Genomic DNA, 72,089 nt, shown 5'->3' on the forward strand with positions numbered 1-72,089 from the left:
TGATACTGTTAATTTTGTAATACTTGTATAATTATATATCACATAATGTTTTTTGTTATATCACAGTACATGTTGCATAAATAAATAAAATAACAACAGGAGTATGACTCTTACAACATCTTCAGCCTTTAATATTCATTTACTGTACAAAAGTGTACCTATTGAAAATTCGATTTTTTGGTTTTGGGGTGACCTTTTTTCAAAATATGTCAAAATGAAACATCTATTCGTTCTTTTTACATAAAAGTTCATTGAATTACGATACAGGCCTAGTAGGTTGCAAAAAAGTCATATCCCTAATATATATATAGATATATATATATATATATATATATACATATATATATATATATATAGATACATATATATATAAATATATTTATATATAGATATAAATATATAGATATATATATATATATATATATAAATATATTTATATATATATATATACATTTAATATATAAAAAAAAGTACAGGGAGACTTGTAGAAGATCGTAAAGTCTTGCGCTGAACCGCTGTAAAACATTGTGTTACACTTTTAAATGTTAAATATTTCACGTAGTAAAAAATTTTGTGTTTTGCAATAATAAAAGAATAACAAAATTAAAATAAAAAAATTAAATATAAAAAAATTTACAGAAAATTTCTTAAAGAGAATATAAACAGATTTTATAATAGCAATATAGGTTTGCAGATCATATATAATTGACTTACAAACCATACAAACCTATTACCCCTCCCGCACCCCACACCCTTCAAATAAAACAAAAGAAAAAAAAATCCTATTTTCCTTTTTTTAAATAATTAAATTTGTTTTAAAAAAGTTACGATATGGTCGTCAATTTTTTCTGACATCCAAACCCTCCTCCACGTCAAAAATTGTCAAAAATTTCAGACCCCCTTCCCCCATATTTTGCTGCCCATATATAAACACACATATTTATACTTAAAGTAGTACCTACAATTTATAATAATAATTTATTTAATATAAAATACCTAAATTTTATACTTTATAAATTTATAATATAAATCTAATTATATTAGTTAATAATAACATAAAACAGCAACATCAATCCTAATTTTACATTCGCTCAGAGATCCAAACTAACTTCAAACTTCACCCTCACAGAGACAAAAAAAAACTTTTTAACAAGACACATATCTTGTGATTTGTAAATATTTTTTATTTTATTTTTTTAACAAGATACGTATCTTGTTAAAAAAATAAAAAAAAAAATATTTACAAATTTTTTTAACAAGATACGTATCTTGTTAAAAAAATTAAAAAAAAAAAATTTACAAATCACTATAAGTTAAAAAACTATATTATTAAATAAAATTATTATTATAACTATTAAAGCTATTATTATTGTTATTATTATGATGTCATCATCATTATCATCATTATTATATACAGACTTATTTCCTATTTTCATTTATATATACAGACTTATTTCTAAAAAGTTTTGTTTTTAAACAGTATTTATATACTTTTGAAGTGTTTATTTTATTACTGATTAGTACTTAGTAGATACTCTCTAAGTTTGTTCAGTAACTGTTTCAGTTTGACTAATCGGAACTTGTTATGTTTAGTAAAAATTGACCACGGATAGGAAACTACAAGTATTATTATGATTAAGCCATCTAACGAAACTATTAGACTTAAAAAAGTTAAGGAAAAACTGTGTAAAGTTGAAATAAATTACACTCATCGGATGGACTTATCTAAGTATCGGATACGGAATTTTATTTTACTAATCAATTCTTAAATATAACTTCTTATATTACTAAATGTTTTGAAACTTGTGTTTTATATTTTTTGTGTATTACTACACCGTTGTTTGAGGATGCATTTGGCCGGATTAATTATGCACTTATTGTAAAATATTCGAGAAAAATATTAAATGGTTTACATTTATATTACATTTATACTACATACATTCGTAATTTAATACTTTTCATCTGAATTTATTTACCATAGTTTATAAAAATGAGTTAATTTGATTGATTTTAGCGAACTTTTTAAAAGCTTACACACGCAAACACGCAACTTTAAAACTAATTAACTATTTATAGTATATACATATATATATGTGTGTGTGTGTGTGTGTGTGTGTGTGTGTGTGTGTGTGTGTGTGTGTGTGTGTGTGTGTGTGTGTTAATTTTTTTGTTGTAGTTAATTTTTTTGTTGTAGGGCTAACAAGAATCGTATGTGACATTGTTACCCTTTGTGTCCAGAAAATTCTATATTAAGACATTGTCTTGAAAATGAATTCTACTCTCAAGAAAATATTGATGAAGATCATATTTATTGTAATTTTTGTGATTTTTCAAAAAATTATGAGTTTTCAAAAAATTTTGAATTTTATTGTACAAGATAAAGTACAAATTTTTTACTGGAGCAAAATTCAAGCAAAATTGCATCCTACATTAGTTTATTATAGATTAAATAATCTCCTCAAATGTGATTCAATATATTTTATCTTATATGATTTACTACATGGTGTAGATATGTACATCATGCGATGAAGTTTACAATGGAACATATAAAAAGCAATATTTCTTATCAAACAGAAACTGTTCATTACTTTTCAGATGGGTATGCTGGCCAGTACGAAATTGCGAAAACTTCATAAATATATGCCACCATGTGCAAGATTTTGCTATGAAATATGTATGGTTTTTCTTCGCAACAAACCATTGTTAATCACCTAATGATGGTATTGATGGGACTGTTAAAAGACTAACTTCAATTGCTAGCCTTCATTGAGCAACAACAAATCATACTTACAGAATCTGGAATGTTTTTTTTTTTTTGCCAAAATAAAATCATAGGAATTAGTTTTTGGTACGCATCTAAGGAGTCAAACATGATAACTTAAATTGAATTTTTCTTCAAAGATTTTCCACCCACAACTATCATAATTTCATTCCAACTAGTAACATAAAAATTGGAACTAAAGTTGTTTCTGAAGAAAATGTGTATTCATTTGTTTTTAATTTTCAAACTGATGAGATTATTAAAGTTTGCTTGCCTAATATAAGCATTGAAATGTTTGCATGTTTGATTTATAATAACAACCCATGGATTGGACTAGTGGAGGATATTGATGTTGAAATTATAGACTTTCAAGTTAGATTCATGCATCCATTTTACCAATAATGGTCATACTGTTGGTCTTCTAGTGATGGTGTATGCTGGATTCCATCAAGAAACTTATTCTTAATGACTAATATTCCATCAACTGCCACAGGAAGACAACACATAATCAGTGAGATTGATCACCAAACCATTAAAGAAAGCTGGGTAAACTTTAAAACAGAGAACTAATTTTTTATTAAACTGTTAAAGATTGTTAATTCTTATTGCCTTATTTTAATTTTTTTTATTACAATTTAATTATTTCCATGGTTTATTTTGGAATTTCAATATTGTTGAGGTTTAGAAATATAAAACTTTAAATGCAAATAAATCTGATTTAAAAAAGATTATCCTTGCAGTTTTTTGTTTTATGGCATTTGTTATATATAGAGTATTAGAAAAAAATTCATAATCATATCTTTCAGGCATCTCGAAATTTTTTGTACGGGGCATCAAAAAAACTTACAAAAAACTTAACATTATTTTGAAACTAAATTTTCATATAGAAGCTTTAATTTTTTAGTGTTTTAGCCATCAATCGAGTTTCTCTCCCTAAAAATCCTTTATTAAACATAAAAATTGTATAAAGTGAAGATCTTTAATGCGAAATGCAAACAAATTTATATAATAGAACTTTACCTGAGATTCTAAAATCTTCTTTAAAAAGATGCAAAAAATAAATGTATATAACTTTATTTTCATTATTAAATAACAATTTTTCTTAGCTTTTTTATAACACTTTCAATGCAAATAAATCAGATTCAAAGAAAAAAACTTCTGCAGTTTTTTTGTAATAAGGATTTTATTATATATAGAACCATAGGAAAAAATTTCAGAATCATATCTTTTAGGCATCTCATGATATACTTTTTTTAGTACGGGGCATCAAAAAACTTATAAAAAGTGTTACACCATTTTCAAATTGAATTTTCATAAACAAGCTTTAGTTTTTTAGTGTTTCAGGTATCATTTTTGTGTTCCTCTCCCTAAAAAATAGTTATGTATATATTTCAACAGTATTGAGCAAGTATTTCATAAGTTAAAGCTAATTGTGTGATGCAATCAGCTTAAAAAGTAAACGGCGCTGAAAAAAATAATCAAAAAAGATTTTGGGACTGAGTATTGATATCTCTGAAACCGCGAGGAGTCAGAAACTAAAACTTAGAATAAAGTCTTGTTTCATTAATATGAGCTTGTATTCCGAAAATCTTCAAAATCTGAGATGACAAAAAATCAATATATATATATATATATATATATATATATATATATATATATATATATATATATATATATATATATATATATATATATATATGTAGGCGGACGTGTAACTGGCACACCCCCTATATTTGGTAACAACCGACAATTTACGAGTGCGATTATTTTGAATTCTATTGGTCAATAAAAAATAAAATGATTGGTGGAAAATACGTGATTTCCGAATTTCGAAATTCCAAAATCACGTTTTTATTTCACTTTATGTTAACTTCTCAATGCTTTGAAGATGTCTTCTCTTACACATTTTATTGAACTAATAAATGAAGAAAATTTAATAAGATTTTTCCAGCACAACAGAATAATGGATACTCAGAAAATTTCTATTTCTATTTAATGTAATTTCTTGTAATTTCAAATTTCAAATAACACTGAAATTGTAATTTCAATATTATTTGCTGATGACACAAATTTGTTTTATTCATCAGCATCAATTGAAAATCTCTTTGAATCTGTAAACCTTGTGAGTCTAAACATTTGGTTTAACGTAAACAAATTATCTTTAAATACAGAAGAAAAATCAATATATCTTGTTTCATTCCAACCAAGAAAAAAACAAAAAGCCAAGCATGCTACCATTACTAAAAATTGATAATATAAACATTGAATACAAAAATATCATATAAAAACATTAAATACAAAAATATCGAATAGTATTTGTAAAGTATACCGATAATTTTGTATTAAATACAAAAGTATCGGTATACTTTACAAAGTAAAAACCTATACTTTCCCTGGAGAATCTAAAAATTCTTTACTTTTTTTATATACAAAGTTATCTAACATATGCTATTATTGCCTGGGGAAGTACAAATAGATCTAAACTAAATTCTCTATATATACACCAGAAACATGCATCAAGATTGATTTATAATAAAAACAAATTCACTTATATCCTTTACTTAAAAATTTGAATGTTTAAAATGTCTACCAAACTAACATCTACCAAAATATTTTATTTATGCTCAAATATAAACTCAGACCCAACTCATTTTAGTAATAACTTTTTTCAAAACAACGCCAACAGATATAACACACGAAGAACTAGAAATTTCACATTGCCCATAAAAAAATTTTTTTTTCGAGATTTTCAATTGTACACCGTGGACCCTATTTATACAACAAAATAATTCCACAAAATATAGAACTTACTAAATTGGATAATTTTATTGACCTGAAGAAAAAACTAAAAAATCTCATAATTAATAAAACCAATTTTATCGATATGTATTAAATATAAAAAAATAGTTAATATAATAAAATGTAAAAACAATTATAAAATAAATAAAGAAAAAAAAAACATTATAAAAAGAAAAAAAAAGAATAATTTTAGTTAGCAACTATACATAGGTGTTACTGAATAGTAGACCTCAAAACGTTAATGTGTGTTTTATAAATTGATTTTTTAAATTTTTAGTAAATTTTGTATTTTAAGTTCTCAATGAAAAGACTTCTCTTAGTCTTCTGCGAGTTTCCTTACAACTACATAGTATTATTATAATATATTAATATATATTTTCAACGACAACCAAAAGCAATTCCTGGTAGTAGCCCTGTCGTGCGACAGACTTGCGGATACTTTTTAAATGCATGTGTTAATAGCCAGCGCTTTACATTATAAACCACAAATTTTTAAATTCATTAATGTCAAATTAACTTAATGTCAAACGCGCATGCGTAAAACAGCATTGTTAACGCTCTTTAGATATTATTAATATGTGTGGTGGACATTTATATAAGCTGGACACATGAAAATATTATTTGTTTTTTAAATATATAATAATGATTATTGTAAAAGAAAAAAAAAAGTTTTCCGGAACCACTCTCCAAACATGTGTCCGATACCACCCGATTATACCTCGTTTACAAATACTAGTTTTAAAACCAGTGACTTGAAGTATTAGACAAATTTTTTTGTTAATAATTGTTTTAAATAAAAATGTATTTTAAATCAATAAAAAATTATTAGTTTATGTAAAAATTAGATATATTGCTACGCGAATCAAATATTATGATACAACGCTCTTCTGGAGGTGGGAAACAATATCTTGCACTTCCAGCCAATCTCTTCGGTATATTATGATAGATATTTTGAATATGCCATATAATCACTCAAATAATGTTTTTATAGCATTTAAAATCACATAGCCTCTTTAGTTTAAGCGGTACATCAAGTGTCCGGAGTTACCCGCCGTCATAACATTCATCGAGCACTCTTGCTGAATATATGCTCACAGCAAAATTAAATTTATATGTGTGTGTGTGTATATATATATATATATATATATATATATATATATATATATATATATATATATATATATATATATATATATATAAATTTTTTTTAAATTTTATTTTTTATATATCAAATTTTAAAAGTTTTTTTTTTCAAATGTTATAACTATTTTAACTTTATTTAAAATTTAATACAATTTAGTTACGATTATTAGTAGCAAACTTCTCAATGAGTTTTTTTATTTATTATCTACACTGTTCACCCATTCATCAAAGCTAAATCATTTGGGTGGTGTTCCTGTACTATGGTGCTTCGCATTTATTTTTCAGGCGCCAAAGTGAAGAAAATGTGCACTCACACTCACATAAAGTTAATAGAAAGGAAGCAAGTAAATTTTTAAAGTTTTTCCAAGCACGAAAATAAATCACTTTTAACAACTCAGTAATATTAAAATAGATACTGCTTTTTTAAATTTAACTAGAAAGCTTCCCATAAATAAAGCTTACAAGTTAAAGTAAGGGAATTTAGAAATTCCGTTTCATAAAAGTCACTAAAAGATATAATAGAGTCCTTCTAGTGTCACCAAAAGATAAAACTTCTTAAATCATTTTAGGAACTAGCATAAAATTAGGAACTAGTACAAAGTTCTTGAAAGGTATCCACCAATTACTTTTTTCACCCAACGTGTGTTGCAAAACCCTTTTAATTTCTTTTTTAATTAAAGTAATTTCAATATGCTCCTCAAACTTTTGTTGCCTGGTAGGCAAAAGTTTAAAAAGTATGATGCCTCATTAATATGTGCCAAAAGATACTTGATTTTTTTTTTCTTTTATGATTTCAATTCACCTCCTCAAGGTTATAAAGGTCACTAAGTGGAGGAGGCTACTTTAGTTGTGGTTCTCTCAATACTACAACACGAACCTTGACAAACAAGACCGCTGCGTTAAGTAACTAGTTAAGCGCGGTACTACCAAGGACGTGGTGGAGATCGAACTCGGAACTTCTCGCTTATGAGGCGAGCGCTCTACCACTACACCACTATCGCATTAAACATATTGCACTTTGTACGATGCACAAATAACTAAATTAAGCCTATGACTGTTGCAATAAGCATATATAGCTTTTTCATTGAGATTTAAAATATGAGGACAAACCTTCAAAAAACATCAATTGCTCCAGCACCAGCATATCAATGCCCTCTGCAATTCATGATATCTAAAAAAAACCTAAAATATTTTTTAACAAAACATAAAACAATCCTTTACTAGTAACACTATTTGTGCAACAAACCATATATTTAATAATAGATGCTCTTTACTTTAACTGTCAGAGGCTTCATACGCAAAAATAGAAAAATGTTTAAAATTTTCAATTTTTAAAAAAATGAAATACTTTATTACCTCCTGATGTGATTTCTTAGATATGTAAGTATCACTTTTTTATAATATTTAAGTCGACTTTAAAAAATTGGTAGATATATAAACGGCGCATTTCCCTAAATTTAAAACACGTTTAATCAAAAACTTTATTTTACTGACCAAGTAAGTTTAATTAAATTAATTTTATAAGTATAATTATGTCTATCAACCATTAGTGATGGATGCAGTTAAATAAACATGCATTGACTGGCTGTTAGGGGTTAACACAGGAAAATGTACATTTATTGATTGACGGTATGGGATGGGGCATAAACAGTCATGGTATTAGTATTAATAGGGGTGCGTTGTTTACACGTCCGTCGAATAGTTTTATCACCAGGTTTAACACGAAAATGTGCAAACACTTGACTTTGAAGAAAACTGTACAAGAGTCAAAAAGACTCAAATCTTTACAAGAGATTATATTTCTTTGTAATATATCTTTAAAGAGATTAATTTTGTTTTATCATTTAACTGCATGATGTTTTTAACTTCATGATTACGTGACATTGTAAACTAACACTTTTAACTACTTACATTAAGCGACATTTTACATATTAGGAACAAACTTTATATATTTTAGGGTGTACGTGTTAAAAGACGTCCAAAAATGTTTTTTCTATAAATAAAAAAAAAATACTTATAAATTAAATTTTGAAAACTAAACTAAATACCCAGCCAGCACAACTCAGAAAAAATTTACCTTGGTTTAAGACCTTTTAAAACAAAAAGAATAACACGTGTTATAGAATGGTTTTTATTTTGTGTAATTAACTTTTACTACTTACGAAAAATACCAGTTAAAATGTTAATGGTTTCACCGTTACGAAAACGTAGTGTTATATTATAATAAATTTCCGTAAGGAATGTGAAGCCACTGAAAACAGCACGCGATTTAAATTTGACTTTAAAACAGGGATGCGAAGTTCTATTGATTTTTAGGGACTCCGGGACTTTGGATTCCGAAATTTTTTTTTGTCTTGACCGGAGTTTTTACGGATGAAAAAGTCCCTAAAATGCTAGAATAGACCAGTATTGATAAACGACGTAAATCTTCTCGCCTCCACTTTTCTTCCTCAGCAGACGGCGGCTGCCTCCGAATTAATTTCTAGCGGCAAAATGTTTTTTATTCCGCTTCCAGTGGCTTCCGCCTTTCAATTGGCGGCCGCAGCCAGAGTTCTTTTTTGAAGGCAAAATCTTTTGGAGGGCAACGCCAATAGGTAGGAGTAATCCAATTATGGCCAACTCCAGAAGAAATTTCAGAAGCAAAACTATTTGGAGGCAAATATTTCTGCAACACTTTTGCAAGGAGGCGGACGCTTTTGGCTTCTGCCTCCCTATTGGCGTCGGCCTCCAAAACATTTTGCCTCCTAAAAAGAACTCTGGCTGCGGCTGCCAATAGAAAGGTGGAAGCCAATGGAGGCGGAAGAAAGAACATTTTACCGCAAAAAATTGATTGGGAAGCCGCCGTCAACAGCTTCCGTCTTCCTAAAAAGTCGGCCTTTCGGCAGAAAGTTACTTTGCCACCGGGCGGCATTATCAACTCTGGAATAGACTATTTAAAGTTTCTATTATACTGTAAAAAATTAATATTTATTATTGGTTTCATTGCTTTGCTGAAAAAATAACTATTCGGTTCGGTTTAATGTATTTACTAATACTACTAATATAATTTAAATTAACGGATTTGTTAACCTTTTTACTTATATACTTTGACTAGAGGATTTGCATTCAATGTTAAAAAGCTTTTTTTATTTTATTAATTCAGTTTAATAATTAAATCATTTAAAATTATTCTAAAACTTAAAATAACTTGAACATGTTATTTCTGTCAATATTATATATTATATATAGCATCAAATACATATATAAAAAACTATATATATAAATAAAAATATGTATAATATAGCATTTAAACAAAGAACTCATTCATACGCAAAAAAAAGCATTTTATCAACTAAATCAGATGTAAAGCGAATACGATGGTCCGGAATCATGTGCTTCAACGCCGAAAACAGCCGTTTCACGCTTACTTAAGAGATATGCAAAGACAAAGCAACTCTGCAGGCATTCCTCATAATATCTGGGAAACGGTCTGTCGCATTGAATAGGTTAACTTTTAAAAAATCATCTAGGTTGGACGAGTTATTCTTAAAAATTGACCTAATTTCTGGAATTACTTTTAAAGGAGCTCAAAATTCTGTTTCAATTGTACAAAGTTGGTTCTGCACATCTTTTTCTGAAAAATTCCCTTCTATCTCCTTTTGGCACAGTAAAAACAAATTAGGTCTCCGTTTTTTTACTGGCAAGACATGCGCTTCATTTTCAGAATCTGAATCAAACACATAAACAGCAGAATAATTGATTGATATTACTCTTCTCTTTTTTTCAAATTGGACACTATTATTTTTATTTTCCAGTTGAATTAGTTTGTGCTTTATCTTTATCTAAAGGCTGTCAGCTGCAGTCATCTAAAGAAATTTGTAATTTTGAATATGTTCAATATTTATATTCATTTCTATAAGATACATTTATATAATATATACTTATATAAATAAAGAGGTGATAATATTATAACTATAATAAATTATAATAATAAAAAAACATTGTCTTCGCTTGTCAGCATGCAATAATATATGCCAATATCTACGTAAACCGCTGCAAGAAAAAATGAATTTTCTTGTAGGGCAATTTCCCAATTCATCATTCTCTTCTGAATATCTTTTGCTAACTCATGGTCTTTGCCATAAAGTTTACACCTTTTTGAGTTTCAGTCAAAGAGAAACTCGCCTGCAGTGATATTCTCCAGCTGGAGGCGAAAAGTGAGATCGCGAGCCATCTCTAAAACATCTCGTAGTTCTTCCCAGAAGCCCCAATAATATGGCTGAACATTAAGTTTTTTAGGAGCTTTTTTTAGTAAGTTCAGCTTTTCCATAATTGGTTGAATCTGAAAAAATAAAATATTATATGAAAAGTATGTCTTTCTATTTTTTAATTATATTAAAAAAAACATCGCAGAAGGGGATATTTCTATAATAAAGAATGGTGTGAAAATAAATGATTACTTCACAAGTAAGTGGAGTGAAAATAACTTTCTTTTGCAATTTTTCTCCCTGATTTCTAAATTATTTATAAAAAACACTAAAAAATTGAGACTAAGATGAGTAAAATTGGTCAAGAATTAACCCCCTGTACCAATTTTTGGCCAAACTAGTTAAATTTTTAGTACTTTCCATATTTTAAATTTTTTATTCAAAATATTAAAAATTCAAATATTGTAGTATTCTTCCTATCGACATCGTTTATTATAGGTAAATTTATTACATAATATTAAAATATTACTAAATAGTGTTATAATGTGCCTTGGTTTTAAATATTAGCATACTTTTTTCTTGATTGCACGCGGACACGTAACATACTATCTCTTTTTATTTTGCCGCAAACCGAGGAAGAAACAGCTGTCACCATCTTTTTACAACGTTCTACAGCTTGCATGTGGCACGGTAACTTTTCAAAAAGATTACTTAATTGAATAAGATTCTTATTTGCTTCTTTCAGCTCCTCATCAATGAGCTGCATTATTAGTGGCGGCTCTGCCTGTGTATCACTCCAATTAATCAACTCTCATGTATTCTTTGACATAAAATTGAGAGTCAAAACTTTGAATTGCCTCACACTACTTTGATTTGAATGCGCCTTACATATAAGATTCGGATTTTTTGCTGCTCACCTGATATCGTTGTCAAAAGAATATTTTCTTGGTGACCAAAGAATGCATATGTTGGAATGACACCGTGATTAAAAGATACTGTGATTTGAATATTGTGCTGCATAGATACTAGCTACCATGAAAAATAGAAGACTCTATCTTGATGATGAACCACTTATGAGCATAAACGCGCATAATGTATGTTGTTATAGTTACTAAATTTGACGAAGGATTGGTTGTAGAAATATACAATCTGAGGATCCTGTTGGCAGTGGTGAGCCATCCAGAATGAGCCAGATTCCAGGGCTGCGCTTTTTAAACTGACAAGGACCACTTAGTACAGCTTAGCAAAAGTCAAAAGCAAATGGTAAAGTTGATCTGTACTGAGCACTTTTCTGTCCACCTCTAGCATTTCTACATTATGGTTTATAAGTTGAAAACTAACAACCTTGAAAATCTCACAAGTTTCAAGGGACTTTCCAATAGAACCTGATTACGATCCAGAACCAGATGTTGGTCCATCCAATTCTGCAAACAAATGATGTAGTGGAAGCTCATTTGCATGTAACAAACAAATTACCCATTGTAGAGGCTGTTGAAGTTCTAACTCAACCAATCTAATCACACCACCCTTGTTTCCAGTGTTTACATTAGTTCCATTGCAGCCAAATACTTATAAATCATCCAAAATAATATTGTGCTCTTCAGAATACTTTGGAATTAGATATTTTATTACTTTTGGCTGTTCCGCTAGGAGAAGTGAAGTGCCCCAAAAACCCCTCCAGGTTCCTGAATTAAGGATATGTGCTCCTCCATTACAATGGCTTTCTTATAGTAAAAAAGTTTAAGTGTCCTTTTTACATTAAAATACAACGCATTTACTTTGATTTCATTAACTTTCAAGTTATCCCTGGCTTTCATGCACTCATGTCTTATCTTATTCCGGTCAATAACATACTTTTTGTCATCATGTGAAATAATGCCAAAATCTTCAAGTACAGCTGATGCCAAAGCTGCAGCAAAACTGTCTAAGAGTCCAAGGTGGTCGCAAACTAATGAAAGAGAAGGGAGAGGATATTGCATTTGTTTTGAAGATGATAATGATGATGGGGTGTGTCCATCAATAGCAGGCCGTTTTAAAGAAATTTTTTTTTTACTGAGTGTGGCAGAAATGATAGAATCTAATGGCACTGCATCATTAAGATTTGAACTCAGTTTGCTTTGGGTAACCTACAGTTTTGCTGTGTCTTTGCCAACTGATCCAATACCCATTTTACGTTCAACCTTTTAATCTTCCAGAAAAGCTCCATTGCTGGTACCATATTATCTTTGATACATCAGCATTATTTTAGATCTTTGCATTGGCTAACAGATATATTAGAGTGTTTGGCTAGTTTATCCTTATAGAGCTGAAAGTTAGTTTTTTTACTTTTTCTGTCAGCAAATGGAATTTTTTGCAGCTTTTTTCTCTGCTCAAAAAAGTTACCAACTCAAAAAATCAGTAGAGAATGAATTTTTTGAATCATTATGCAGAACCAACATTGAATTAATTTGGGTATTTAAATAAAAAAGAGCAAAAAAAAATCTCTTTTTATATGTACTAAGTAAATTAAATAGTTTAAGTAGTAACTTATTAACTAACCTTGATGAGCTTTTCAATTATGTTAAACTGGTTCGACAAACGGGTAGCCGGTTCTAAAATAGGAATTAAGAAATAGGGATTGATCTCAAATTCTCTTGCACTACTAATTAAATTTTTCATCGTGGGCTTTTTTAAGGCATTATTGCCAGCTGGACATCTTTAAAGATGAATTATGTTCATACTTCTAGCAACTTCATCAGCCATAACAGTTGCCGTCTTGTCCTTTGTAGAGGGGCCATCCTCGTCTGACTCATTTAATGCAAATTAAAAATCGATTTTCTTTTTGTTGATATCCTCCATTGCGTTGCTGCTGAAGTCACTCACCAACTTTATGTTTACCTAGCATATGTTGCATTTTGAAAAATATTTTATGAATATTCAAATCAAATTATACTTTTAATTTGAATAAAAAAAGATAGAATTACTTCAATTTTAAGTTTTAAAAAGATTTTTTTTTAATTATAAACTCACAGTTGCAATAAATAGACAAACAATTTTGATAAAACATGTTTGTTTTAATTAAGATTAATTGCAACAAAGAAATTTTGAAAACGTTTTATAAAATTAAACCAAATAGCGAAGTACAAAGAAAAAGTTAAAAATGAAAAGTCTCGGAAAATTAATACCATAAATATAAGTTTTTTAATGAATCTTAACTTGGAATGAAAGTCCTTCATCTAAAACTAATTTATTTAACACTTTTAAAAACTCGTCCTTTGTTAAATTCAAATTAACTTGCTGAGGTGGAAAACCCTTTAATATGCTGCGAATTACTTTGATTGCCTGTAAATTTCTTCTTTTTCTTGTCCTCTTCTTTCTTTTTCTCTAGTTTTTCTTTTTCTAGATTTTTCAAAAGATCAGCGTGTTTTTTCGATAAGTGTTGAATAAGGTTGCTCAAACAGCTTTTTTGGACATAATTTCTTCACTTTTTTGGACACCATTTCTACATAAAATAATTTATATGCCCCAGGGCTTGCCGTACGCAGCGCAATTCAGTAAGTTCGAGCTTTCACTGGTTTAAATTTATCAAACTGTTGGCTAAAAAATTTTAAATTAATATATAAAATTTAAAAAATCCCGGAGTCCCAAAAATTATACGGACAGGCGGGACTCCGGGTAAAAACACGGACGCGGACTTTGCATCCCTGCTAGATGTTTGTGTTTCGGACACTTTAAAATGGGAATACCTAATTGAAAAAATGGTAAGTGAAAGAGGTTCAAAAATTGAGAATGTTAAAACATGCAATTATATATACAAATGAAATATCAACGAAAACTGTTATATACGTCACTCATTCGGTCGCACTTGGAATATGTTTTCCCAAATAGGGAACCCACGTTTCATGAATTTATAAAATTGATCAAAAAAGCTTAACAAAAAACCACAGAAATTGGCTGCAAAAAAAAAAGCCAGTTACGAGCAAACTTATATTCCAACATGATACTTTCAAATGAAATTGTTTACCAGAAGTATTGGCCAGGCTTACCAGAGGGCACGAAAACAACTAAAAGGTTGAGAAGCCAGTTTGTTCAAAACGTTTTGCCGAGACATCATTTCTTCACGATCTGTTTAATTAAAAAGTGGAATCGTAAGGCCAGTTATGTTGTTAATACCATTTCAGTGATTGATTTTAAAAATAAACTTCAAAAATCGCACAGCTTCAATTAGAAAATTATTCAACAACGACATTTAATAAATATTTTCTTATCTTAACTAGCATAACGCTATTTATTGTCCCCTTAGACAGTGTAGGTTCTTTCTTTTTAGCTTTGGAATGAAAATTGGGGTGTTTGCTTTGTATAACATTTAGTTTAAAATTATGAGACAATTAAATTCAATGAATTGATTGGCCAAACAGAGTTAATAACTTTTAGCACAAAAATAAAAGAACTTCAGTATTCTATGTCTTTAAAATTTAATCTCTTGATCAGTAGGATTTAGGTATATATCAAGATTTTCCAATTTATGCTATACAAAGGGTTTAACCGCATTAGAAAAGATTATAGTTTAGTTTTCTTTTGGACAAAACCCGACCGAAGTATTTTGTGCCCAAAGGAGTTTGGCCGGGAAACTCAAAGGTTTTCAATTTTATCTAGAGTTTGTTATGTTTTTTAAATAAATAAATCTAATAGAAACTAGAGAAGATATTGAAAATTTTTTGATTTAGTTTTAGAAAAAAGTTTTTTTTTAATAAGTCTTGTATCTTGGATAGGGTGTTTTGATTTTTTTTTTTAATTCAAAAGCTAGTAATAGTAGTAATTTTTAAATCAAAAACTTAGTAGTAATTATAAAAAATAGACTAATGTCATGGAGATTAGAAACGGGGAGAAGAACTTTAAAGTTGTTTCAAAAAAAAATTAAAACTTATGTCTTGCTGGGAGGGTCAGCGTTGTTTCGAACGGAAAAATGGCTAAAATATGACTGATTAACGGGGAAAACTGGGGGAAAAAAAAAAAAAGGGGTAAAATTTTCGATTAACTCAATAAATATTATGTTTACTTTTAAGAAAATTTCATATTTTTTTAAAATTCAACTTAATATTTATTGGGTATATCATAGTTTCATATACATTATAAAGTTAATACAATATAAATAATTTATATTACTTCAAAAAGCAAGTATAAAAAAATCATACAATTTAAACACATAATAATATTAATTACAATACAGTTGCTTTTAACTATGATAAACATAATCTAGATATAAAATAAATTATTATTCATTCTAAAGATAATGAAGTCAATTGAAGAAGATCACTGTTGTACGTGTGCTTGGTACTATTGTAAGTCAAAGATGTTTGTCAATGTTTTCATGCCAGAAAATGCCGTTAAATAAGTCGACCACTTTCTACACGTCAGTTATTGAAAAAGTTCATCATCTTCACAAATTCTAAAAATAGTTTTATTACTTAGGAAAAATATTTTTTCAATGAAATTTTAATTATTTTATTATATTAAGGAAAGGCTGTACAAGTATATAAACCTGCATAGTCCACTTTGCCATCACCATTGGCATCAGCTTCTTTCATCATTTCTTCAAGTTCTTCGCTTGTTAAATTTTCGCCAAATTTTGACATAATTGTTTGCAGTTCTTCTGAGCTAATTGATCCGTCGCCATCTTTATCAAAATAGTCAAAAGCCTGCAAAAAAATTAATTTCTTTACTTATGAACTAGGAAAAATAGATGGTTTCTGAGATAATTGATTTCTTGAAAAAATATTTAAAAAACTGCATCTAAAAATAGTTCCACCTCTTTTAGTTCAGCTGTGAGATCATCTGCGCTTTTTTTTCTAGTCATAAGAATTATAAACTCTTCAAAGTCAATTCCGGAACTTTCTTTTGTTTGAACATCTCGCATCATTTTTTTTATCTCTTCCTCTGTTGCATGGTGACCAAGAGATTCCATAACAACACTCATTTCATGAATTGAGATTGTCCCATCGCCATTTGTGTCAAACATACCAAAAGAATCTTTTAGTTCTTGAATATTTGCTTCAGATAAATTTTTATAACAACTCTAAAATTTATTTAAAAAATTAAATAATCAAGTCAACAATCAAGTCAAATATAAACTGCGCAAGCTTACCGCTCTGTGACTTTTGTTTTGTTTTCTTATATGAGCTATTTCAATAACTTCGCATACTTTGTTCAAAAAATCTTCAAAATTAATTTTATCGTTGCATTCTTTAACAACGGTTTGCATCATGTCTTCAATATCAATGTCTAAAGGTTTTGGTTGCAAACAACGTAATGTTATACCTAGTTGTTTTGAAGAAATGAAGCCAGATTGTTTGATATCAAAATATTCAAAAACATCCCTTAGTTGTCCAATGTCTTCTTCAACGAGGTTGCTCTAAAAATTAATCCATTATTTATTTTCAAGAGCTTTGAAAAAAGTTGAATAAACTGAATTATTGTTATTCAGAAAGTATTGTATATATAGTTTTCTCAAATTAAATCTCACCATTGTTGGAATAAATATTTTTTTATTCAAAAGTAAAAATATGAAGAAAATACTTTTCTTAAGTTAGTGTCTGAACGATGAAACGTAAACACTATTACGAGTTTAAATAAGATATTTGACACATTTTTTTTAAAAATGAGATCAGAGTTTAATTGTTAGATCAAAAAATTTGCATTTAATTACAATAACCTTTAATTATAAATGGATTAACGAGAGCCGACAAACAAATCACAAATGGTACGTCGGTGTTTTAAAAGACGAATGTCTAACAGAGCATTAAGAATTAGAAAATAAGTAAAACCATATTTCTATAAAAAGACAAATACACCATAAATAAGAAAGGGTTATGAAGAATTAATACCCGTAAATAAAACCAACGAAAAACAACAAAAACCAGACATAAATTGGTTTATTGTTTATAAGATTCGATCCAATTTAAAATAAAATAGTTCAAGTCCAATTTTGATATAAAGAGATCTAAGTCCAAAACAAGACAAAAAATCCTCTTTTTTATTTATTAGTTGTCTTGAAAATAAAGTCGGAAAAATATTACTATAACTTTGAAACTCAATAAGTAACATTAGCAAGCAAACAATACATAAATTACCGTATATTGCTTACAAAAAATCAATGTAATTTATCAAGATCTTTATATAACCTTAAGATTTCTATTGTGATTTAATGAATAAATTTTTTTTTATATTAATATATCATGAGAATAAAAAAAAAGTCAAAAGATAAGCCTCTTTCTTGGGTTAAGAAGATCTGTACTACTTAAATCGCAAATCATACTGCATGAGAGTTATGACGTTTTATTAAAAAATATTATTGTACTGAAATTTTGAAAATAAAATTGAGTTGAAAAAAGAAGAAATTACATAATACAAAATAAAATTATAAAATTACAAAATTTAAGCTACATTCTTGAGATTTTAAAACATTATATTTTGTTTGAAAATTATGATTTTTGATTGAAACACTATTAAACCTCGGAGCGTTCTTATTCATCATGAAAGCCGTACCCAAAATAACTGATTTAAAATTTTCAAATTTGCGAATGTTTCCAGATACCCCACTGTTAATGAATTATTCTTGCCTAAACTGTCCAAGTAAATTTTGGAAATTTAATAGCCAAACGATAAAGGCGGTATAATTTTTCACTTACTAATGATTGCGGAATAGTTGCTAGTAATAAATGTAATTGACGGTTTATGAGAACTTTGCAAATAAATGACTGCAATAATTTTTTAGAACATATTTTAGAACCTCAATATTATTAAGCAAAACTTGTTGAAACTTTAGACATTTAGGACCTTTTATAGGGCTTTGTAGGGCATTTAGGACATTTGTTGACTTTTAGACATGTAGGAGACCAAAGAGCAAATGCAATGAATGATTAAACTAGACTCAGTGTATTTATGATCTCTGCTTAGTTTTCAACAGCAGCGTGTGCTACCAAGTTCTATAAATAATCGGGTTATGTTTGTGGTTAAAAATATTTTAGAAAAAACGCAAGAAAAACAAATCCTAGATAAAGTAACGTTCGCAAAATTATCAAAAAATCATCACCCTTGTTGTTTTTGTTACTCGCAAATCAATCTTGATGTTTTTGATTTTAGATTAGTTATATACTAGATCTCAAATTCATTACATGCCTGAAATTTTTGAAGTTTCACAAAATGACATTTAAATGCGTTTGAACTTTTGAAAATGACCGTAAGCATTTAAAAATTTTTTAAATTATTTTTATGCTTTTGTTTATGTGTATTCTATTTATGTTTTATTATTTTTTTAAGTGTTTTTTAAACTTTTTTCAAGTGAAGAAGTTTAAAAAACGCTCCAGAGTCAGATTTCCAGACGAGGCCCGAGCCCTTGAGCGTCTTGCGCCTATCTAGTCAATAATATTGATAGCAAACTCAACAATGTTTGCAAAGTTTTATAAAAATTTTAATTAATTAGTGTTACTATTTACAATAATTAGTCAATCAGTCAGATTAAAAATAAAAATACATTCAGAATGAGTAAAATTTTTATAACAAATGACAATTTAATATACGAAAGCAAGTAAGAATGCTAATATATATATTAATATAAATTATTAATAATATTATTATGAAACTAATAATTACAATAAATATAATAATAATAATAAAAATAATAAGCAGAGCCGTAACCGCCGGGGGAGCCAGGGGGACGTAAGCCCCGATAATTTTTTAAAAAAAATGTTTTTTTAGGCCATGCCTTAAAAAAAAAATTTTTTTCAATCGAAGAAACCCTAGCCCCCCTCCCCCTCTCCCAATATCGAAATTATGGTTACGGCTCTGATAAGTATATTATAATATTAGTATATAATAATTATAGTAATATATATAAAATAATAAATATAAAATATATATAAAGTATAATATAATATATAAATATAAAATATATACAAAATAACTATAATAAAACATATAAAATAACAATAATATATAATAGTAGTAATAACAAAAAATATTATTATATTATTAATAATATATATAGAATAATAAATATAAAATATATATATAAAGTATCCCAGCAAACTCGCCATGCTTGGCCTATGAATGGCTCACCATCGGCATCATTACATCGGCATCATTACATCGGCCGACAAGCATGGCTCAATCCAAGTCTTGCTCACCGTTTAAGGCATGGTCTATGCTTGGCAGCCGTTTTCGAACGGCGTTTAGCCGATGCTTTACCATTGGCTTTTTTAATGCTACTTTTGCTTCATTCTGTTTGTTTTTAACATTTATTGTTATTTTTAACATTTATTGTTATTTTTAACATTTATTGTTATTTTTAACATTTATTGTTATTTTTAACATTTATTGTTATTTTTAACATTTATTGTTATTTTTAACATTTATTGTTATTTTTAACATTTAATTTTAAAGTTCTTTATGAAAATAACATATGCGCAAACTCATTTTTTTTTTTTTTCAGTTACAAGCATCAAAATTTCACAGTTGGCCGATCGTAAAACAAACATGGCCAAATATTGGAATATGAACGGCATCACCGGCGCAGTAGTACCGGTCATCAGCAAATGAACCCCATCCATGGACCAAGAATGGAGAGTTTGCTGGGATAATATAATATATAAATATAAAAAATATATAAAATAAATATAATAATATATATAAAATAGTAATAATGTAGATAATAATATATAATAATAGTAACAATAATAAATATAATAATAATACTAAAAATGATAATATAATTAATAATATTAATAAAAAATTAATAATATTAATATAAAAACCAAATAAGTAATTAATAACAAAAAGAACAAAAGTAAACACGTAGTTTGTTTAACTTCACTAATCGAATTTAGACTTAAAGCGAATATTTGTTAAACTTCAGCAGCAGCGTAGCAACCTAGGGGCTACGCAGGGCAGTGCCCCGGGACCCTCAAGCTTATGGGGCCCTCAAATCCTTACGAGAAATCTTGATGGAACTGAACTTTTGGAATTTTTTCCTATTTTCAAAATAAATATGACAGGTTGCAACTTGCAACCCCACTTTAATCATGACAACTCAGTTGAGAGAAATTCAAAAGTTATGCCTAGGGAATTCTCCAAAAATTCTTTCTGTAGGTTAGCAGTGTTGTCAATTTCACGGATAGTGATATGTGCGTCATTCCCCAACGATACTTGTAGCGTATCAGTGTGTCTCTTTCCTTTTATTTTACTTTTAACGTCTTCAGTGAACAGTGAGTACCTACCAACTCGAGCACAATCTAAATTAGATTGTCCTCGAGTAGGTAGTTAGTAGTAGGTATTTGTTTAAGTATTATATATTATATTATATTTAATGCTAGGCAAGTTAACGCGTTATTAACCCGTTCATGCATTAATAAATTAAAGTCGACAATTATTTTATCGCGCGTTAACGCACTTTTAATTTGTTGTTATTATTATTTTGAAAGTCCGTTGTTCATTGCTTCTGAATACACACACAAAACCCTGGGTGACCCAGGCTGGGTTACAGCAGGGGGTAAGACGTTAATCAGTAAGCTACTAGCTGCTTGGGGTGGGCCTCATCACGAGTTTTAATCAATGAAAGCATTTGTTGTGAGCCTTTGAGAGCTGCCGCGCGTCAATTCTAAAACAAATTTGTTTAAAATATTTAAAATTATTTTAGTTTATGTGATTATTAAATTGTCAAAAGATATGCTATTTCATATATTTATGTCCAGTTTATTTATAAAAATTTCATTTATATAAATAAAAAAGTTATTAACTATGGACAAAATAAGCTTTCTAAATAAATATGTGCATAATTATACTTAACATAATCGGAAAAGTTATTATAGTTGTATATTTCTTCTACTGTTGAAAGCGAAAACATTCATAAAATTTTTAGAACGTTTTTGAATGTTTTTGACTGAATAAGAATAAACATAAAAACATTCATATTTAGTCAAAAACATTCAAAAACGTTCTAAACTTGCACGTAGTTATTTTTTTAGCGAATAATTTTAGTAAATTGTTTGCAACTTTTTTAAAAAAACCGTGTAAAGACATAAATTTTTTTATTTGTTTGCTTGATTCAAGTGTAACTTAGTTTTTTTTAATGTAGATTAATTTGAAACAGAAAATATCTTGTGTGAACAGAAAAAATGGAAAAAGGTACAGAACTCTTAAATGGGCATTTTTGTTTTAAACTATTTCCAAACGGTGGAGTTGATAGAAATAAAGCTATTTGCAAAGCTGAATTTTCTTCTCATCAGCTTTAAGTTTGAAGTATCACTTAAAAGCAGCACACACTCTTGATGCTAGCAAACCACCAAATCGTGCGATTAGTCGCGATTAAAAATTTTAATCGTTGCCCAGCACTAATTATATTATATATTGTATAAACAATACAATATTAGATTATCTAATATTGTATTGTTTAAATAAATTAGAAAACTAAAATTATGGATAAAAAGAAGAAATGGGTTTTCTCCAGTAACATTTCAATCCTACTTTAATGAAATCTCCCATAAATATCCAACCAAATTTTCAGTGAATAACTTTGTGGTTCCCATAAACCTTCTTAAATTAAGTTCGTACCAAATTCAATATCGGGGACCTTTAGTTTGGAAAAAATTTCTTCCAATCTTTAGTAAAAAGCAAAACTTCGTTTTAAAATGCACTTTGCAAAGTTTTAAGGATGATTCAAAACGGTATTTACTGAACATGGAATTCGATATATTAGATTTCAAATACCTTTTTTGAAAACAATTTAAAGGTTTGGACTGAATCGCTTGAAAATAAATTAAATCTTTATCACTTTCTTTAGCTTTTATTAAAATGGTTTCTAACCATTAGTAAAAAAGATAACGAAAATAAAATTGTCTTTTTCGTTCATATTTTTGATGATATTAAATAATCAGCCCAAATACTTATGTTTACATATATTGCTTTTTTTTTTCTTTTTTTTTTTTAATTAAACAACGCATTTTTTTTTGTGTTTTTATAACTTTCATGATATTCTGTCGTTTTTACTTTTTTATTTTTAAAATTATTCTGCTGGAAGATTGTTAGCAACAAATTATTTTATTGCTGAAGTATTTGATTTGTTTTTGTTTTTGTATTTATACTGTCTTTTTGTCTTTTATCATTTATTGTGCATGTAAATTTTTGTGTGACGGGGCTCGGTGATAAGACAACCTGTCTTCTTCTTGCTCCGGCCAGGATTTTTCTTTTATTGTTGTTTCTTTTTTGTAATATTTATCAACGGCAAAATAAATAAATAATAAAAAAAAAATAATAAAAAATAAAAGCCTACTGAAGAAGATTCGACAATTATCGCAGTTGGAGATACCTCCGCCGCCGATCATTTGAACGTGAATGATGTTTGCATGACACACATAAAAGCGGAGGGTTTGGAGGAACTACAGACCTCTACATTTTTCGAAAATGTGTACGACAAATCTTCTTATGACTTGGGAAACTTCACGACTAAAATATTATGTGATAACGAAAAACGTCAAATTTCTTGATATGGGGCCTTTACAGCCTTCAGAACCTTTTCCAACAGACATCAACCAGAACAATATGTGTTTTTCCAAATCGTACTACGTTTCGTGTTCTAAATATGGGCCAGTTAATCGTTTTTGGTTGTGTTATTCCAAAATACTAGACGCTGACTATTGTCAACCCTGCTGGCTATTTGCTTCACAAAGAAATAATGTTTGGTGTACAAAAATTCAAGTTTGGAAGCATTTATCAGAAAGAATTAAACATCACAGTTGCTCGAGTGGCCATTCGGAAGCATGTGCTGTGTATAAATTTTGGAAAAAAAACGACCCTGTTCTGCAGTGCACAAAAAAAGCTTAAGTAGCTTATCACTTTTAAAGTATTTGTTTCATATTTTTATTTGATAAAACCTAATCAGTTTACATAGCAGTGGGGCCCCATATTTTAATTTGCCCCAGGACTCTTGGTTACCTAGCTAAGCCACTGAACTTCAGTTATTAAAGTTGACCAAATATTCATAAAATTTTACTACTTACCGAACGAACTTTTTTTAGCGACTTGTAAAACTGAATTTTATAATTCAATTTTCTGAAAAAAAAGTAACTAAATTAAAAAATTCGCTATTTGTTTTATAAGTGTTAAATTCTAATGTTATTTACTTAATCAAAGTTATTTCGTTTTTAGTTATATGACGCCTAAAAATAATTTATTATTAATTATTGCAACTATATTTATTTGCTTATTACTCAGTTGTTAATGATGCTATTTATAACTAATGTTATTTGTATTTATTTATTTTTAGTGTTATTATTAAAATTTATTATTATAAAGTTTGGTGTCACTGATCAGATTAGTGTTTGATTTAAACAATGTGATTCCTTTTTTGGTTTCAAAATGCCTCAGGTCCGATTTGGTGTAGTAGATATAAGATTTGGTATGTTACAGTTGATAAGAATGTCAAAATGTAGTCGCTTTTTTATTGTATCAATCTACGTCCGAAACTCGCAAAATGATTGCTAAATGCAGAGGTAATAACGGGGGAACAATCGCAGACTAGATTCAACCCTTTCTTGATTAACCTTTACTTGGGCGTTGGCTTTTGCGACAAATAACACTCATTCGAGTTTCTTTTATTTTGAGTAAGCTAGCTAGTACAGTGCATAGTTCTGGTTTCATTTGCACTGCTCTCCAGTTAGAAGGAAATAAAAAAATAATAAGAACGTGTTTAGTTACGTTTTTTGAAGATGACCCTTATATTCAGTTAAAACAAAACGTATAAAAAACGTTGTAAAATTAATACGTTTTTAGACGTCTAAAACACGTCTTGTGTTTATTGGGCGCGCTAGCTACCAACTCAGTATTAAATAATTTCAATGTATATTGCATTCTCACAATTAAACTAAAGAGTTAAAAAAAAAAAAAAAAAATTAGAAATGGTAATAATTTATTTCTACGTGCACTTAAGGAGTCGTCCATAAATTACGACACGCTTTAGAGGAAGAGGGGTTAGTGGTTTTGTGACGACTTATACGGAACTTGTTACTTAAGAGTTACAATGGTATGATGAGGAGGGGTGGGGGAGAAGGTCAAAAATTGCGTGACGCAATTTATTGACGAACGCTAAACTATTAGTGCAATGTTGAAGTATTCTTTTTTTTTATTTCTTTTTTTTTACGCCAACCTGTATTTAATAAATCCTAACAAAACCAGAAATAAAAAGTCACTAAAAAAGAGCACAAATTTTGTTTTACTAAATTATCCATGGAAACAAAAACAAAAAGTTTATATCATATCTTTGCAATTTGAAGTCAATCATAATCAAATATTTGAAGAAATTTTTTTTATGGCAATAGTATGAGGAACTTCGTGAAGTAAAAAATAAAAAAAGAATATAAGAGTAAAAAGATTATTCATTATGGATATAATAATCCTAAAAATATTTAGACTAATTATGTAAAAATATAATAATAAAATTTAGAATTACTTCTTGAAGCACCCGTGTCTAACTAACGCAATAGTTAGAGCTTAAGGCAAAACTTTATTTTTTTTGAGAAAAAACTCTTCGCAAAAAACAGTAACGAGGTAAAGTGTATAACGAGGAAAGCAGAAAAGAAATAAAGCAATAAAGGCAGCAGAAATCAATGACTTATGGTTTTAAATTAATGTTGAATAGTAGGAAATTACATGCTATATAGAACAAAATTTTTGGGAATAATTATGCATTTACAAAATTAAAATAGAAAATTGGATAATTATGTACGTGTTTATAATTTTGAAATAAAAAAGTTGAACATAAAAATTATAAAACAACAGAAATACTCAAAATTAGTTAAATGCCTTAAATGGCTAACTTTTGGTACTTCAAAGAGAATAAAGAACTTTAAGGAGAATAAAGAACTTTAAGGAAATAAAAATCAGTTATAAAGTCTGGAAACGATTTATTTTCAGAGATTATATTCGTAATCTGTTTAGACAACACTTTTACAGTTTAGTTGATTTGATTGTCAATTAAAGCTCGTTGAAGTTTGAGATTATTAACTTTAGATTTATATAAATAACCTGACCTAAATAAAAAATTGAGATTTAGCGTTGATAATACTTGGTTCAATCCAAAATGCATTTTAGAAATGATATGTCAGCCACCACCCATAAAAAAAACTATAACGTAAGCGTATAAAACGTCATAAACGCCATTTACGTTTTATTTTTTCTGCGAAATTGTTAATTAAATTTAAAAGATCAAAAATGAAAGACAAAAGCGATAATGCGTCTAAAAGATTATGACGCCCGGTTCTGAGCAAATATAATGTAGCAACAACAGCAAAAATAAAGTTACGACTTTTTCCTGTAGTTTCACCAATTCGAACTAAAGTATCACATTATTTTGTAACTTTAAATATTTTTAAACCTGATATTTATTTAAAAAAAAAAAATCATGTTTATTAATGATATTGACTGTACTCACCTATATTTCTAGACGAAAATGTAACCTGGAGGGAACATATAGGTGTAGTTGAAGATAAAACATCGAAAAATTTAGGTATAATGTACAAAGCTAAGCAGTTATTAAATCGATTTTTTTAAAAAACATTTACCTTTCTTTTATTCAATGCTACTTTAGTTATGCGAACATTGCTTGGTGCAGCACTAACGCGACAAAAAAAAGAAAAAAAAATGCTTAACAAACAAAAACAGGATAATTTCAAACTTAAATCGTTTTTCAAAAACACAAACACTATTTAATGAAACCAATATCCTAAATGTATATAAACTGAACCTCTATCATGTTCTTATTTTCATTTTTAAACTTGAAAAAAATATAATACCAACTTATTTTATTCAATGTTTGAAAAAGTAAATCACATATACTAGTTTTTCAAAATACAACTTCATTCAATCCAAAACTTATTATTCCGCTACTAAATTCTCTATTGTAAAACGAGGACCAAAGTTGTGGAACATTATATATAAGTTGTGGAATATTAAATAATGAACTGAAAACTAAATAGTATCTAAACCAATTCAAAACAAAACTTATGCAAATATTTTTGTTAACTGAAAATGAATTGAATTTCTTCTAATAAAGCTTCTTTAAAAAATTAAAAATCAATAATTAATAATTAATTGATTATCTACTGTAGATTATTATACATAATTAATCAACATATATACATATATATTTATATTATTTTAAATCATAATCATCTTTTTGAGAAGTTTATTTTTATTTTTGCGTTATTTATTGATCTTTTACTTATATTTTTTACTGTTTATTTGCTATCACTTAATTGGCAGTAAAAAATATTATAAATTTAATTAAATAAGTTAAACTATAAATTGCTCTAACAATAAAATGTGTTTTATACAAAATATTTTTTTATATCATATCTTCTAATTTTTGAATTCTTAAATGTTATTTTTGTCATTTTAATATTTTATTAAGTTTTGTATCTTTTATTTTACAAAACAATTCTTAAATCTTATTCTTTGAAAAACTATAAATTTTAAAATATGCGATATATTTACGTTTTCTTTTACAATATTAAATCAGAGATATATATATTGAAACTATATTTTATTGTTAAACTATATTTATTATAGTAATGACGCATTTTTTGTGGCTTAATGATAAGACTAAATTTGTCTTCTTCTAGAAGTCATGTAATTATTTTTTATAAGTTACGACTGTAAGTTTTATTTTATCGGCAAAAGTGTAAATAAATAAATATTTAATTGATTTAAATAAATGTAGGTATAAAATTTTAAAGAAATGATTATAAAGATGCTGACATTTAATTTAGTATTGTTTAGAGCTGTTAGTCACGGTTTCTTCGTTGCTGTTGGTAACAGTTTACCCGTTGCTGTTGGTAACAGTTTATTTTGTTGTTATTGGTAACAATTTTTTTTTTGATTTTTATTGCGTCACAGTAAGATTTTTAAAAATTGGAATCAACTGCTTTTAATTGTGTCACAGTTAGATATATATTAGCTTGAGTCACAGCCGCTTTTGTTTGTGTCACAGCTAGACCTATAAATACTAAAATTGATTGCTTTTATCTATAGATCTGTCATAATGCAATTAATTTATAATTTTTAAAGTCATGGAGCTGTGGAAACATATTTTGACTGAGACTTTTAAGTTTGTTTTCAATCAACAAATGTCTATATTAATAAAAACCTATTAAACGACGTCTTATTTTGTCTTGTTTTAAAATGCCAATTCATTATAACTCATTAATTATTTTAAAAATAGAATGCTTGTGTTTTGGTTGAAAATTCAAGGTGCAATTTTTTGGAGCAAAAAAATAATGTTTGTATATTAGAATTGCAGATGAATGCCTATTGAAAAACTGGAACTTGTTTAAATGATCATTTTAATTTCTTCTTTGTTTATTTTATTTATAATAAGATTTTTAATACAAGGCATTTTATAATACAAAATAGGCAGGGTTTCAAGAAAATCGACTTTATCACAAATGAATCACGAATGACCTTATCATATCTTTTAAACGCCTAAGTTTTTAAAAATGAAATTTAAAACCTGTCAATCAATATAAACCTAGTTTTGAATGTTTAAAAAAAATAATATAGTTGAAACTTATGGTCCTTATATTTAAAATGAGTGGGGTACAAGTATTGGACTATTTTTCCCCGGATACAATCAATGCACTCTTATTTGACATAAATATAAACGCAAGTTTCAAGTTAATCATGTCTAAAAGTTACCGAACTCAAACACCAAAAAAGCTGTCCTAATTTCTGTAAAACCTAGCGATCCAAGTTTATCCTACATATTATGGTTTACCGGGCCAAGGCGAATAGGTATCAAATCGAGGCAGAGGGGAGGGACGGGGAAGACAAGAAGGTGTCTTTTTTTTTGGCAGTTTCTGTAGCATAAGTACCAAAACTTTCAGCATTTATCATAAAACCAAAGGAGAGAGCTTTTAGAATTATGTAAAGTCACTTGATCAAATTTTTATTTACTCCAGTGATTTCAGAAGAGCAGCTTGCATTGTAAAAAAATTTCCTTGCAGTATTACCATCATTGGTAGCAGTATTACCATCAATGGTATAACCACTTACTTGTTTCGGTTTGTTGACGGTTAGCCCTAGCTGCTCACGAAAACGTTTCTGTACCAATTTCTTCTTTTTTTTCTTTTGTCATTTTTTTTCTTTACTTTTAGCTGACCATGTTTGGAAAGACATGTTGAAGAAAATATGTAGTATTTTTCCATACACCGAACCCAGGCATGTAGTGAGGACAGTTCGTATTAATACGAACTTTCATTTTCGAGCCTAGTAGACACTTAAGTCAAATCGTTTATTTGTCGTGTAGCTCCACCTATTGTACATGTAGACGCAGAAGGCGTATCCGTGAATACCTGAGTCACTTTTCCATCTATCATTGTTAAAAAAAGTTCATGTTTCACTAGTATTCCATTACAACATTTGTTAAATATAGATGACCGTAAAGAGTATATTTGGATTTTAATTTCATCTACAAAAACCAATAATAATACCAATAATAGAATGTATGCCCATCAAAATTAATTCTCAATAAAAAATAGACAAAATAACTTACGCAAAACTATCGTTATAAACAGATATAGTCTCAACGCCGTTAATGTAAGTTCTCAAAATTTTTTGTCTTGTTTATTCTCGGTGATAACAAACATACTTTTTTTCCGGTCTGCAACATTTGTTTAGATATTGTTTAAAACTTAACATATCTTTTGCGAAAAATAAAAAAAAGTTGTAAAGAAACGCAATATTTTGTTGAATATATATATTTTTTGTTGAACTTTACTCAATTATTAGAAGTAATATATTTTTTTATATCATGAATAAAAATTCATTTTTGATAACAATAATAAATCTTAATATAATATAATAATCCTAGTATAATATAATATTAATAATGTTATTAAATAATGCTATATTATATAGCATTATTTAATAATAAATTATTTACATATGTATATATGCTATATAGTATTAAATAATGCTATATTACATATGTATATATGATAAATAAATATATATGATAATATATATGATAATATGTATATATGATAAATAATGCTATATTACATATGTATATATGATATATAGTATTAAATAATGCTATATTATATAGCATTATTTAATAATAAAATTATATACATATGTATATATGATATATAGTATATATCATATATACATATGTATATACAATATATCGTCACATATACATAATAATACTATATATATATATATATATATATATAAAAATATTATATGTGTAGTTATAACTACAAATATCATATATTTAGTTATAAATATATAATATGTAGTGTTACAACTATTTAATCTGTAGTATATATATATATATATATATATATATATATATATATATATATATATATATATATATATATATGTAGTTATAAGTATTTATGCACATAATCGTTATGTAGTGCATAACCATTGAATGTACAGTTAAGTACACAATCATTGAGCCATAATTTTGCAGTATGCATGCCATATTTTGCATAATAACGTTGTTATATATATAAATACATATATATATATATATATATATATATATATATATATATATATATATATATATATATATATATATATATATATATATATATATATATATATATATAATAACATTATTATACATAATATGGTATGCATACTGCTAAAATTATGGCACAATGATACTACATAATGATAATGTTGTAAACACATTATAAACTCATTTTTTATAATATTTAAGTTCTTTTATAATAAAATAATAATAACATTAGATGTTGTCATTAAGAATAATTGTATTATTTATATAACTGTTTTTAATACTAATTTGAAAAACTTTGATATTATTAAATCAAAATTATATCTAGTGGTATAATACTATTTCTAGATATATTTTCAGTGTTAAAAATTTGAAAATATTGAAGTGTGTCTAAATAAAACACATTTGCATTAACTGTGATTTTATAAGCAGGAATTTTGTGTTTGTTTTCCAAACAATGTTTCCAGCATTTTTCTAAGTACTCTGACTGTTGTTGCATTGAGGAGGAACGAAAATGGGTAAATATTTTTTTCGAATTATTGGGGTAGTTTATATCAAAGAATACTACTCCATCTTCAACTTCTTTCCACCATACATTAATGTCTTCTACTAAATAGTCAGCTGGTTTTTCTAAAAGTTTTTGATATTCATTGCTATTCTTTTCAATCCAAGTAAATGATATTTTTGTGTCATTAAATAGACTATGTAATGGTTGGTAGAATTTATGAAGTATTGAAACGCCATCACATAACTTTTTTCCTTCATTTAAATATTTTTTTGCTTGGTTGCGGATTATTGCATTAAAAATAACATTATCTGAATGATGATTAGAAGATGTTTTTGTTGACAGTTTCAAATTTTGAAACATTGCTTCTTCTTTTTCCACATTAGACGTACGACCTGCAAACAATCTATACTGTAGTGGAGCATGGGATGTGATTGAGTGATAGTATGCACCAAAGAATTTTTGCTTGCTATTTTTTAAATTTGCTTCTAAATGTTCTTTTATAATTATTGCATGTACAAATGTGGTATTTATTAAACGAAGAATACTGTGTGTTGATCTAGATTCTTCTGGCATATAAAGGATGTTTTGTATTTCGCACAGAGTTAGTAAAAATTTAAAAACAAAGTGATCAACCTTGTAATGTTCTAGGAACCAGTTAGTAACTATTAATAAACTTTTTCGATAGTTGGCAGCATTTTTTGCTTCAATACCATTGAAAGAGCTTTTAATTATATTTTCTACAATTTTTTTATCTTTTTTTTCTACTAAATATGGCAATTCATCAAATATATTTTTAATATGGTTTGAAATATCATGCATTGGTTCATTATTTAAAATTTCATAGTGTAAAAGATTTAGTTGCGTTAAAGAAAAACCTGGTTTTTTAAAAAGAAGGGCAGGCAATCCTTGCACTCCATGCATTTCATTTGCCAATAGCTCCTTTAATTTTTTGACAGATGTATTTAATAGAAATTGAATATTTCTTTCATAAAGCTCTTGTTCAATTTGATCTTTTTTTAGAAATGAATATAATTTGGTTTTTCCTTGGTTTACTGCCAGCTGTGAGGTGTTACTTGCATTTATATGGTCTATACGATTTTGTAAGGAAGTGTATGGGAAGCTTAGTGATATAGATATATTATTAGAAAGATCTGCATGCATGTTGCATGCCCAACAAAAATAATTACCACCCTTCTGATGACCAGCTTCCAGTTGTGCTGCTGGATTGTCACCTTTGAATATTCGTGCAACATCTAAAATAGGTGTTCCCTTGAATTCTAAGGGATTGCTCAATTGCAAAATGTCATTAATCCTGTCATCGCTATACAAAAGTTGCTGGTCATTGGAAGGACATCTACCAAGTATGTATAAATAAGGCTTTTCGACCTCTGATTGAACATTTATGTCCTCTCCATACTTTTGTTTATATTCAAAACTACTTAAAAATATGGCTGTATCATACATTACGCTAACAGTAACAAGAAAGTGAGTGTGATTAGATATACTGGAGCAATCATGCCAAAACATTAAATTCCTTGTTCTTTCATAAGTTTTAAGTATATTTATCAGCTCTTTTTTAGTTAAGGTGTCATATTCATCTTTATATTCCTTAATATTATCAAGAGCATCAACAATTTGTCTTTGAGAAAGTGCTTCTAGTTCATTACTGTTTCGAACTTTCATAAAAATCTCATGGTCTTTGAACATATTTAGTCTTATATCTTTCAAGGAAATTTTTCTGCCTTCAATATGAACCTCTTTTTTTGTAATTGTTTGATTTTCAGATGATATAAATATTTTTTCATATCTTTGGGGTACAATCTTTTCCCCTGAATTATATGTTCCATCGTCTATTTTTTTTTTGAGTTGCTGCTTTATTTTTTTATTAGTTGGCTCGCATGGCAAAGATATATCTCTGATGTATGGCATGTTTAACCTATAAATGAGTTTAAACATGAATGATTAATAAAATTTGAAAAGTTTAACTTGTTAATGATAAGTGAAGGAAAGGTAATAAATACCTCCGTTTTTTTCTTCTATACTGTATATTATTAATATTAGTGCCATCAAAGTATGTATTATCTGACATTTTTCTTTTTAGATTTAGTCTTTTTAGATCGCAGTTCATAGATTCTAAAAGTCTTTTCAGTACTTGGCCTCCGTTTGCGGGTGTAATACCTAAAAATTATTTTGTTTAAAATTCTTGTTTTTTATTGGTACTTAAAATGGTAAAACTAATTTATTAGCATAATACATTTATTATTAGTTTATTATTTTTGTAAATATACTATATCGCAGACATTTAAAACTATTACCTTTTTTGTTTGTCACAGAAAATTTACGTGCTAGTTCAGAAAAGTTTATTTTAAAACCATTAGGGTAGGATGAAATTTCATCCAAACACTCAACTTGTTTCCAAGAATATTTCTCAATAGAACCGACAGGGTTTTTTGCTTTTTTCTCTCCCTAAATTAGTGGTAGAAAAAAAAAACTTTGTATAAGCCTCACTATATGCACCTTTCAATCCTTAATCCTTCTCTGTAGTATGCTAGAAGGTATATAACATAACTACATAAGGAATGGCTAGTACTTCTCTGTACTTAGAACACATTTGTCATATGGATTGTTAAACGAGCCCTGTGAGTGTTTCCACATCTCGTAGGTTCCTTCTAGATGTGAATAGAGTTTTAAAGTATGTGTGTATGAATATATATATATATATATATTTATATATATATATATATATATATATATATATATATTTATATATATATATATAAATATATATATATATATATATTTATATATATATATATATATATATATATATATATATATATATATATATATATATATTGAAATATACAACTTGAAATTATAATACCAAGGCTATCTGTTGCATTTAATTAGTGTATATTGTCTAAATTATAAAAAATGCAAACATCATTTATAATTAATGATCGTTTGAGCTGGTAAGAACTATAATGGTGTAAGTTAAATTTTCCTCTATTTGATATTTATTAGGTTTTATTAGATTCTTTATTTGGTTTATGTAGAAAAATCCCTACATACTACTTCACCCAGGGGTCACTGGATGAACTAATGACTTATGCCAGTCCTAAATTTAACATAATGACGCATTGTAATTATAAATATTGACTTAACTCAAATCTGTTTTGAAGATAAACTATTCTTATTTTAACCAACTCATTTGTTTGCACTTGACTTACATTTTTTATAGCTGATAGTTTTAATATTCTTATTTTTTTCGCATTTTTTTGTGTTTCAAAACTATGGGTTAGGCGGAGCTTATCTCTATTGCTTAATGATACAGGAACACCAAATGCCCTAAAAAAGTTAATTTTTTATTATACTTTGTGTTATATACATATATTATATATGTAAAACAAAGTGAGAGAGAGAGAGTACATTCTCCCTCTCTCTCTCTAGCGCAGCAAGCACACACACACTTGTGTAGTATATACAGTATGTACAAACAATATTTAGTATGTATAGATCTAAATACTCAGGTGTTTATAAATACTTATCTGCTGAGCTTTCGTATATAAATACCTATCTGTTGAGGTTTCTTTCCATTGATTTTCAATATCATTTTTTATTTTATTTGCATCATATCTGAGTTTTTTTTATTTATTTTGTGGATTAGGTATATTGATTTTCATAGCCTTTGTGAATGTGGTGGAAAATGTTTTATTAAAATCCTGATCTAGTTTGTTCAGTGCTTTATGAGTTGCGATTGAAAGTTTTTTCTGCCTATACATTCCTCTTTTTTCTGCTTTATATTTGAACCTTTTACATATGACAGGAAATTTTTCTAACACTAATTTTAATCTTTTGTTAGCTATGCATCCTTGACAGTTAAAAAGGCTATGAAGCATTTTTGAGCTTCCTAAATTAATAAATCTTTCTTTGGAAAAGGTAAGCAAAACATCTTTCAAAGACAATTTTGACCTGGTCTTCCCTAAGTTTTTTAAATGTTTAACAATAACCGGACCTTTTTTTTTTATTTGTTCATAACTAAAGTGAAATGTAGGATTTTTTTCAATATAAATTTTGTATTGATGATTTAGCACTAGATCTAAAAACTTTATAATTTTCATTTACTAAATGTTTGATTCTATGTTTTTCAGTTAAAGCTATATATACTGCAACTTTAGAGAAACCGCAAGTTAAAGGATCAGCAATAGACAGCTCTGACATAACAAAAAATTGAGTTAATTTTATTATAAATCTGTTGTTTACTTGTATTCTAAATTTGGTTAAGTAAATTTATATTCTGCCCGCTATTTTACATGTTTACATTAATCTAAGGTAATTTAAAGACCGGAATTTTAGTAAAATAGTTTTATGGCATTATAAAATAGGGGTGGTTCATATCACAGTAATGTTTAAATTTTGAGCTTAGACTTTTAAATAAACATTAAGAGGTTTAACTTTAAAAGTCTAACTGGTCGTATGTCAATTTGTGTGTTCTTCACACTCAAATTAATAAAAACTTTCATATAAAATGGAAAAAACAGATTTTAAACTTGAAATAACTAATTTTTTTCGACCTTTAATATGTTTGCAGACATATGACTGGTTAGAAATTAAACATATAACTTAAAACTTGTTTGAAAAAGTTGTTTTCTAAATTTAATGTTTTATCTTCATTGAGAGCAGCACCATTTTATACCAAAATATGGTTCATCAACTATAAAGCAAAATTTTATATCTAAACTTTAGTAATTTAAAAAAAAGTTAACTTTATTTGATTTTAGACAAATTAAAGCGCTCGGGGAAAAAAAAAAAATTTAAAAAAATTAATTATTTGGGCTAAAAAAATGCAGTCAAACATAACCTTTTTATAAAAACGCAAAATTCGTGTATTTTCCAGAACATGCATTAACGGCGTTGAGGTCTGAAACCACGATAAAAAGCGGTTTTCTGTTTTCTGACTTTTAATACTTTTTTATCTATAATTTTAGAAACCGCATGTATCCGCACCTGATTTTTAATAAATCGAATTTATAGACGTCTAAGCTACAAATCAATTACAAAAATAAAGCGTGGGGAAGCGTGGGTGATTACTAAAAATAATGGCAAACTTCAAGATTTTTTATTTTCTAGCTCATTTTGTAGTTTAATTAATTATTAGTAAACAAAACCATATAATTAAAAATATCAATTTGATCTAAAATCTTCATAAGATGATGCTTTCAAAAATGTATAACACTTTATACTTATTCATCAAAAGTTTTATAGAAAATAACTTTTTAAAGTGATGAAGCAAATGAGTTTCAATTGAAGATTTACAAAAATTTGAAACAGTTGGGCTTCAAAATTTATCTTTTTACATAAAGTTTGCTGAAATCTCTACATGATAGTAAAGATTAACTATTAAAAAAAATTAAAATATAATTTCTGCAGTGAAATTAAAATTTAGGCAAAAAACATTTATGGTACGTTTCTGTAGTACTATTTTCCACTGTGAGGCGGCTTGATGGTTTACATAATAACTTTTTGATTACTAGGATAAAAGAATAAATTATTTAAAGGATAACTAGCGGGAACTGGTTTGAAAAGAACTGTAAGAATGCAAACAATAAAAGTTTTTATTTCATCAAAATAAAACATTTCTTAAAATTGTATAAAATTTTCCATATTTTTTAAACGACTAAGTCAACTAAGTTTACTTTGTTTAATTCCTGACCAATAAAGTTTTTATATAAACCTTTAAATAGTTTTTATAGGCAAAATTTAATTTCTTTTTCTTGAGCAAACATTAGACTTTATAATTGTGTATGTGTTTGTGTGTTGTGTGTGCGTATATATATATATATATATATATATATATATATATATATATATATATATATATATATATATATATATATGTATATATGTATATGTGTATACATATAAATATAAATATAAATATATATATATAAATATATATATATATGTATATGTGTATACATATAAATATAAATATATATATATATATATATATATAAATATATATATATATATATATGTATATGTGTATACATATAAATATATATATACATATATATATAAATATATATATATATGTATATGTGTATACATATAGATATAAATATATATATATATATATATATATATATATATATATATATATATATATACACATATATATATATATATATATATATATATATATATATATATATATATATATATATATATATATATATATATATATATATATATATATATATATATATATATATATACATATATATATATATATGGCGATGTCTAGCTGCTCCTTCAATGTCTAGCTCAAAGGTTCGTTTTCGCACATTATGGTATCTTCGTCATCATCTGTTTCTGTAGGGAATGCTGTAGTTTCAGTTTGTACGGATGAGATCCGCTGGATAAGATGCACGATTAAATTTACCAAAGCAGTTTTAGTTAGCCGATCAAATATGATATCTGAACCAAAAATATTTTGGGCTTGATCTCCTTTATGAAGATATTGTATGAGATAAGATAAATTTGTGCGTCTTTCTTTTATTCTTTTAATTAAGGAGGTTTTCATATTGTTGCTTAATGGTCCTACGCCTAAATTTTGCAGCATAAATGCCAGGGTAGCATCAGCTGATAGTAGATTAGCGTCTCTCCAACATAAAGCCTCTACAGCCAATTTCACTGGTAACAACATAGAAACTGTTGATAATATTAATTCTAATTCAGATTCCGTAAAATTAATACTCGAGTTTAAGTCAATCAGGGCTTTTTGAATAGAACTTTTTAGTTTACAGAAACGCTCTAGCATAAAAAGTAAACTGTTCCATCTGGTCTTATTATCTAATATTAATGACAGGTTATTACCCTGTTCAGTTTTTACATAAACTTGAAGGGTTTCATTTTTTGTTGGTGATCGTCTGAACAGCTTTACAACTTTTCTAACTTTGCTTATCAATGGAGCCAAATTATTTGCAAGTTCATTTGAATTTGGTGTGCTCTGAAAAATCTTTAGTCTGACTAAATGGTCTTCATTATATTCATCGGAAATCTCACCAGCACTATCTTCATCAGATTCAAAATAATCATCTGTCGATTCCACAACTGTTATTTTATACAAGACGTCAACCACATACAATATCGCGATCAATTTTTAAATTGTGTTCTTTCAGTATGTTTTAACTTAACACACATTTCTGCTGGGAAATGTCCATTAACTCTTGCTAAACCCAAATTCCAAAATCTATTTCGAGAATGAACATTAATGTTCAAATAACGTCTATTTTCAATAACTTGTCAAACGTAAGACTAAATCGATTTCCTTGACGTTGATAATAAGTTCAGATAATTCTTCTATTATTATTTTCGAATTTTAGTAGCATATTTCATAACTATTTGGCGAATGGATTCAGATGATTTTGGCACATCAAAACCTCGAGCTACCAGCGATTTTCTTAGCTCATTAGATGTTATAAAAACTCTGAATGGCAAGCCATCGGTGGCCGTCATTTTAGCTAAAACATTTGGCAGTGTATCTTCGTCTTCGTTTTTCGTATAAAAAGTTGTAATTTTATTTCTGGGCCTAACGAGTTGCAAATCAGGCGTAGTCGAAACACCAGCAGTAGATGGCGAAGTTGAAACTTTAACTTGATAATGTTTCAATAAATTTATTTGGTGAGAAGTCCTTAAATGTGTATGGAGTCCACTAGTCGAGCCACCACAGGTCTTCATTTCTCTAGCACATTTTTTACATTTTGCTGCAGCTCCAGACTTTTCGCGCAAAAAGTAATCCCACACGGAGTTTTTGTCCTGAAGTCCTTTTTTAAAATCTTCAAATACTTTTGGTTTATCAGCCATGGCAGCACGTTTTTGAATACTATAATTTGCAAAATATGAAAAATAATATTGAAATACAAAATAAATATTAAAAATTTATAAAAATGAAGATAAAGTTATGAACTTATATGGAATTTAATATAATTATATGAATTACATATTGAATTATATGAACTTTTCATATAATTATATTTTATTTCGTTAAATGTGTTATACTTTAAACTGACTGCGAATCATAAACAAAAATAATATAAACTACACATATATATATACACATCATTTCGCAATCGCAATTCCCAAGCAGTCAAGCCTATAAGTCATTATTTCCAAAATCGTTTTCTATTTTGAGAAGTCGTTATTTTAAGCACGTGCAAACCAGTAATTAAGAAATATCAGACGAGATTTAAAACATGAAAAAAAATATGACATCTCTATATTATATGAATAAAAAAACATAATCTGTAATAGAGATGTAGTTATGTCTTTATATTATAGAGATGTTTTTAGGTTTTTTTATCTCGCCTATGAATACGTGTGTTAAATATTTATTCTTTTTAAATTTATTCTTTGTCTTTATATGTTGTTGTTATATTTTCAAATATATTTAAAACAAATAAATAAAGCACAATACAACAAAGTTACAAAAAACAAAGTGAACGTTTTTTTTGTTATCCATTTTTATAATCAAAGTTTTTTTCTGTGATATTTTCATGCTTATAACTCTCTAAAAATGTCTGTGTCAAAACACGCACGAAGTCTAATGGAACAGTTTCTGTGCGATGAAAAAAATAATTGAAATACCGGTATTGAGAACTCGCTATCGGTAATAGAAAAATGGCCGGTAAACCGCGATATTGGTTTTCGGTATACCGGTATTGGATGCCCTAAAGACAATATTCTTGCGTGCTCAATACAAGATCTTGGGAACAAAAAGGGTGGTGGGAATTTTAGTCCAAATCTAGTAAACAGAGGAGGGGAGGCTTTATAAAAGGGCGGGTAAGAATTAAAAAAAAAAAGAAGTTTTTTTATATAATAAAATATATATTAACATTATAGTTAATTATTTACTAATTCTAACATTTGAAAACATTGTGGGGTAGCCTAGCGTACCACGGTACGACGGTTTTAATTGTTTTACTTTTGTTATTTGAAACTATTACAAATGTAAAAAAAATGCTAAAAAAAAAAGTAAGAGTAAAAAATGCTTACCTTTAAAACAATGCGACAAATATTAGTTAATGTTTATTATTTTAATTACTTATCGTTTATTATTCTAGTAAATTTAGTAAACGTAAATTTAGTAAGCGTAAATATAGTAAGCGTTATTATTTAATTTGAGAATCTTAACCATTATGCATAATAAAAACAGTATCGATTCACTTTATTAAAAATTCTCTATCAATTAATTTAATTGTTAATTTGAAAAAAAATGCCTTGAAAACATATAAAGATAAAATAATTTTAACTGAAAATCTCTAAAGAAGAAGAAGAAGAAAAAAAAAAAAAAAAACTAAAGAAAAACTCCTAAGTAAGCCTAACCATAATCTAACCCATGCATCTTGACCAACTCCTAACCTCCAAATGGCTTACGTTACAGGGAATTACTTTCTAGGCATTGGGAATTATTATTTATGATGATTTAAACAGTTTATTTTTTATAAACTTTAACCTTGTAAAAAATTTCTTAAGGTAATAATTACAACTACAAGTTTGTTTTAATGAACTATTTTATTTATTTATTTTAGTCGTAAATGCTGAAAAACACAAAAGTTTCAGATTAACAAACTGTATAAATATTATGTAACTTATATATAAATTTAAACATTCTAAAAATCAAAAACATTGATAGCAGCAACTAACTCATGTTAATATAGCTTCAAATGACCAGTAATTTTATTGATGAGGTCAGCCGGCGCTAAAAAATAGCATAAAAATGAATTATTTAAATTAAAAAACATAAACATATTAAAACTTAGCAGTATTTTTATTAAAAGATCCCTCTTCAATTATTACTCCTATTATGATATACCCATTCACCCCTCTTCCATTATTACACCTGTTATGATATACCCATTTACCACTCTTCCATTATATTTTTTCATGTTAACAATACTTAAAGAGTTTTACATATACATTACAATATATTTCATGAATAATTCAAGCAAATATACAACTTTAACTATAAATTCAATATATATATTATATATAACATTCATTTTAAAAACTGAAGTGGTCAACAAATGGAAAAAATAAAGAAGCATTTAAGAGATCTTTTTAAAAGCAATAAATTTCGTTAATCTATCAGCTGTAATATAAAATTTGTTAATTACCTTGTAAAACGTTAATTACTCAAAAATTGTTAATTACCATGTACAAATAGTTAATTACTCAAAACTTAACCTTAATAACAATTGGTTTCAACAATACTCGAAGCCAGCTTACTCACTTTGGTTTTCAACAATATTCAGAAGCCAGCATTCTCATTTAGCAATCTCAATGCTGTCTAACCAACCAACAAGCATTTTAAAAAGTATGCTGCGAACCATAGAACTAAGAATGCCCACCTTATTAATCTAATATAAAACAAGTTCAGAGAAAAAACCACAAAAAGAACATTTGGTAAAACCCCCTTTTCAGCAGAAATGTTGCAAACAAAATAGCTAATCGATTTTTAAATAGCATAATTGCAAACTTCAAATTAGTCATTTATTACATCAATTTTTTATCAGAAACACTATTAAAAGTTAATTATTAACTCGAATAATCATAAACTTATAGAATCATATGATGAAAGAAAAAACCTGCAACTGCATTAACAAATCTACTTGTACATTATACAATCAATTGCTAAATTAGATTTCGCTAAGGTTGCTTTATTGTGCTTGCTATTTTCATACTCCTGATTCCATTTTCTGCCTCTACCAATCTCTTATTAGTCGCTGTATGGAACACTGATGTCATATTTGGGTTGATGATCTTTCTCTTCTAGACAAGAAGTTCAAAAACGCATTGTAAATGTAGCTCTATCTGCAAAGCTTGAGCCTCTTTCCTATTGCAGTAAAGTTGTATCTCTTTCTTTTTTCTACATATGCTATCATGGTCGCTGCTCAAAGGAGCTATCATCTCTAGTTCATCAACTAAAACTCATTCTTACATGACATGACATTCAGCAAAGTTTCATTCATTTACTGTATCTGTTCCTGCAAGCTCTAAAAACTTTTGTTCATCTAGTTTGTCATTTAGTCCATGCACCTAAACCTTTTGGAATTCCCTCCCATAATCATGTCATCCTGACTCAACCTACAATTTTTTAAGTCTTCTGTCAACTGTTTCCTTGCTCTATAACTCTATTCATATTTTCTAGTAACTCACAACTTAAGAGTGGTTGCTTGCAGCCTGGGTGAATCAAAATTAAAAAAAATAAAAACTTGCATCATAAACAATCAGTCTTTATCTAAAAATATTATCCATCAAGCTACCGTTTCAATTTAAATTATCTTAAGTAATTCAATTAATTATTTGAAAACTTTTCATTCTTTACTAAGTAAAAAACTATCAAGCACTGCAAACCGTTTGTGTGCACATATAATCAATTCTAGTTTTTCATTTTAAATAATTTTTTTTTTACAATTTGTTATCAGTTTACAATTTGTTATCAATTCAACTATTGCAAGAGGACTAGTGTCATGTTGCCAACACGTTGGTCACAGCGATGAAATTAAAAATTGATTTTTATGAAATATTGCAGTTTCTTAGATATAAAACTATAAAATAATATCAAAAAATGGCAAATATTTTTTATTTTGTTAACTTATTTTTGAAAATTATCATGATTATTTACAAACCTGGGCCCAGACCAAGAACTGTTTTAGAGCCTGAAGGTATTTGTGTACGGCCAGCATCTGAAATAATTTGTGCATCAACTCCTAGTGTTTTCGCATGTATATACAAAGCTTTCCTGAAATATAACAAGTAAAATTTAACTAAATAAACTATTAATAAAAGCATAGTTAATAGACTTAATCTGGTTAAGAAACATAGAACTTTGCATAACAAAAACTATATTTAGCTGAAAATGGAATCACGTGACATTGACTGTACACAACATAAATACACAATGGCTGTAGAAGGAAGAAACTGTGATAATATTTGTGATAATGCTTTTGGAAATTTTTGTAAAAGATTACAAACTTGAAAATTATGCTGAATCTATTTTAGAAGATGTAAGTACTTTTAAAAGTGTAAAGTTTTGTTTGTGTAACTCATTAAAACCATAAATACTTGTTTATGCTTATGAGTACTCATAATTTGCTTATACTGAATAAGAATCTCTTGCTTATACAGTATAAACAACTTATTTACCTAACATACACAAGAGCTTAGCGTTTGATTACTAGTTTGATTGGATAGTTAATTTACTTTAAATAGAATAAATGAATATTATATCTTTCATATAGTTTTTTAAAATTGTTTTTAGCTTAACCCTGAAGCATTTCAATGTGATGTTTGTGTCAAAGTTTGTAAAAGTAAAGGAGGGCTAAAATTGGACAAATCTAATAAACACCCTAACAATGATATAGCAGCTGGGAATGCTAACAATTTGGAATTAAACTTTAACATCGAGATTTTGTTTTCACTAATACAAAATGTGTTTTGCAAGATAATGGAAGGCTCTTTATATGGCAAACAAATTATTGAGCAAGTTAAAACTCTTCAGATTAATTTAGTAAAATATGAGATTGAGTTTAATAGAATTATTGAAAGCTGCACTAAATTTTATTCTAAAAATTTAAACGAGTTTTATGCTAGTTATTTTGGGAATGTAGTAATACACAGTAATCCACAGTAAGAAAATTTTTAAATAGTGGTGATGATTATGAAAATTCTGCTACATTATTATTAGGCAAACTTGCAGATAGTATATCAGCTTATTATAAACAATATATCTATTGTTAACAACAATCAGACATTAAATACACCTACAATATGTGATAGAGAAAAGTATGGACTGCAATATCTTGGAGGTTATTCTAAAAAACTTTTATAAAATTCAAAATTCTCAAGCTAATTAAAAAGCTGTTGAAATGAAACAAAAAATATAACTGACCAAAAGCTTGTCAACACTCTTAATCATGGTGAACTTACTGGCATTACAATTGAGTTTGAACAAATTTTAATAACAGAAAAAATATTTCTTCTATATACAGAACAGTTGAAACTTACCAAAAGTATAGACAGATTTATATATATATATATATATATATATATATATATATATATCAATTATAAACAATCACTACAGATAATATATATAATGTAATAATTATTAAAACATATCATAATGACTTTCTTGCGTTATATCACAAATTCTTATGTTACTATGTAGTATTATTCTTTAGTGTACATGTAGTATTACTATATAATCTCCTAATGTTAGAAAATAGAAGATCAAGAAAATAGTTGTGCAACTATTTTAGTTTATAAGTAGTTAAGATATAGTTAATTGGTAGGGTAAAGTGGGGAGAAGTTTAAATATAGTTAATTGGTACAATCATTCAATATTTTTAGAAAATTCTATTACAAGAGGCCACAATAAAGTAGTATGCAGAAAACACAAGAAAAAACAAATGGTCACCATAACTTTTTTCATTAATAGAATAGTTTTTCATTAATAGAATAATGACAAATGAATTTATTTACCACAAGAAGTTGTGAATGCAATAACTTGAACATATATAAAATCCTCTACATTAAATATATACAAAAGTGTGAAAAGCTGATAAAACCTTGAGTCTACTGTTGACTCTAAACCAGTAATATTATAAATGCTTTAAACATTTTACAGTATTTATAAATATATAGTAAATAAAAGAAAGCACTTTATATTTGTAGAATATAATAAACTAAAATAGGTACTTTTCCTTTAGTAAATATTTGTAAATCACCTTTTTAAATATAATCTGACTTTAAGTACATATCCAGACTATCAATAAGTTTATAAAAGAGTATTCAGTTATTTAATTTGCTCATTAATCTTAATGAGTAAACAAACTAAATGAATTTCTAATTTATACTTGAATAAAGCAAAAATTGTGTTTCTTTCTTGCTTACAATCCATAATAAATTAAACATTTTATTATCTCTAAGAATCCTAATATTTTCAAAAAAATTTTTTTTTCAAAAATACGTCCACCTGGTACTCAAATGAAGCGAAATTATATAAACATTTTAAAAATAATATAAATTTCAAATATAGAATTGTTATATTTTGGTTTTATTACATGAAAAATTACGTTTTTTAACAAAAAACAAATAAATGCATTTTTTATGTATTTTTATGACAATTTTGATAAGTTAAAATTTTTCCAAATTAAATATTATTTTTGAAATTTTTATATAATTTTGCTTCATTTGAGTACCAGGTTGACATACTTTTGAAAAACTTTTATTTTGAAAATATTAGGGACCGATTAAATATTCAAGGGTCTTGAGGGACCCCTTAAAATATTTTTTATTCAAAAAAAATTTAAATCTAGTATTTTTGTATTAAATAGAACACATTAAGGGGGTCTCTGCATATATTTTTCAAAAATGTTGTTTTTTGGGACACCCTAATATATATATATATATATATATATATATATATATATATATATATATATATATATATATATATATATATATATATATATATATATATATATATATATATATATATATATATATATATATATATATATATATACAGTGCTTAAAGTATAACAAGATTCAACAGGATGCCCTTCCTATACATTTTTAAAGTTTAAAAACCATCCTCTAACCTTTTTTAGTGTTCATCAAAGGGTAAGATGCCATCATGGTACCTAATAAATTAAGATTATTTACTTCTTTTTCCATTAAAAATATTGTAAAAACAATAGCTCATGCACAGTTGCAGCTTTGAGCAAATGAACTGGTGAGAATCAGCATAGTGTAAGTCAAAAAAAAAAAATTGAGTTAAGCCAATATTTATGATTACAAGCATCATTATGTTAAATTTGAGACTGGTGTAACGTTGTAAAGAAACTGGCAGCTGTTTTTTTTTTAATTTGTAGGGTTTTCTCCACAGTAAATTTAATAAAACCTTAAAAATCTCAAATTGAGGAAACATTCTCAACGGATTCATGATTCATGAAAACACTGGATTCTTACCAGGTTCACGAAGAAGAAAGAAAAAAAAAAGGAAAGAATGTTTCAGCTTTTATAAGTATCATACACTATCATATAAAGTTCAATAACAAAATCTTAAATCATAAAATATTGCATCTTTTCTTTCGTATTTAAAAACAAAAGTTACTAATAACAACTAAAATAAATTGTGGAATGAAAAATAAGACACTTTAACTCAACATTTCTTTTTAAAAAGATGGATAAACAGCTTTTTTATCATTTGCAAAAGCAAAATCCATTTTTGCAAAATTTACAAAGATATCCATCTTTGTAAAATTTGCAAAATCTTTTTTTCACATACCTAATCCAATTAGGTATGTGAAAAAAATGAAAAGAAAATTAAGCAGCGATAGTTCTAAAAGTCCAGAAATACTACACTTTTTGACTATACAGAGAAACTTCTTCTATAGCAAAAGTGGTTTTTTATAAGTGGTTCATTTTGTTTAGGTTTTGACATTAATTTTTTATTACATATTTGAATCTCTTGCTTTCTAAAATGCTTATGATGGTACTTCTAAAATAACAAAAAAAAAAAAAAAAAAAAAAATGCTTGTGATGGTACTTCTAAAATACTTGGCAAAAAGGCAAACTCAGATTGTTTACTTTTGAATTAGTTTCCCAACTTAATTTTATGGAATCCTATTTAATGTTGTACATTGAAATTATTTTACTTATTGATCACATAAAAAAGCTTTTTAAGTTACATTCCATTTATAGAACAAATCCTAAAAACAAAAGGGAGCTGGAAATTGTTGGAATGTCTTTAAGTGTAAAATATAATTCCATAGGACATATTTAAGGTGATGATGATGGTGAGTTATAATGTGATGTTCTGGTTGTGATGGTGGATTCTAGGTGAATGATAATGATGGAGATGACATCCAGATGGGTATCATCTAGCATGAATTGGTGTTTGGAGCATTGTATTAATAGTTTAATGAACCTTTTTGAATATAAAATGTAATGGATGAGATAGAGCCCAATACAAAGACCTTAAAAAGACCTAAATAAAAACTAGATCCAAAAAGTTACAAGATGAACAAATTTATTTACCTGAGGCACATAAGTTGTACATAAGTTATATACCATGTATTACAATCAGTGAGAAATAATTCTGATGAATATTATTTGCAAACACACAAAAATTTGAACTTATAGTGTCAAAGTGATGATAAACTATAGTGTCAAACTGAATATAATTCAAAAATTATTTAAACAGAATTTTTTTTATGAACAAAGTGAAAATCTACATCCCGTTTACAACTAGAGTTGCACAGAAATCATCAAGACAAAGAAAATGATGCAAAAAAAGTAAAAAAGACAGTTTGATAGAAAATTTGCTAATACCTTGATAATTTTTTCAGCAAAATGTCTTTCTTGAGAAACTCTTTAATAATAAAAACCGTGTCAAGTTAAATATTTATTTCATTAATAGGTCCACCATTTATTAATTTTGATCTAAAGGATAATGTAATGAAGTGATTTTTTCTTTTGTTATTCCAACCAGCAAAAGAAAGCAAATGGCTGCAAAAAAAAAAAAAAGTAAACCTGTATCAGGTATGTGCAGACAAATCTACATTGTGATTCATGTATTCATGAGTCTGTAACACAGACTCGTGAATACATGAATCACAATGTGATTCATTTATTCACAAATAAGATGACCAGCTGGAAATTTTTGAACTCTTATTCACTAGTAAACTTGTAGATATGACAATAAAAATGAAAAATAAATATGCAGATCAAAGCAATATAGGTTAAGTGCATTCCAAGTATTTCCTAATCTGAAGACAACTAATAAAATTCGAATGTATTTAGCTGTGCTAGTATACTTTGGCGTATTAAAAAAAAGTGTAATATTTATTATGTATGGATTATGTATTGCATCTTTGAGAAATATTATAATGTATTAAAATATTACTTTTATATTGTAGTAAGCTCTATTTAGTTTATTATGGATTTAATTAAACTTTTTATCTAATTTATAAATATTTCTGACTATTTTTGTTCACTTTATATTATACTTACAACTTTTAAAAATTAACCTGACACTTGAGCTGTTGTACACAAAAATTAGCCAACGGTAAAGAAGTTAATGAATCTAATTTTTTATTTAAATCTAAACCAAAATAACCATAGGGTCTTTTTTCTTTCTCTTTCTCTCAAAAAAAAAAAAAAAAAAAAAAAAAAACCTGTAATTTGCTTGTTGCTGTTTTTTCAAAAATAAAAAATTTTATTTTTAAAAACAACAAATTTTTTTAACAATAGTAAATTTTTAATAAGAAAGTCTTTCTCATATACTTTCTTATGTAAAAGTGAAAAATAAATTAAAGAAATAAAAAAAAACATGGAAAAAGCACAACTTGGTACTCAAATTTCTGCTGTCATCAAATTTAAATTGATATCATTTAATATGTAGTAGTCGTGTAGTAGTAGAACGCTTGCTTTGTAAACAGGAAGCCCTACCACATTCCTGATAGTATTGTGCTTAACTTGTTTCCTCCAATAGGGTTGTTTGTAAAGATTCAAGTTTAAGATGTAAAGAGTTGAGAGAAGTTTGAAATGACAAAAAAAAAAAAAGTAGTCACCCTAACTGTAGCGGCCTCCTCGACCTCGACCGTGGGAGGTCACATTTTAAAAATGAAAAAACTAAACATTATCAAAAGTATTCAATTTAATAAATAACATTTTTCTTTTAAACTTGCATATATATAACTTAACAAATACTTACAATATTTCTTCATCAGGGCATTTAAGAGCAACCTTTGGACAACCACTATTTTGCCAAGCAAGCAACCACTGAAAAATAAAGGATCTAAAATGCATTTTTTGAGGATCCAAAGCTTAAGTTTTACATGTTTAAACTAAATAATATATAAAAAACAACAACAAAAAATTAAAGAACCTTTTTATGATTTTTTGCTGCTTTCAAATAAACATCAACAGCAGCATGGCAACACTAAAAACATCAATGACATCACCAAACAACAGAAGAAGCATTGCACTAAAATATCAACTTTTAATTTACTAAAACTTAAACAAAACTGGATTCTGACTAAATGAAAATAAAGTTTAACTTTATTCCACAAATTTAATAAGAAAGCAGTGTGCCTCTATTATAGAAGTGTATAGTAAATGACCGGGGTTGATATTTGACTGGGGCCGGGGCCAGGTTTGATAAAATATAGCGTGGGCTGGGTTTGTGACAAGGGCTGCATAAACATTTATACATCCTAAAGTACTTTTTAAATTCAAAATTTATGTTATACTTTGTATATATATGCATATATAAACATCATTATGATCAACATGATCATCATAATCATCATCATCATCATCATCATCATCATCATCATCATCATCATCATCATCATCATCATCATCATCATCATCATCATCATCATCATCATCATCATCATCATCATAATCATCATCATCATCATCATCATCATCATCATCATCATCATCATCATCATCATCATCATCATCATCATCATCATCATCATCATCATCATCATCATCATCATCATCATCATCATCATCATCATCATCATCGTCATCATCTTCTCTTTCACCAAATACTACACCATATAAATACTAAAGTTTATATAAATATGAAAGGATATTCTATGCCAGCATCTAAATAATTAGCAAACATATGTTTTTACTCATAATATGCATAAAGCGCATCTTAGAAGCTTTTATTCTTCCTGAATTAAAAGTTTGGAAGCTTTTATTCCCTACTATTCAATTTTAAGTCAAACCTGATTGTACTCCATATTTTTCACCATGTTGAGCAGTTGCTTTATTAGTCATTTATTTCATCTTTTTTACAAGAACATTTATCTTAAGAACAAATGTACTTTTATTATTCCAAAAAGACAATGGAAAAAAGGTCCAGTCTTATGTTAAGCTCTGTTATTCTCAGTTTACTAAATTTTGTATCTTATATCAGATGTTAGGTTCTCGAGACTTTTGGTTAGTCTTCAACTTTGTCATTTACTAAAGTAAGTCTAACATTTAATCTTATTAATTATATAATATTTAATAATATTTAACTTTTAAAAAGTGCTAAATAAGTGGTTCCAATTTTTCAAAACTCTAGAAAACACATTGACCTCTCCAACTACCCTACAATTAGTCTTCACTCTGTTATTAGTTTCTTTATATAAAGGTTTTTAGATTATTAAATTATTTCTTACTAACTGCAATAACAAAGTTATTCTTAAAGCCCTACACTCTTATTTATTTCAAATAACTTTAAGGGTACCACAAGGTATCTTGTGGTACCCTTAAATCTTTGATGCTGTATTGTTTTTTATCTACAATATCAATCTTCATGAAAATTTAACATTTAAAGTGTCTCTATTTATTGACAACTCAACTTTATACTTTGTCTTTACAAAAAATCTTCACTTTTTGATTGCTTAGAACAAGCAGCTGATTTTTAATTTGATCTCTCTTCTGTAACAGCCTAAGGCTTGCTGTGGCTTATGGATTTAAATTCTGGACTTAAAATCTGCAATTTTTGTTAGCCAACAAAACTCATTTATTTACTGCAAAAAAATATTGCAATAATGTTGGTGTATCTATATTGATGAACAACAACCCTCTTACTCTCAGACAAAGTCTAAAAGCACATTGTAAATGTAATGCGGTCGTGGTGTAGTGGTAGAGCACTTACGTCATAAGCAAGAGGTACCGAGTTTGATCCCCACCAAGTCCCTGGTAGTATCGCACTCATTGTGTTTCTCTGTGCAGCAGCCTTGGTTGTCAGGGTCCGTGCTTTGAAGTTATATAGTTGAGAGAGGGTTATAACCACAGTAAGTAGCTGCCTTGTCTGAAGTGGCGTTTTTAGCCTTAGGGAGGTGAATTAACATATAAAAATAAATAAATAAATAAATTAGACCTGCTTTATCTGCCAAGCTTGAACCACTCTCCCATTGTTTTAAGGTTGCATTTCTTTCTTTTTCTACAAATACAATCATAGTCAATGTTCAAACAAGCTATCGTCTCTATTACGATAAACCAAAACTCATTCTTGCTTTTTTCTTATTAAACAAGTTGCATCCTTTTACTGTATCTGTCCCTCCATGTTATAAAAACTTTTATTAATCCAATTTTTTTCCTTGCATATCAAAAAAAACATTATAACTATGATCCATCTTCATGTTTTTCTTTTATATACAACCTACAACTTTTCAAGTCTTCAGTTAACCATTTTCTAGTATTTTTACTTATTCTCTATTTTAAAGTAACTTATAACCTAATAGTGGCTGCTTGCAATCTTGTTGGAAGTAAATCAGAGTTTGAAAATGTATAAATATATGTCAGTATTTAATAAATAGTAAATGTAAGCATAAAATTATAACATATAAAGTATTATAAATTTTTGAAAAATTTGCGTAACATTCTTCTAAATTTAAAATTATACAATGCAATATAATTGTATAATTGGAGATGTATATAAAATGTATGTAGCTTTCTCTACACCAATCCCACATTTCTTAGGTGAATTGTCTAGAACTAATCCCACATTTCTCAGGTGAATTGTCTAGAACTAATCACACATTTCTCAGGTGAATGATCGGAATGGTTGTAAAAATGTCGTTGCTAGAAGTTGTTTGTACAAAACCTTGCAATGCAATTGTTGAAGTAAGGTTAATTAACTCTTTAAAATTTTTTAATACAACAGTTTCCATTGTGTTGCAAATTATCAGAGTGTGCATTGTGTAGCAGATTAACAGACAATTGTATATTCTATCCTATTACTTTCCATAAAGTAATGAACAAAATAATTCAAGGTTGGTTGACATTGAGGTTGATTATTCCAATGTAAACTTTGTACAGGATTTTGTATTAAAAACTTAGCAAAAATCTAGCAAAGTCTACTAGTATTGAATTATGATTACATCACAATTTACTTTTTAGGTGCTGCAAATATGCTGTTTGATTTTCAGCTATGTAGTATATGTAGTAATTGTCTCTTTTTTTGATCAATTTGTTGAAAGGTTCTCTCAATATAAACAGTTTTAGTATAAACTAATTTTGAAAGATCTTTATTGTCTAAAGGGCTGGTATTTTTAAAGCTAAAAGCTTGTACTCACCAATGCATACTGAGTGCAAGACCTAAACCAACTTTAACTGAAATACACAACTTTAGTCTAAGTTCACAAAAACAAGAAAACTAAATCTTGATATCAAAAGAAATTTTAATAAAATAACATAAAGATACTACATTAATAAATTTTTAAAAATAACACAAAGATACTACATTAATAATTTCTTTGTCAAGTAGGTGACTAAATAAATTTACAAAATATTCTTTAATTTATTTTGTGTTTGTTAGATGGATTGGAACAAAAAGTTCCATCATATAAAACCTAAAATCTATCCAAACCTTTTTATAGTTATATATATATAATTTATATATAACTTATTTTTTTGAAGTTACATATCTTTTTCTGTTAGTTCCTTAAAAAATTTTATTTTCTTGATTCAGGTAAGCTATACTTCATTACAATTATAATCTATTTAATATTTCTTTAACATTTTAAACTAAATTAAAGATTCCACTAAAGTGTTTTGACTAAATAAACACGTATTATACATATTTTTTATGGATAAATACAATAAAAACAGCAAAAAATATAAATAAGTAGTGATTAACAAATATATATATATATATATATATATATATATATATATATATATATATATATATATATATATATATATATATATATATATATATATATATAAAGATATATAAAGATAAATAACTCAATAGAAATTTGTAACCTTAAATCTGGATATAATCATAAAAAATGCTAAGTGCCATAAAAAGAGTGAAACAATAAACTTATAGATTTTAGTTTTCTGTAAAACTAAAAACTTATTTGATTTGAGCAAATAATTTTTATTTTATATAAATGTATTTAATTTATGCATTTTATTTAATTTGATGAAATTCAGATCCCCATCTTAATTCTTAATGCAAATGTTGCCTTTAGACTGATAATATTTATACCTGTGCTGCAGCTTTTCCTTTTCCCATTCCCAAGTCTTGACGTACCACAAGAACCATTTTATACTCCCCAGAATCAACAAAAGTAATCTTAATAAAAAATTTACAACACAAAAAAATAAAAATAAAAAACATGTATTAAAAAAAACAACAAATTCATAAAATACTAAACTCAAACAAATTTATAAAACATGATACAAGATAAAAGTATAATATACAAATAATACATATAACACATTTAAACATTTAAGGAGCTATCCATTAAATGTCAACAAAAAAATGGAAGGGGGTCAAGATTTTGATAACTATTGACAAGGAGAGAACACAGTTAAACAACATATGTTTTGGATACCTTGCCTATATATTTTCTATTTAAAATAAAAAATCTTTGCAAAAACAAACAAACAAAAAACAATATATAACGAATGATTTACCATTGATTTTGCCATACATAAAATATAAGAAACAGATTATATAAAACTTCAAACAAAAAAGAATTATCTATTTTTATAAACCAATAAGAACTCAACTCGAACATAACTTCTTAAAATTTTATAAGATTATATAGTTTACTTAAGATAAAGATAAAAATTTAATAAAAATTACCTCATTAATAAAAATTACCCCATTAATGTTACCTCAGGCAGTTTATCATCAGCTATTGGTTGGAATGATTTTCTTTTCTGAATTCCAAAATATAGAGCAACCAGTATTCCACTAATGAATCCCACTAAAGCGCTTATGACAACAGTAAACTCAACAAATGCCATTGTGATTTTTAAGCTATTGTAGTAAAAGAAAAACACAAAAATAAAGAGAAACTTCAAAAACATATTATTTAATCACAAATATAAAATTTAATTAATGATTTCTCAAAATTGCTGCTGGTATACAGTGCAACAGTTTTATTCTACAGATTTAAAACATTAGACAGTTTTACTCCAGCAATAGTCAGATAAAATAAATTTCTATAAATTCAGATTTAATAAATTTCAATAAATTAGATTTAATAAAATGCTATTCATTTGTCAGTAAGTCTACTTGAACAAGAAATGTGTTTATTGAAACCTACCATACCAAGTAAAGTTTCCATATTTTTGATGATTTCTTAGAATAAACAGTATGTGTAATCAAAATAGAGCAAACAAAAAACAGGTAAAGAGACATAAATAAACTTAACTATGCTGGACTATGATTTTGCAATAAAAAATTTAAGTTTGTTAATTTTACTGTAGATGTAATGAAAATATATTAAATTTCACTTCTTCTAACAAAAATTTACATATTGAATTCAATATGTAAATTTTACATATTGAATTCAATATGTAAATTTTTGTTAGAAGAAGTGAAATTTATGTCTCTTTACCTGTTTTTTGTTTGCTCTATTTTGTACTCATGTTTTGTACTCATGTTTGTTTCTCATATTGTACTAAAATCAATAATGCTTATTGATTTTAGTACAATATGATATTGAATATCATATTGTACTAAAATCAATAAGCATGTGATTCCTAATAAGGTGCAAGAATAAAGGAAAAATCGAAAGCTTAGTACGCAATTTTCTCTTGTATAAAGCACCCTAAAGTAAAGATTGTTGAAACAATTATTAAAGTTAAGTAAAAAAAATTATTGAGGTCTAAATATTTTTTATTCTTTCACATGTATCACTTGCAAAAAGAATCGTAAAATATTGGCAGTGTCTACGCGTCCGGCGACCGAACACAAATATCTTCTGCACTATTTGTCCGGCGAGCGTACCATGTGACCAACCGGACAAATAGTGACAGGGATATACGTTAGGAGAGTATTTACTTAAAGTTACGTCAAGCTAGAGTTGCCGGATTACAAACTTAACAGCTATTCTTCTGGCGGAAATAACACTGTCGAGCAGATACTGATACTATTCTAAATAAAATCTTCTGAATATAAAGCGCAGGATATAAAAACTTAATGGAGAAGCATTATTAAAAAAAAATACCTCAAATCTGAAATTGATTTGCTTTTTTTCTTATCGATTGATTGTGTATAGACTCATTAAACAACATAACTTAAAGTTTAATTGAATAATTTGAGGAAAATTTTGTCTTCGTCACAAAATTATTTAATCTATTAAAATGTATAAATCATACATTTACAGTATCGGACAAAACATGATGGACAAACTCAAGTTTAGAACAAAAGTTGATCAAAAACTAAAAAGAATTAGTAAAACATTTGTACATATTAATTTTTAAATAGTTTATTATGTTCTTAACAAAATTTAAAACGTTTGAATCATACTAAGAATCACAAATTAATTTAAAACACATTTTTCTCAACAAACTACATTTCACCTTGGACAAAACAAGGTAGACAAATCAAAACGAAGCTTTTTTAATAAGGTTTCATTGTCTTTATTCAATTTACCGTATTCTTTTGTTTTTACTTTTATCATAACATTACTCTAAAATAAAAAAATAGATTTTGGAACGTCTGGCCAAGTATTTTTTCAATAAACTATTTTAAATTTAATTACTAAAAATAGATTTAACTTGCGATTTAGGGCGTAAATTGCCACTTATAATGGCTTACGACAAATTAGGAAGTGTTTTACGTAAAAATATTATAAAAAAATTTAAAAGCGGAAAACGTCAAGCTGAAATTTGTAGAAAATATAATAGCTAAATCGGCTGTAAGCAAAACTGTCAAATCATTTGGATATCGTGACTGCTATAAAACAAACCATCGGGGCAGACGTCCAAGAAACACATCACAAAGACTAGATCGAATAATTGTTAAAGAGCTTTAAAAAGATCCATTTTTGTCATCCACAAAATTAACCAAAAAACATGAACTACAAATCTCTAATCGCACTGTGCGACGAAGAGCTAACGAAGCAAAATTGTTTTCTCGAAAGCCTGCCAAGAAACCACTAACTTCTTTTAAAAATAGAAAGCTAAGGCTTGCGTTTGCCAAAGCACACTAAAATTGGACTGTAGACCAGTGGAAAAACATACTTTTTAGTGATGAATCAAAATATAACCTTTTTGGAAGCGACGGCAAGAAGCGAGTCTGAGGACCAAAAAACACCAGATTCAATACTAAATATACCAAGAAGAGTGTTAAGCATGGAACGTCTTCTATGGTTTGGGGATGTTTCTTAGCACTAGGAACAGGTCCTATTCACAAAATTAATGGAATTATGGACCACTTTGTTTACAAAGATATAATGGAAAATGTTATGTTACCACATGTTAAATGGGAGATGCCTCTAAAATGGATTTTTCAACAGGACAATGATCCCAAACATACGCCAAAATTTGTAAAACAATGGTTCAAAGGACAAGAATATTGCCTTAATAGGGTGGCCTGCACAAAGCCCTGACTTGAATCTCACAGAAAATTTGTGGGAAATAATTGACAATAAGATTGAGCTTGCAAATGTGAAGACCAGTGAGGAATTATTTGAACAAAATGAGAAGGCCTGGCGAGAGACTGATATGAGAATTGTTGACTCGTAAATTGAGTCTATGCCTCGAACAATGAAAGCAGTAATTAAAAGTAAAGGAGGTCCTACAAAATATTAAGTTAATTTTTGAATTATTTTGAATTTTCAGTCGAATTTTTGAATGTCCACCTTGTTTTATCCAAAGAAAAATGTAGTTTGTTAGGGAAAATGTTATAAAACTTTTTTAGTGATTTTTAGTATGATTCAAAAGTTTTAATTTTTGTTAGCAACATAATAAACTACATAAAAAATAATATGTTCAATTGTTTTACTAGTTTTTTTAGTTTTTGATTAACTTTTGTTCTAAATTTGAATTTGTCCACCATGTTTTGTCCGATACTGTAAATAGACGCTGTCTACAAATTTTATAAGGATATGTTCATTTGTAAACTGCATTTACTTTAGAATAGTTCTGGAATAATGTCTCATACAATATGTAAGTCTTGCCTATAAAATTGTATATAACTAAAATCCTTGGATTATGATCAAACATTAGTGTTGGCCTTACCAGAGGCGTAGAAAGAATTTCGGTGTTCGAGATTTGTAACTTTCAGACATGGAGCAAACTCTAAACATTTATATGTTTATACTTATGTCAAATAATGAGGGCTTGCAAAAAATTGCGATGATTGGAGGCTGGGAACAAAAAAAGCCCAAAAATTCTTGCCCCCCACTGCCCCAAACGTGAGAGCAACAAGTTGATGAAGTATTTTTTGTACTATTCTTAACTAGACTTATATTCATCGATAAATTTTAAGTTTCATAGTATTATCTATTAGCATTTAAAAATTATTACCACATAAAATTTGAAACCCCCTTAAATTGAGGGGGGTTTAAACTTTATACAGTCATAATTTTTGAACGCTAAAATATTTTAAAATGAAATCTAAAATTTATCGATGAATATAAGTCTAGTTAAGAATAGTACAAAAAATACTTCATCAACTTGTTGCTCTCACGTTTGGGGCAGAGAGGAGGGCGAAAATTTTGGGGCTTTTTTGTTCCCAGCCTCTAATCATCGCAATTTTTTGCAAACCCTCATTATTTGACATAAGTATAAACATATAAATGTTTGGAGTTTGCTCCATGTCTAGAAGTTACCTATCTCGAACACCAAAAAATTCTTGCTACGCCTCTGGGCCTTACCTTTCCAGCCTCAGGCGAAAAAGATAAAGACTTAATTTGGTTCAGTTACTTAAATTTTCAGTATTTTGCCACGAAAGTTTTTATAACTAAATGCGAGCAAACTACCAATAAAAGATAGTCAGAAATTTAAATTTGAAAGTTCTCAAATTTCTTTCAAAGATCTTACAGAAGATAATTATTACTAAGCTATTTATCTCGAAAAAAAATGGTAAGGGAATCTTTTTATTGCTTGATGGATTTGTATCTAAAAAATATTTTGATATCTTGCTACATTATTTGGAAATGCAATAGACGACAAGCATAAACAAGCGGCATTGCGCATCGAAGGAATTTGCTAACACAGGCAAAAAAGTAAACGTAAAAATAAAGTACATTCAACAACTTATATATATATATATATATATATATATATATATACATATATATATATATATATATATATATATATATATATATATATATATATATATATATATATATATATATATATATATATATATATATATATACACTCGCAAAATAATGTTCACTAACGGGTTTAGGACAGTTAAAAACGTTTAACGCACTTACTGCAGCTCAAAAAATACTAAAATTGAATTCTTTAACGATTGTTATATTGTACCTTATTGCAAATTTGTAATCTTGTTGAAAAAAAGGGTTTATTTGATCAAAAAGTAAAATAAATCAGCATGTGCAGACCTTAGCATTAGCTGTAATGAGAATAGTTTACATCAGCACAATTACGCACATAAAAACCAAAACAAAAGCAACCATTAGGATGTGTGTGTTCACATTGCCTAATTAATGGATCATACGGAATTTACACAATATGCCGTTCACCATGCAACTATGTTACAAGGGCTTTTGTCATGTTGTAGAGGGTGATTAAAGATCCAAAAGGTGTCATATATGTTTTTATAATAAAATTAAATTTTTTTACATCGATTTTCTTGAAAACTGTTAAAAAATACTTGAAAATTGTTAAAAATACCTCTTTCATATCATAAAAATTTAGATTATTAAACATTACGTGCTAACAGCCCTAAGAGCAGAATTTTCAAAACATTAAAAATACAAATATAAATATAAATGTAAGCAAATATAAAAATCTAATGCTGCTGCAATTCTAATGAATTCTAAACTCATATTCTAATGAATTCTAAACTAATACTCTTATTCAAATTGCAATTAGTTATATGGTTATAATTTTAATATTTTTACAACTGTTACATTTATTTTGTTTATTATTGTAATCAATATTTTATAAAACTTTAAGAAAATAAAATATTAAAACACAAGAAGAATTATTAGATAATCTTGTCAAATAATACAAAATTATTTATAGCAACTACAAACTGTACATTACTAAATATTCTGGACATGACCATTCAAGAAACTCATTTTCTAGCAGGCTTTGGCAAATACCATGAAACCAATCTTCACAGTTGTTACACTATACCATATCCCTAAATCTATTAATATCAGTTTTCTATTAAAATCATTATTTCATATTTAAAATCAATCATAATAAATTTTAATTCGATAATTATTTTATTATTAATAGTTAGTTGTTAATAAGGCAGTAATTAAAAAAAACATTAAACCATACGAGACTTAAATGACTGATTAAATAGACTTTAAATTAATTACCAACTGACTTACCTTTTTTTGTCGAATTTGTCGAAAGGCACCCACAACTGCCTACAAATACAATGTAAAGAAAACACTTCTTTCTTTGCAAAACTTTACTGATTTTGTAGTCTAAGGAAAATCATTTGAATGATTTTCTGTAATGCTTTGAAGTAAATGCTTTCTCATCATATATGAATCAAATGCAACAAGGGATTTGAGCTAGTGCAAGCAATGTACTGCGCAAAAGCTAATGCAAATAAAACACAATCGACACCATTTATTTGCTGGCAAAACATGTACCGTTAAAATATCTTTGGAACAGTTCACAATTGAACAAATTTGTCTGAGAACATGCTTTTTTATGTTTCCATGAAACATAAAAAAGCATGTTATCAGACGAATTTGTTCAAAAAATTTGTAAAAAGATTTTATGTTAAAAACATAAAATCTTTAGCACATTCAAAAGTGCTGATTGTCACCCAGTGTAAAGCGCCATCATGCAAAACTTGTATAAATGATTCATTAACTACTTTAAATGAGTATTTTCGTCCTAGCACTGGATCTTGTAACCGACAAACATTTCTTATCATTTTTTGAACTGTGTGAATCACATTGTCTGATAACATCTGTTTGGCTGAAATATCATGTAAATCAGCTGCAGAAAGCTTAGATGTTAACAAGATGTCATAATTTTGTGTAAAAAGTTGATCCTCATTACTAGATGAAAGTTCAGCTGGATAGATAGTGCTAGATAAAAGATAAAACTTAAAAAACTTTGAAAATACAAACAATGCAACACCAAATTATAGATGTAACACTTGCAAGTAAAGATTTGATTTTAAAATAGGAAAGTTGTTGAAAAAAAAATATATCTAGCTGCACATCATTGAACAGTTTTTTTACATAAAACTTGATTACTTTTGATTGGATATTAAATTCATAGACTTCTTATTTAAAAAGCTTTTGTAAAACCAAGCTTTGCTCCGAGCAGCCTTTAAACCGACACACTTTCTGTCAAACCAATTTAGACAATGATCACAACATATCACAAATGTGTCGCAGAATTTGTTGTCACAAGCTTGGCACAGCCAAAGGTTCCTTTGCTTGATTATTTCAAGCTTACTACCCAGATATGACCAAGAAATTGAAGAAAAATACTTTCTTACTCTTTTTATTTCAACTGGTTCATATGTCACTTTTGTTGGAATTTTCAGCCAAAGTAGAATATAAACAATCTTAAAAAGTTGCTACCCACTGAGGACTGATACAATGATATTTGGCTTTATTAACCACCCAAGCAGCACTGAAGCCGAATAAATATATATATATATATATACATATATATATATATATATATATATATATATATATATATATATATATATATATATATATATATATATATATATATATATATATATATATATATATATATATATATATACACTCGCAAAATAATGTTCACTAACGGGTTTAGGACAGTTAAAAACGTTTAACGCACTTACTGCAGCTCAAAAAATACTAAAATTGAATTCTTTAACGATTGTTATATTGTACCTTATTGCAAATTTGTAATCTTGTTGAAAAAAAGGGTTTATTTGATCAAAAAGTAAAATAAATCAGCATGTGCAGACCTTAGCATTAGCTGTAATGAGAATAGTTTACATCAGCACAATTACGCACATAAAAACCAAAACAAAAGCAACCATTAGGATGTGTGTGTTCACATTGCCTAATTAATGGATCATACGGAATTTACACAATATGCCGTTCACCATGCAACTATGTTACAAGGGCTTTTGTCATGTTGTAGAGGGTGATTAAAGATCCAAAAGGTGTCATATATGTTTTTATAATAAAATTAAATTTTTTTACATCGATTTTCTTGAAAACTGTTAAAAAATACTTGAAAATTGTTAAAAATACCTCTTTCATATCATAAAAATTTAGATTATTAAACATTACGTGCTAACAGCCCTAAGAGCAGAATTTTCAAAACATTAAAAATACAAATATAAATATAAATGTAAGCAAATATAAAAATCTAATGCTGCTGCAATTCTAATGAATTCTAAACTCATATTCTAATGAATTCTAAACTAATACTCTTATTCAAATTGCAATTAGTTATATGGTTATAATTTTAATATTTTTACAACTGTTACATTTATTTTGTTTATTATTGTAATCAATATTTTATAAAACTTTAAGAAAATAAAATATTAAAACACAAGAAGAATTATTAGATAATCTTGTCAAATAATACAAAATTATTTATAGCAACTACAAACTGTACATTACTAAATATTCTGGACATGACCATTCAAGAAACTCATTTTCTAGCAGGCTTTGGCAAATACCATGAAACCAATCTTCACAGTTGTTACACTATACCATATCCCTAAATCTATTAATATCAGTTTTCTATTAAAATCATTATTTCATATTTAAAATCAATCATAATAAATTTTAATTCGATAATTATTTTATTATTAATAGTTAGTTGTTAATAAGGCAGTAATTAAAAAAAACATTAAACCATACGAGACTTAAATGACTGATTAAATAGACTTTAAATTAATTACCAACTGACTTACCTTTTTTTGTCGAATTTGTCGAAAGGCACCCACAACTGCCTACAAATACAATGTAAAGAAAACACTTCTTTCTTTGCAAAACTTTACTGATTTTGTAGTCTAAGGAAAATCATTTGAATGATTTTCTGTAATGCTTTGAAGTAAATGCTTTCTCATCATATATGAATCAAATGCAACAAGGGATTTGAGCTAGTGCAAGCAATGTACTGCGCAAAAGCTAATGCAAATAAAACACAATCGACACCATTTATTTGCTGGCAAAACATGTACCGTTAAAATATCTTTGGAACAGTTCACAATTGAACAAATTTGTCTGAGAACATGCTTTTTTATGTTTCCATGAAACATAAAAAAGCATGTTATCAGACGAATTTGTTCAAAAAATTTGTAAAAAGATTTTATGTTAAAAACATAAAATCTTTAGCACATTCAAAAGTGCTGATTGTCACCCAGTGTAAAGCGCCATCATGCAAAACTTGTATAAATGATTCATTAACTACTTTAAATGAGTATTTTCGTCCTAGCACTGGATCTTGTAACCGACAAACATTTCTTATCATTTTTTGAACTGTGTGAATCACATTGTCTGATAACATCTGTTTGGCTGAAATATCATGTAAATCAGCTGCAGAAAGCTTAGATGTTAACAAGATGTCATAATTTTGTGTAAAAAGTTGATCCTCATTACTAGATGAAAGTTCAGCTGGATAGATAGTGCTAGATAAAAGATAAAACTTAAAAAACTTTGAAAATACAAACAATGCAACACCAAATTATAGATGTAACACTTGCAAGTAAAGATTTGATTTTAAAATAGGAAAGTTGTTGAAAAAAAAATATATCTAGCTGCACATCATTGAACAGTTTTTTTACATAAAACTTGATTACTTTTGATTGGATATTAAATTCATAGACTTCTTATTTAAAAAGCTTTTGTAAAACCAAGCTTTGCTCCGAGCAGCCTTTAAACCGACACACTTTCTGTCAAACCAATTTAGACAATGATCACAACATATCACAAATGTGTCGCAGAATTTGTTGTCACAAGCTTGGCACAGCCAAAGGTTCCTTTGCTTGATTATTTCAAGCTTACTACCCAGATATGACCAAGAAATTGAAGAAAAATACTTTCTTACTCTTTTTATTTCAACTGGTTCATATGTCACTTTTGTTGGAATTTTCAGCCAAAGTAGAATATAAACAATCTTAAAAAGTTGCTACCCACTGAGGACTGATACAATGATATTTGGCTTTATTAACCACCCAAGCAGCACTGAAGCCGAATTAAAAAATTATAAAAATAATATATAAATAAGTATAACATATTTAGTTTATATGCAATATTGAAAAAATATTAAGGATTACAATATTTAGGTAATATAAATCTTTTTATTAATTAGGTAATATAATTCTTATTGGATTATTTATTTTATCATTATATATTTTTTATTAGTACTTGTATCCTTATCTGTTGGTGACATCTTTAAAAATGAAAACAACTTAAAAGTGGCCACTCTCTTCCTTTTGGGTAATCCAATAACTGTTGTTTCAGATCTTTTTGGTTGTCCATGCCTGGGTATATGTGGGTATATGTGATGGCATCTTAATTAGGCTGGGAAAAATACCCACCTAGTATAGACTCATCAAGTAAGTTAGCTGCAGTGTTGTTTATCAATAACGGAGTTTGTAAATGTAAACGAGGAAGCACATTTACTTTTGACTCATTGGCTGATAGGCTAATTTTTATGCTTTGACTTACAGATGTAGATTGTGTATGAGATTGAACTAAAAAATTGGAGATCAACTCCTCACTAGAAACTATTGGATTTTGAAAGTCATCAACTTTACCGATATTTAACACCATATCATTTACTTCTTTATTCAGAAAAACCTGTAAAGAATTTTTAAATTCTAACAATTTTGATATCTGATTGCTTTCCCTGTGCTTCACTAACCAATGCAGCAATTCTCTAAGATATCAAGAACGCTTTTCTATATTTTGCCTGTTGTGACAGAGGCTTTCTACAATCTTTCTGAATAGATGAAACTTAAATAAATGAAATTTGACTGCAAATACTTAGTTGACTCGGTTAAATTCTGGGTCATTTGAAAAAATCTAATCTCCACCTTTTTAAAACAAGGCACTCTTTAAATTAGCTCTCTCCACCATTTAATCAGAATCTAAAAATATGTTTGCATGGCAGGCCCATTGAAATAGTAAAACCACAATTGCATGAAATACTAGTAATTTCCTGATGAATTAAATCAGACTATTCTGCAGCTAATAACTGTGCATTTATGTGAATCATGACAAAATATGTTACTAAAGCGGCATACTCTTTCTGTGAACTGGACATCAAACTAGTGGATGATTTATGAAAAACAGATATGGCTCTATGTCTGTGCTCATTTTCTAATACTCTTATGATAACAATCAAATCCGAAGAAAATGTAACCATCTCAGAGTGTTTAGATATGACACTTTTTAACTTCTGGTTTACATTTTCAACACAGTTTGTTGCACTGTTCATTATGTTTAACTTTTTCTTTTTTAAACCTTTAACCCACTGCATTCTTATGTCATACCAATTTACATTAAAATAGTCTATGAAAGGCTCCAATTTAAGAGCCTTAAGGTCATCATAATGCATATCATAGGCAGCCTCATTATCAAAGTAAACAAATTGTTGCAGAATTTCTGTCTCTGCTCTGCCTTTATACCCATTTTTCCAACAGTTATTTCCCTGCGAAATGTGCGCAAGGTGAGAAAAAGACACAAATAATTTAAAAATTGAAGAGAAGCATTTGGAATTTTGTCACTAATCACATCTCTCTCAACCATATCTTTGTCACAACAACTTTAACACCACTGGTATCATTATGTTTTTTAAATATGTTTGTTAACTCTTCTATGGTTACTCTCTCCTCATTAGCAACAATCCAGAGTGCAACAATTACTCCTTCACTATTTCCATCGACACACATTAAAACATAAGGTGGCATACCCAAGTTGTTAAGCTTGTATGTTGTATCAAGGAAAAGCAGTTCAGGATAATATGCAAATAACTTCATCATCTTGTTTTCATGATAATACAATGCCTGAAGTTGATTTTCATCATTAATAACAACCTCTGTCACAGAACCCTTCTGTTTAAGCATTTCACTTAACAGAGTTATTAAATTGATATCATCCTGATTTTTAAGAGTTTGATTTACATTTTGAATATCCTTAAGTGTAATAACTTTCCCAATAGATTTCATCATGTTGCTGTATCAACTTTTTGTTAACTTTTACAGCAAGCATATGAATCATTTCATTTTTTTCTTTTTTTTTAATTTTATAAAATAGTGATATAATGTATTACAATTATTTTGTAATACATTATATCACTATTTTATAAAATTATTACAAGCAATTTACCTCCGTGATACAATGAGATTGTTCTTCAATCATTTTAACAACTTGAAGTTTCTTCTCATCATCACTCAGTTGAAAGTTAATGTATGCTTTGCAATTTTGTTCGAATGTTCTGGAAAAGTAAATAGTTTTTTTTGTTTATTTTGTTTTTATCTAAGAATGCACTGAAAAGCCGAAGCTATAGTAATCATAGTAACAAGGCTGTATACACTGATGATGTATATAAGACACATATTCTGAAGCACAAACCATTTTTAAAAGAAATGTTATAGGCTTTTAGGCTGTAGATAAGCCTTTCAGTTCAGACTTTTTTTTATTAAAATAGTTGCAAAAAAAAGTAAATGTAAAAGGCATTTACTTTAAGCAGTCATAAAATTCATTTATATTTTTAACAACTTTAAACTTTTTTCCGACCCATTCAACTTTCACTTCTTATTTTAACTTTTCTCAACAACTTCACTTTTTGTTAACTTTGACTGTTTTTTATTGGTTAATTTCCACAAATGCTTAAGGATCAATATATATATATATATATATATATATATATATATATATATATACTCTTTAACTTTGACTACTGACTAACTCTTTAGCTTTGACTACTGAAACTAACTCTCTAATGATGATACCCAATATTTGTATCTTTTCACTCTACTTGCCTAAACCACCTTAATCTTTCTTGATTTCATCCTATCAGATACACTTACTATTATCATCCTATCATCCTATATCACTTACTATTATCATCCAGATACACTTACTATTTCCAATATTTGTCTAGATCATCACTTCTTTTCTTATCGTTTAGATTTACACCATAGATTTGATCATTAGCTTTGTTTGTTTCAGACACTATACAACATCAACTCTCATGGCCAGTGTTTCACTATCACTTATCTTAATACTCTGAATTCTTGTAGTACATAACTTTCCTTTGATCTGTGATAATGTACCTCATACTGTAAAAAACATAGATAGTTTTGTAAACTTAGCCCATACTCTTGTCATAGAAACCATTTCTCCACCGGCTAATCCAATTTTATCTCTAAGAGTTAAAAAAACTTTCCAACACACTTTATCTTTCCTTCACAATTTTTTTTTTCAATCTATTTTGTAACTTTTACATTATGCTCAAATCCATTATGACCACTTTGATAATAATACTAGGAGCACATTGTGTTCTTAATAAAAGGAAACCAAAAAGGGTTCTCTAACATTCTTTCTACACACTTCATATGGTCACTCTTCAGTATTTTTTACTTGCTCATTTTTCACTTTACAATGCATAAAATTATCTTTTTTATCTAATCTAAACCTTGAGCTCTCATTTTATCTTTGCAATAATGTAATCTTAGTATTAAATCTAATTTGCCTCTGAAATCAAACATAAATCATTTATGAAAAAATTTAATAAAAAGCAATTTATGTTTATATAATTGAGTTTATACTTTCGCGCAAAGGAATAAACTTTAACTGATACCAAGTTTTACTGTAAATAATTTATTAAATTTAAGTAAACTAAGGTAATATTAATGATAAAATTATCACTGATGAAATTTGTAATTTAATACATAAAAGTAGATGTAAAATTAATTAAGTTAAGTTAGTATAACTTAACTTATTTAAATTTATATAAACTATACTAGGTTGTATATCGCTTTTAGTTGTAATATAATCAATTGAATTACCTTGATAATCTTGATTTCTTTCTAGACATCTGTCTAATTTTTGATTATTACCTTTTAAAATCCTATAGCTTTAATTTTATATTTCCTAGTTCGTGTTGCATAAAGGTTAACAGAACTTTTTTGAGAAGTATACAACCCTACAATGTTATGGGGTAAGTAGATGCAACAGGATCAATAACTTTTTCCAAAAAATTCAAACTTTTTAACAAAAAATGTCGTTTGTCTCTTTATTTTCTCTTTAATTTTAACATAATTTTAATTTTTTGTCTTACATAATAAACAATCTTAACCGTATTAGAAAAACACTTAAAAAATTTAAATTTATGATCTGCTATGTTACATTACTGATTTACCAGAGTCAATATTAGGACGTATATTGAAAATAGTTTTATTGTTTTTAGTTGTGACATAATCAATTGACTCACCTTTATAATATTGATTTCTTTCTAGATATCTGTCTAATTTTTTATATCTACTTTTTAAAATCCTATAGCTCTAATTCTATTTTTTTCTATTTTTCATTTGAGGCTGATGAGTTCGTGTTGAACTAAGGTAAACAAACTTTTTTAATTCATCACCATATGTGAATTTAATACATAAAAGTAGATATAAAATTGAATAAGTTAAACATACCTTTGCTTTAGTCTTGAAACAGCGGTTGACTTAAACTTTTTCCCACTGTGGATGCAGTTGAATCATATTTCTCCATACGTAAGGCAGTCAGGAATATCAAGATGTTTCTTTGATGGAAAGTGTTTTTAGAAACCAGATATAGTTCTTGGATTTTTTTTATAATATTAGGCATGATGTTTTTTCATGTAATTTTCTAAAGTATCCTGGATTTCTTTAAGTGAAGTAAATTGGTCACCCAAATGAAATTCTGATGCCATCTTCAGAATTACTAAGGCGTCGTATAAATTACACAATTACACTTTTTATGGCGATCACGTCATACCATGGCGCTCTATACTGAAGGCCTATTCATCACGCAACCGTAAGTCATGACTGAGGACCTATTATTTTTACGGATTATCAGCAACTCTGCTATAAAATTATATTTTGAAGTCAAAATATGACTCATAATGAGTTTAATTAGTTTATTTAGAAATATTTATATTAAAATGTAATTAAAAGTTAAAATTTTATATAATAAAAAAAATTAAAACAAAGAAAATATTTGCATATATTATAAGAATAACAGATACAAATTATTCTTTTCTAAACAAATTTATGATAACTTTCAAACTTTTAATGCAAGTTCTTTATTAGATCTTGGTGTAATTTGTGCACAAAAATTGTTTAAAAATATATTAGCAAGTGTGTTGCAATGTTTTTGATCAATTTCGAAATAGTAAAATTCAGAAACTAGCAAAAAGATGTCACTTAAGGACTTACGACAAACTTTATCTTTTATCGAATGGAATATGCAAAAAAAAAAAAAACCATTGGCAAACATTGTCTGGTGGAATTTTAAGACCACCACGATCTATAGACTTGAGGTACTCACCAAACTTTTCATAATAAAGTAATGTTTGATTGAACAAAATGTTTTCATTATATTCATTTCTACATACATAACCAGCAATATAAATCAAAGGCATTTTGGTAGTATCGGAAATTGATGATTTTAGTTTTTCTAAATTGTCAAATATTTCACTACCCGCTTCACATAAAATATATGTACAAGAAGCACACTCATGCCCTAAACTAAAATCAAAAGAATCTATGTCAATATTTAAAGATAACAACAGTGATGTGTGATTTATATGCAATTTTTCTATAACTTGTTGAACATTTATAAAGTAGGCACCTCCGGAACCTTGTCTCAATTTCCCAAATTCGTTTTTTAAGTGGTCACTTGTAAACATACCAACAAGAACATAATCATGATTTGTTGCTAATAAATATTTACATAGCTCGACAATACCATAGCAAGTATGGTGAATTGATTTTGCAGTGTCATTAGATAACTGCTTCACTCTTTTGCCATTTTTACAACACATTTCAAGAGCCATATCACCAAACTGAAGTAGAGTATTAAGACGGCAATCATTAGGACTACAAATAGGTGCTTCTAGTGGATCATTGTGTCTTACATCAGCTCCACGACCTTTCACATTCAAAATTTTCCACCAGGTTATAACTTTATTTATAAATATCGCAGTATCCTTAGAATTTGAAATTATTTGAGAATAGGTCAGCAAGGCATGATATGTCTTATCTGAAAAAACTTTAAGGCAAGTAGATACATTTTGCCTTTCAATTGGCTTGGGAGCTATTGCAATTTCATTCAAGTCTGACAATTTGACAAACTTTTCTGATTCAATTTGATATAAGCATTTAAGATGCTCCCATTTAGCTGTTCTTTGAATACCATTATCACTGTACACTAGCTCCCCAGTTTTTTCTGTAAGCCATAGATTCCTAAAGTTTTTCAAGAGATGAACAAAGTCAAACAGTAAATACATCCCATCTTCCGTTTTCCAAGGATTTTCTGGAATAGTATGATATAATTTAAAAAATGGTTGGTTTACATGATTACCATCACAGATAACAACTTTTACATCGCCAGATGATGATTTTATAAATTTTATGCTGGAGTTTATTTGTTCAAACAAAAAATTTGAACTTAATTTTGAAATTGGAATCATCTTGTACAGAAATTTAGGACCACCTTTGAGACATACTGTCATAATTCCCAAAGCAGTTTTAGCCAACAATGATGGATCATCTAAAGATTTACCAAACAATGTTCCACCATGGTAAAGCATCATTTTTTTGACATATACTTCATCGTGAATAATTATAAAAATTTTTTGTTTTTCTTCAATGTTTTTGAAAACTGAGTCTAAGAAACTAGCATTATCAATTTTGCAAGCTTTTGATGTTATGCGTGCCAAAGTACTAACTGATGGCAAAGAAAATCGTTCCTTAGTTTATTGTATAAAGCATGAGATGTTGAAAAATATTCAAAACTACGTATAATTGTATCTGATTCATATTTTTTTTTTCCAATAAGCTTTGCAGACATAACTGATATTTGTTGCTGAATAATGTTTTTCTTATGATCTATTTCCATGACATTTAAAAAATGTAGTATTTCCTCAAACTTTGACCAAGAATCAACAATATTTATACGATTTTTACACAAACTTTTTATAAAACATTTTATTCCACAATGAAATGTTTCAAAATGTAAATTCTCAAAAATTTAAACAAGAAATAAAGGAATACCATCATAAAACGTAACAGATTCAACATCTATTAGGAATAAAAGGGTAGTTTTCAAACCTTGTTGTATAACTATAACATCTAATTATAAGACACGAGTATATCAGAACTTGCAGAAATTAATGTTATTGCTGCATAAAGATAAATTGTATTTTAGTCCGAGCAACTTAAAATAAAAAATGAATGAAGGCAATTAAATAAGATTTTGATTAAACAAAGTCAATAATTATTTGTTAACAACAGAGGTTTGTGTATTTTCTATCTTTAGTACACTTTTACTGGTCAAATAAAGAATTGCAACAACACAAAATCTGACATAGACCCCAAAAAAAAAAAGAAAAAAGAAACCTTCAAAAATATTTAAAAATAAATCAAGATTAGCACACAAAAAAACACATCATCTCTAATTGTAGACACAATCAATATAAAAAAACATTACTTTGATTTTGTTTACATTATTTTGACAAGGAAATATTTTACAAAACTTTTTTTATGAGAACTAGTATAAAATATCACAAGTAACTTTAACTCATATAACAAAATATCCTTAAACCAAGCCTTTAAGGTTTTTCAAAAAAAAAGTTTTAAAATAAAAAACAAAATATAATGAAAAAAAAAAAGAAAATATTTGAAGCTTTATAAAAGAATTAATAAATGAATGTCTAAATATTTAAAAAAATCATTTCAAAGGCAAAATAAATGCCAAATCTTGTTTTTAACAATATGTGGCTTTGAAAATAAACGTTTTTTATAAGCCGAAATACATTGCAAAATAATCGTGTTGACAGAAGAACCCTATTAAGCACAATTTTATTTCAAGCAACTGTTGCATATCCAGGAACCAAATGGAGTTCGTGTAATTTTCACACAAGAATAATGAAACCACTCAACTTTACAACCTGGTTTATCACATGCTATCATTGGTTCAAAACAGGGTCTTTTACAAATACAGTAATACTTTTGTTTATTGTCTAAACATACATCATTTTTGCATGTAACAACTTCAGGAGGTAAACACAATGAATAATTTCCAGAGCAAAAGCATCATTTCATCAATAAACTTTAAGTCTCTTGTAACTCGAACTAATAAATAATGATTTAAAGCCCAAACAAAAAAATCAAAATATTCTTTATTTAGAACATATAGCTACTTGCACTTGTGCATAATATTTATGATTTTTCTTCATGTTTTCAAATAAATCAATAGGGAAATTTTTATCTGTTTCCCAGTTCACTAAACCATTTCGATAATTGAATGGACATTTTATTTCTTGCAAACCGACACTATGGCAAGAATAGTTTACTATAGAGTCAGGTGAAGCTCCTAAGTATGGTTTATTGTATAAAATGTGAAGGCCTAAAGTTGTTAATTGGAAGTTTTGGTGTTTTTCTTTTGTAATGGTTTCATAGTGCTACATTCCATTTCTTTGCCATAAGTTAAGGAAGGTGTGTTATGTGCTTTCGTATAACACAAGCAATGACTTACTTGCGTTGTTATATTTGAAATGCATAATTTTATAAAAATTAGAGGCTGTAACTCTCCCTGCTCTGTACTGGATAAACTATGCAGTTGAGTAATTTCAGATAAAAAATCAAATGAACTTGAGGTGTAAGTTGATTTGTCTTTTTTGTATTTTCAAAAACATCTCTCTATTAAAGCAGATTCATCTAACTTAATTGCTTCATTATCAAACAGACTTGTGAAAGGTTCTGGACATAGATTTTCTTCTGTCTCATCAGATATCAATGTACCGTCAGTATTTTTCTAAGACGTTTACGTAATTAAAATACGCTGCTTTAAGCATAACCTTTTGTAGTTCTAGAACTTTATCTAGACCGAAGCTTTTTAT

The 72,089-nt window shown here is 27.5% G+C and overlaps 2 protein-coding genes and 1 long non-coding RNA gene across 4 annotated transcripts; 1 reads left to right on the forward strand and 2 right to left on the reverse strand.

The window, feature by feature from the left end:
- Positions 1-16,011: 16,011 nt before the first annotated feature.
- Positions 16,012-26,603, reverse strand: LOC100203928 (calmodulin). 2 transcript variants are annotated; one of them, XM_065807196.1, is made up of 5 exons: positions 26,481-26,603; positions 17,015-17,281; positions 16,679-16,945; positions 16,412-16,568; positions 16,012-16,318 (listed from the first exon to the last, which is right to left on the reverse strand). In XM_065807196.1, exons 2-5 carry the CDS (start codon positions 17,132-17,134, stop codon positions 16,284-16,286), a joined length of 579 nt encoding a protein of 192 aa, XP_065663268.1. In that variant the 5' UTR covers positions 17,135-17,281; positions 26,481-26,603; the 3' UTR covers positions 16,012-16,283. The 2 variants fall into 2 exon arrangements, with proteins under 2 accessions (XP_065663268.1, XP_065663267.1); XM_065807195.1 differs by lacking the exon at positions 26,481-26,603 and adding an exon at positions 17,393-17,548.
- A 4,054-nt stretch (positions 26,604-30,657) lies between these two features.
- LOC136085769 (uncharacterized) lies at positions 30,658-33,649 on the forward strand. The gene is made up of 3 exons (XR_010641163.1): positions 30,658-30,966; positions 32,846-32,966; positions 33,058-33,649. It is a non-coding gene; the product is annotated as an uncharacterized LOC136085769 (long non-coding RNA).
- Positions 33,650-40,513: 6,864 nt separating this feature from the next.
- On the reverse strand, positions 40,514-53,827 carry LOC124816641 (peptidyl-tRNA hydrolase 2, mitochondrial). The gene is made up of 6 exons (XM_065807197.1): positions 53,679-53,827; positions 53,044-53,130; positions 48,919-48,972; positions 48,745-48,812; positions 42,650-42,762; positions 40,514-40,719 (listed from the first exon to the last, which is right to left on the reverse strand). Exons 1-6 carry the CDS (start codon positions 53,808-53,810, stop codon positions 40,670-40,672), a joined length of 504 nt encoding a protein of 167 aa, XP_065663269.1. The 5' UTR covers positions 53,811-53,827; the 3' UTR covers positions 40,514-40,669.
- Positions 53,828-72,089: the final 18,262 nt, after the last annotated feature.

The sequence above is a fragment of the Hydra vulgaris genome, chromosome 10 (assembly GCF_038396675.1).
Source record: "Hydra vulgaris chromosome 10, alternate assembly HydraT2T_AEP".
NCBI lineage: Eukaryota > Metazoa > Cnidaria > Hydrozoa > Anthoathecata > Hydridae > Hydra > Hydra vulgaris.

What these genes read in the sequence shown, in the direction of transcription:
- LOC100203928 (XM_065807195.1), bottom strand. An exon ending in AAAACAAAAGTCACAGAGCG is followed by an intron (nt 16,946 to 17,014) that starts GTAAGCTTGCGC and finishes AATAAATTTTAG; the next exon opens with AGTTGTTATAAAAATTTATC. An exon ending in TCACAGCTGAACTAAAAGAG is followed by an intron (nt 16,569 to 16,678) that starts GTGGAACTATTT and finishes ATTTTTTTGCAG; the next exon opens with GCTTTTGACTATTTTGATAA.
- LOC124816641 (XM_065807197.1), bottom strand. Translation starts at nt 53,810, where the DNA reads ATGGCATTTGTTGAGTTTACTGTTGTCATAAGCGCTTTAGTGGGATTC. An exon ending in CTGATGATAAACTGCCTGAG is followed by an intron (nt 53,131 to 53,678) that starts GTAACATTAATG and finishes TTTTTTATTAAG; the next exon opens with ATTACTTTTGTTGATTCTGG. An exon ending in AAGGAAAAGCTGCAGCACAG is followed by an intron (nt 48,973 to 53,043) that starts GTATAAATATTA and finishes TGATGTTTTTAG; the next exon opens with TGTTGCCATGCTGCTGTTGA.